Below are 72,089 nucleotides of genomic sequence, written 5' to 3'. Positions count from 1 at the left end.
ATAGGTCATACTGCCCAGCAACATAAAATAATTGAACATTGTAAAGAGTGTTCGTGGAGCTACTGAAAACCTCCTGTAATGACGCCTGGCTTGTTTCGGAACTTGCCTTAATACTGCGTACTTTGGACTTGTTCATCGCTAGCAAGTCATTTAATAATTCAGTATCGGAAGAAAATGTATAATCAAAGTAGTACAGTGACAGCTGAATATTCAATACTTGACTGGCTTTGGCCTCCTTATAACCCGAAACAATCACATCCTGATTGTCATTGAACAGGGACCTTATGCGGTTATGTCTTTTCGATATCAATGCAGACATCTCATTTGCTAACTTAATGTTCAGACCGCACATAAAAATAAACACCTGTGAAATATCCGACAAGGCGCCGTTCTTCTGATAAAAAGGTAGAAAAACTCTATGAAATTCTTCGGGGTGGTAGGACATGTATATTGCAGCAAGAAACTCCTGAACAGATTTATGGATGAATGAATAATTAGATGACTTTCGTAGCAAAGACCTTGCTTTTGTTTCTTGCAAGATTCCCGACTTCAGAACAAACAGGAGATTTTCGTGCGACAAAATGTCAACTTTTTTAAACACCAAAGCCGATGTTTGGTCAATCGAGAACAATGTCGTAAAAGCAAGTTGTGCCATCTCCATAACGATGCTGTAGTACATTTGAACTTTTTTTGTGTGCTGGAAACATCGTGGGAAAGGAATTTCTACCTGCGAAACATTAGGCACAGGAAGAGTTTTCCGCCCAAACATCATTTCAACGGTAAATGCGTATATGTCACACACAGATAAAGATTCATACATTCCCTCAAACCACAGACAGACCAGCAACATTGAAAGTATAGGCACCGATAAAAGGCGTGCAAGATTCATTCTAATAACAAACTCGACGAAATCAGGCAATTTTTTCTTTTCTGTTACTGTTTCATTGAGACTGTCCATCACTTTCTGAAGCAGTAACCCAATACATGCAGTTCCCTCTATCTCAAGGTACGTGTCTATTTTCGTGTCTTTAACACGTTGTTGTGACATTCTCCAAGGTCGTGATGTAATCAACACAGTTGCATCTATGGTTGGCGCTAAGTAAGGGATTACTTTGTCTTCTTCTGAACAGCTGCAGTTTGTATCATTGGGATGAGTCCATTCATCCAGGCCGTCTATTATGATCACACATTTGTTGTTGGACAGGACGCTATGCATTGTGGAGAGTGCAGCGGTCCGCTTATCTTGTTGGTAAATTCTGTTGATAAGCTGATCTCGTATCATGTCTGTCAGGTCGCAGACGTCGCAGCTATCTCTGAGAGTGAGGTAAAATAAAAACTCAACTTCCTTATAGAAAGTATCATCCTTAAATTGATCATCCAGCTCTGTTTTCGGAATGAATATATCTTTAATATCTTTGCTACAATATCTCAATATTTTCTCTAGAGACTTAGATAAGGTTGGATTTGATACATTTTTGCCATGTTCGTTAGTCGTATTCGTTGATGAAAACTGATTGGCCCATTTCAGTGCACACATTGCGGCGCAGGATGTCTTTCCCATCCCGGCCTCACCTACAATGAATACGTTTTTCCTAAATTCACCAGTTTTACCGAACAATTGTCTGTAAGATGCCACAGGGGTTCCCTTTTCTTTCTCAGTCGCACCAACTTTTCTGTGGTTTTTCTTGACGATCTTCGGAGGGACGTAAAACTTGTCCAATCTCTCGTCCACGTCCGACAGCAGGGACGATATGGGCGCACTGTTGAGTTGCTTCCGGTAACATTTGGCCAGCTGTTGCTGCATATCTGTAAAAACAACATAAAGTTAGGATTTTACGTTGAATATGCCATATGACGACATCAACTAGGCTCTCATCGCAACCGAAGATAGCCAGGACGAGGAATTTTGTTTTTCAAAGCACCGCCTTTGGGAGCTGATGTCTCCGCTGAGACGATTGTTAAGTTGAAAAAAGGTACAATACTATATAAGGATGGGTCGAATAGAGTTTACATTAAATTTCTTCAATATTTATATGAAAAACTACAGAAACAAACTAAGTCTTCTTTTTTCAGTAAGTGTCTGGAGGGTTGCATAATAAAAACGAAAAAGGTGTAAAACTTCCGATCACTACATACTATTGTCAAAGTAACAAGCAATTAGTTTTTTGATTACGGACAAACATTTTAATTATTAACCAATGAACAAGTGACATAACTTTGCAATATTGTGATTCTTTCGTTGAAATTAAGGCCCAGCAAAATTGACATCATCTGAGGCTCAATCAGTCACCGGAGTTGAGGAAGCGCTTCTTTACATATGCGGGGATCCGCTCTTCCACAAAAGGAGTTATAGGTACCAAATCATTGTCAAGGAAGGCTTGTCATGCAGTACTTAATAGAGGCATCTTATTAAGAAGGTCCGACATTCAACTTTTCTAGCCTGAAAATCATCTACTTGAATACAAGCCTAACTCAGTGCCCAGTTTGTGCTCATGAATTATGAAAAATGATTGTTAGCAAGCATTGTTCAAGTGGCAGCCTGGTAATTAAATATGACTGACAATTTAGTTCACTCTCTAAGTACTTTGTTTAAGCCTGTATAACGAACCCATTAAATGAAGGTTACATATGAATATTTTTGCGTTTTCAGGTCAAACAATGATTTTTAACGATATCTGCTTCTACTGTGGGGTCAGTGATGTTCTAGACACTGATGAAGTGCGAGTTTTAAAGGAACACTTTGACATGGTTTGTCTGATATGCGCAACATGCAGGGAAACAAAACCTTTCATGACTAGAGGGGCTAAGAAAACAAAACAAAAAAAGTGCAAATAAATAACAGTTCATATCACCACAAAGAGATACTTTGAAGTCTTAAAAGAGACAATTGAAACTGAGGTGTTTATATGTGTAACAATTGATTTTAGTCCTAGCAGTGACATTGTTACAATTGTTGTATATAATGTCTTCTTTTTTATTTCTAATAGATACATTTATTACTTGTGTATGGAAAGCTGTAATATGACCATCTATGTGAAATAAATTTGTTTGGTTCTTGTAGTAGTATTTTTGCTTAAAGCACAGAATCTTTAAGTGTAATTTAATATGTGACACAAGCTAAAGTGTAAAAAAAATACAGCACTTACTTTTTTGTGGTGGGTTTGAACTAGAATGTTATAGTTGGAAACAATTAAAATATATATGTTTGCTAGTAAACATTTAAGACATAGATCTTTCACGCGCAAATTGGGACAGTCATTATCGATAGTGTATTACAACGAAACATGTCAAATAGAAAACATGATATGAAAACAACAGTCAAATTCTTTTCATTAATGCAATAAATAAAATGTAGACAATTCTACATATTTACGTATTCAAAATTGCATAAAATAACTTAAATCGCCTCATTTTCAGTTCACAATAGTGTCTTTTCAGTTCAAAAGTATTATCAATGTGCAAAAAAGACAATATACAACGGTTGTAAAAAAATAAAATAAAAATGTTCTATCTTTACTTTTATTTTTATTTTTTTGGTCGATTGGGGAAAATTTGACTTTTATTTTTATATTTATTTCTCCCTCCCGACCCAATTTTTTGAAAAATTTCCCGTAAACCACATGATAAAAAACTGTTGGCCTTATTCGTAGCACATGTCATTCCCTCACAGCATTTTAAGCAATATAGCTAAATTAGCAGCCCGGAAATAAAGACAAGACTTTGGTGTGAAGGCCGATTCCATATATTTTCAATTGGCATGGCCATTTAAATTTATAATTGAAACTTGTTTGATGTCCCTTCTGTAATAGCCAGATGCTTTCAAATTGTAACGTGTGAGCCTATCATGGCCAACAGATCCCTTCAGAGAAAAGCATGCTCGACCCTGAATGGGTCCGCTTGTCTGTATATACATTAAATTCTCAATCTACACAGAGCCTTGTACATGGCAAATTACCAGGCCGGACACGAACCCTTATTCTATATATTCTTTATGTGCAAATATGCAACGTTTCATAATGATATACCTTCAACCTCTTCAGTCCTTCAGGGTAATTGCAGTATTCCATTATAATTAACCGATAAGTTTGACCTTGACCCATATAGCAGTGTCGTGGACGTGCGCGACATATCAATTTTGTGTGCATAAAACATATGGCATGTTGTTTGAAAACCCCCACGTATGTGAGACCAAGACCACCTTTACTCATACGTGTATATATGTAGAATTACATTATGATGAATCTCTAAGTATGATATTGACCTTTGCGGTAGAGAAATGTGTCTTGCACACAAAACGTCATCAAATAAATGAGAGAAAAAAAAAACGTCATCCTGATATGCAAAACATCTGTACCACCATCTCGGATACCCATGATACACAACTACGTTATGCTTCGTTGTTTACTGTGGGGATTTTGGCTAGGAAAATCTCGTTATCATGAATACTTAATGAAGCAGTTTCTTTTGTTCCACAAGGTACCAGATCGTTTCTCGTAAAAAAATATTCTGGGTCCGCCTTTTCAGTACAATAGTTTTAGACTGCAGTCAAGACCATTGGCCATGGTGGCTGCTGAAACCACATTGATGAATAATTAATTGTAACATGCGAATTCATTTAAAAAAGAATTGTCTCCCCCTGCTTCATGCATATTCATTAAACGAGATTTTGTCAGTCAATTGTTCCACATATGAAGTATAACGGAATAAACATTTTAAAACCAGACGCCAATCCGGCAATGCCGTATTTCAGTGATTTTTCAATTGACGATGGAATTGTGCAAACCTTATATTTGAGGTAGTGACCTAGTTGTTTAAACAATAAGACCCATATTCATACTAAACAGTGATATCGTTTATACAAAGAACCTGATCAAAGTTCATAAAGTTCAACAGAAACAATACAATTTTATGTGAGGAAATATGAACATTTTATAAATACATCAGTTTTGCTAAAAGATAAATTAAAGATACCTAGATTTTGACCCCACATGACACACCAAGCAAGCAAAATAAAAAGATCCCGAAAATACAATTGTAGACTGTGACGCTATTAATGGTATGTGTGCCAGTGTGTGTGTATTTGTGCTAATAATAAAATTTGTCGGAGATATAATAGGGAAGACTCGACAAAGGCTTTTGAATATATTGACCGGCAGATACGCCGCCCGAAATCCGCCCGCCTGAATGCAGCAGGAACAACTATAATATGTCACGTTCTGTAAACGGGCGCATAAAATGTTTAGATGCATCATGACCCATTGATATGAATCCATATTTGATAACATTGACATCTTAATGTGACATTTATCTTTGAGAAAAGTGCACACTTTTATGCGTGACACACATTCCAATAGTGATCTACAACTCGTGAACAATCCTGTTGAAAATTATTTATAAGTCATGAATTATTGCTATAAACTCCATACTGAGTACAAATGGCCTCAGTATGTGACCAAAACCTTTGAAATGCGAATATATGCATGACACACATGATATATTAACAAAGTTATTGCTGAGACAATTTTGTAAAGGATTAATATGACACCCTGTGGGCTCATCCGAATAAAACTAAACGATTGGACTATTCGCAGGGATGTTTGCATACACTTTTATCATATGCCATTTTTGTTCGTGGAATGGTAATTATGCAATTTCATTTTCAATTTTCTATCGTAAATCTACGCATTTTTTGATAATACAAATACAAATATGTTCAAACTGCATGCATTAAGTCTAAATATAGTATCCTGCACAAGGCATACCTCAAGCTTGAATCTACAGGTCAGGCACAACCAAATTATGTCATATTCCATTTTATGTAAGATATATATTATATTTTAAACAATTACCTTTCTTTTGTTCTGCATATGACAGAGTGGAAACGTCTCTTATTTTCTGCAATGCCTCCGACGCAGTATCCTCTATCTCGCGTTTTCCAGTCGCAACGGCTGATTTACACTCCGACACCGTCCCTTCTATCTCGCGCTTTCCACTTGCAATGAATATTGTTCCCTTCGCCACCGTCTCTTCTATTTCACGTTTTCCAGTTGTAACGGCTGATTTACACTCCGACACCGTCTCTTCTATTTCGCGTTTTCCAGTCGCAAAGGCTGATTTACTCTCCGACACCTTCACTTCTATCTCGCGCTTTCCACTTGCAATGAATATTGTTCCCTTCGCCACCGTCTCTTCTATTTCGCGTTTTCCAATTGCAATAACTGATTTACCCTCCAATACAGTCTCTTCAATTTCACGTTTTCCAGTCGCAAAGGCTGTTTTACCCTCCGACACCGTCTCTTCTATTTCACGTTTTCCAGTTGCAATATCTGATTTACCCTCAAATACAGTCTCTTCAATTTCACGTTTTCCAGTTGCAACGGCTGTTTTCCCCTTCGCCACCTCATCTTGTATTTCTTGCTTTCTCGTTTCAACGGACTGTAGTAGCCCATGTTTTCCAGCTTCTATTGTACCTCTGGCTTCTTCAAGTAGTTCACGAACATCGTCCGACGATATTGGAAGAGCATCTTTTTCAAGCTGTAAATCAGTGGTCAATACATTATCTTCAAATGATTTCTTTATACCATTGATGAAAACGTTAATAAACGAAACCATTATCGTTCTTATCAAATGAAACAAATATTTACCTGTTTAAGTTTGATAACGGCTTGTTGGGCATTGCTTTCACCAGCAAGGTATGTCGCGTCTGTCAGAAGCGTGTTTAGAGTGGCAAAGTAGTCAGCTAAGTCAGTATCTGTCACCTTCAGATCTGGAGAATGACGAATACTGCGGCCAATCTGCCGAGCCTAGAATATAATTTACCAGAATTTACATTTAGTGCCGTTTGTGTTACCGCCTGCCTTTAAACAAGGTTTATGTTTAAATGTCTGACTTATGGGCTTGTCCCTGTAGTTTTCACTGTATCATTATAAAATAAAAAGCATTTCTTAAACTCACTAGTGTTTGTAAATATTGTGTTTCATTATTTTAAAGTTTTAACACGTTGAACAGTATTAGAGTTTAACTTCGACTACTGAATTAATTATTGTTTGGACCAGTAATATGTGTATTTGAAATATGAAGCTTAATTTAAGCTATTTGGATGTATCACTTATTTGCGAAAAAAAGTCCCCAACACTATCAACAGTTTTGACTGGGAATGTGAACGGGGCTCACTGACTTCCATCTGATACATGTATATTCAAATAGTTTGTTTGCAACGAATACTATAACAGTTCACAATAAACATCACTGTGAATGCCAATACGGCGTGATGACTTCAAAACCGTTTCAAATTGAGTCAATTGACCACATCAGCGATGCAAAATTTATAATAAGAAAGTTCTTTGTTTATCTAATTGACAGGCTTTTGTCGGAAAGTTTATTTGAAGACAGCAACAGTTAGAAAACAATTTTGTTTGTGATTCCAGATGGACAAAATACAAAGACGCGTGATAATCAAAGCACTAAGAAAATAGCCCTTCTAATAATGCAATACAAACTTAAGGGACAAGCCCAGAAGTAAAACAATATACTATATTTTGTAGCACAATGTTAGGGCCCTAGAGACGCTGAACGATACTCACAGACGTACAATCACCATACACAGTAAACAAACGCATTAAAATAGCTCTATCAATAAATAATGGGATAACCGCATGAAACTGTCAGTGAAACACGAGTTAACTATATCTTTAAAACACACATGTAATAACTTTGGAAAAATATACATCACACAAATTGTAATTACTTGAACGTGCGAGGAAAAACTCAAATTGAAAATCTCAGAAAAACATCAGCGGCATTCCTTAAATTTATGATCTTACTTTTTGTGGTAAATTATGGCATTTATTTAAAGGACAAGGTAGAATTGTTAAACATGCATTAAATCAGTTCAAATTATTCGTTAAAGAATACGTGGAAATCATTTGTTTTGTAAATTTCTTTATTGACGTTAAGAAGATATAATGACAATGAAACATGTTAACATGTGCATATTATCAGACCGGTTTCCAAATTAATCAAGATATTTATTTTCAATATTCTGAGTACACGGGTAAAGATATTACCTTCGTCAAAATGTTGGGTTGATTTGGCTGGTTGGCAATATTGAACGACAGGCTTCGTTGGATTTCTGTGCAGTTGATCATTACGCTTATGATTCCATTGAAATCTGTTTCGTCAAATGAGGACACATCTTGGTAGCCGTCGGGCGGCATGAAACATTTCGCTACTTGCCAATGGTTCGTACACCACTGGTCGGCCTTTGTGTTCTTCCAAGACGGTCCACCGTATCTGTGAACAGCGCAAATCTCGTCCCGAAAATCATCGCATATCTGAGACGGACAAGGCTGGAACATCTTAAGAGCAGAGTTGTGATACTTGCAATTTCGTGGATTTGAACATAATCCTTTTGTAGGACACAGTATAAGGTTCTCCGTAAAGCAGAGACTGCATGATGTCCCAGGTGCAAGGTTCCCGGCCTGAATGATTGAGGAATGGATCTTTTGCTGAACGCGATAGGAATCCCCTTCTACGAGGTTCCGTAGACCGGCCTTGGTGATCCTAAGGGCAAGGGAACCTTTCAGCCAGTTTTGGTTCTCCTTCTCATTCAGAATGTCTTTGTAAGTAGCCATCTGTGGGTCACGTGTCTAAACGTTTGTGATTAAAACAAGACTCAACAGGCCTGACTTATCAGGATTTATCGGAGCTATCTGAAATAAAAAAAAAACTCATTGTATAGTTATTGTATAGTTCAACATAATTGTTGTTGTTTTTCAAATGTCGTGAGGACTCAAACTATATTTAGATATTATATTTTTATTAAATAAAACATTAGCACAGTTTAAAAATATTTTTCGTTGCCAATATAACACATATCTTCAGTCAAAATGTAATGCCTTCTGTCCATGTCACATATGGATGCTAGGGATTTTCACGGCTTGTAAGATATTCATTGGTGCCATGAGTAATCATTTCTAGGTAAGGAGTTCATTGGTTGCTAAGCATGTCAGTCAAATATTGCATAGGAAATAATTGGTTAAAAGGGAAGTCATTAGTTGCCACGCATAAAAGTTATTCTGTAGGTCATTATTGGTAACTAAGTTGCTTAGGAAGGCATAGGTCCGTAAGGAAGTCATCGGTTGCCAATCAGGTCATTTGTTTTAAAGGAAGTCATGACAAGAGATGTTTGTCAAACATTATGCCCCCCTGAGCGCCATGTTGTCAGGATTATATGGAAAATTGAATGAAATATGCATGGACCGAAATGACAGCTGAATTGTCACTGGCATTGGATGCCGTTGAGACAGTTTTAAGAGTATGACCATTCAAAGTGTGAGGATAGAGTGTGTTATGACAATGACCTTTGACTCCGTGACATCAAAATCCATCATCAGCTGGTCACTAAAAATCTAAATGTCGAGTTTGAGGGCCATGGGTGAAGGCATTGACAAGTTATCACACAGACAAGCTTTTTTCATTCAAGGTCACCGTGACCTAGACCTTTGACCTTTGACCCCTTAAATCAATAGGGGTCATTTACTGGTAAGGCCCAACCTCCAAATCAAGTTTGAGGGTCATGGGTGCAGGCAATGTTGAGTTATCGCTCGGAAAACCTTTTATCATTCAAGGTCACTGTGACCTTGACATTTGGCCCAATGACACCTCAAATCAATAGGGGACATCTACTGGCCAGGCCCAACCTTCAAGTTTGAGGGACATTTATGCAGACATTGTCGAGTTATTACACGGAAAACCTTTTACCATTCAAGGTCACAGTGACCTTGACCTTTTGCCCGATGACCCTCTAAAACAATAGGGGTCATCTACTGGACAGGCCAAACCTCAAAATCAAGTTTGAAGGCCATGGCTGCGGGTATTGTCAAGTTATCACATGGAAAACCTTTTACCATTCAAGGTCACAGTGACCTTGACCTTTGGCCCGATGACCCCAAAAAACAATAGGGTTCATCTACTGGTAAGGCCCAACCACCAAGTCAAGAATGAGGGCCATGGGTGCAGGCATTGTCAAGTTATCACACGGATAACCTTTTACTATTCAAGGTCACAGTGACCTTGACCTTTGGCCCGGTGGCCCCCAAAATCAATACGTTTCATCTACTGGTCAGGCACAACCTCCAAGTCAAGTATGATGTACATGGGTGCAGGCATTGTCGAATTATCACACGGACAACCTTTTACCATTCAAAGTCACTGTGACTTTGACCTTTGGCCCGATGACCCCCAAAAACAATAAGGTTCATCTACTGGTCAGGCCCAACCTCCAAGTCAAGTTTGAGGGCCATGTGTGCAGGCATTGGCAAGTTATCACACGGAAACAATTATACCATTCAATGTCACTATGACCTTGACATTTGTTCCGATGACACCAAAAAAACAATAGGGTTCATCTACTGGTAAGGCCCAACCTCCAAATCAAGAATGAAGGCCATGGGTGCAGGCTTTGTCGTGTTATCACACGGAAAATCTTTTACCATTCAAGGTCCTTTTGACTTTGACCTTTGGCCCGATGACCCCCGAAAACAATAGGGTTCATCTACTGGTCAGGCCCAACCTCCAAGTCAAGTATGAAGTGCATGGGTGCAGGCATTGTCGAGTTATCACACGGAAAACCTTTTACCATACAAGGTCACTGTGACCTTGACCTTTAGCCCGATGAACCCCAAAAACAATAGGGATAATTTACAGGACAGGCCCAACCTCCAAGTCAAGTATGAGGGCCATGGGTGCAGGCATTGTCGAGTTATCACTCGGACAACCTTTTACCATTTAAGGTCACTATGACCTTGACCTTTAGCCCGATGAACCCCAAAAACAATAGGGGTTATTTACTGGTCAGGTCCAACCTCCAAGTCAAGTATGAGGGCCATTGGTGCAGGCATTGTCGAGTTATCACTCGGACAACCTTTTACCATTCAAGGTCACTGTGACCTTGACCTTTGGCCCGATGACCCCCAAAAACAAAAGGGGTCATCTACTGGTCAGGCCCAACTTCCATATCAAGGTTGATAGCCATAGGTCTAAGCATTGTTGAGTTATCACTCGGACAAGCTTTAAATTTTTCTACTATTAAAGGTCACTGTGACCTTGACCTTTGACCCGATGAGCCCTTAAATCAATAGAGGTCATCTACTGGTCAGGCCCAACCGTCATGTAAAGTTTGCTGAGCATACCTCCAGGAATTCTTGAGTTATCACTCGGACAAGCTTTGGGTCTACCGACGGACGGACCGACCGACCGACCGACATGTGCAAAGCAATATACCCCTCTTCTTCGAAGGGGGGCATTAGTAAAAATGGCTGCAGGTCAAGTGGTTTCTTAGAAAATCATTGGTTTATAAGAATGTCATTTGTTGCTTAAGAAAAAGACTTCGCAAACTAAGTCTATAGTTGCCAAGGAGGTCATCTGGCCTCGATTTCTCGAAACTTCTTAAGCCCCTTAAAACAGGATTAAGCTAAGCTCTCTATTTTTGGTTTTCAATAAATTGCGTAATATTAACTTCTTTAAGAGTTTTTACACTTGAGATGGGAATTATCATCATGATTAGCAGAATAAACAATTATTCATTTATCAAAAATATAATTAATTATGTATTTTGGCTTATTGAAATAAGCTACTTAAGCCTGTTAAACTTAAGAAGTTTCGAGAAATTGGGACCTGTTGCTCAGGTAGCCAAAGATAGGCATAAATTAAAATGAAGTCATTGTTGCTTTGGATGACGGTATCTGATAAGGTAGGCATTGGTTGCTTATAAAGACATCTGCTGCTATCATAGGTAAGTTCTTTGCAAAGACGTAATTGGTTGCTTTGGTAGTTGGTAAGGAGGTCATTGGTTCCTTAGGTAGTTCTTGTTTGCTTAAGAAAGAACATGTCACTTAAGGTTGGTTGCATTGGTTGCTAAGGAAGTCATAAGTAACTAATGATGTAGAAGGTAAGTGGTTGCTAACGAAGTCATTGGTTCGTAGAAAGACGTTTGTTGCTAAAAAAGAAAGTGGATGCTAGTAAATTTACTGGTGTGTTAGGTAGTCATTGGCTGCAAGGGTTGACAATTATAGGTTAGGGGGCTATCAGCTTAAAAGCATGTCATTGGTTGCTTAGGTAGAAAAATGGTTGCTCATGAAGCTATTGGTTGCTTAGCTGGTCAAGTATTGCTAAGGAAGTCAGTGGTTAAAAAGAAAGTCATTGGTTGACGTTCATAAAGGTAATTGCTAAGGTTATCATTGTTTACTAAGAAAGTCATTAGTTGCTAGGGAAGTCATGATTTCCTAAGGATGTCATTGGTTGGTAGGGATGAATGAAGCGGATACGAAGGTCATTGGTTGGAACGGAATCTTAAGTTGCTAAGAAAGTCATTGGATTTTAAGAAAATAATAAGTTGCTAATAAATTATTAGTGCTATGGATGTAGGTAGTTGCTTTGAACTAAGTCGATGCTAAGTTAGTCATTAGTTGCTAAGGAATTCATTGTTTGCATAGAAATTATTTTTCTACTAAATAAGTTAATGAATATTTGGGAAGTATCTGGTTGCTGCGGTAGTCATTTGCTGTAGATGAAGTCATTGGATTTTAAGAGAGTCATTTCTAGGTAGTTATACCTATATGCATTTGCTGAAAATCGAAAGTTGAATCATTTAACTTTGGTTCATGATTATTTTTAAGAACATTTATACGATTGTTCATTGCGCTGCTATTGTTTAATCAAGTGAAGTCATCATCATGATCTATCTGTGTTCATCTTAAATATGTTAATATATGGCAATAAAAAGGGAGTTTGAATCCGTGGAAATAACCTAAATACTTATGTATGTGTATGTATATATTATTCAAAGTGGTATTAATTTCATTTAACTTCTGATTTCCGTATACGGAAATCAGAAGTTAAATGAAATTAATACCACTTTGAATAATTATTCGTATTTTTTCTAAACATTCCTGTCAGTATACATTCGCTGTTATTGTTTAATGTAATCAAATCATCATGATGCCCCACCTTTGCTCAACTTCCATTTGTAAATATACAGAAACTTATGGGAGTTTGAATCAGTGGAAATAACCTAAATACACCTTGTTAGTGTATACGGAAATCGAAAGTTAAATGAGATTAACACCGCTTCGGTTCATCATTCATCTTCATGACTATCTAAATCATTATACAATGCGCTGCTTTGTTTCAATAACTTAAAAAGTCACATTATCCTGATGAACTACATTTGTTCAGCTTTAATCTGTATACAAATGGCAATAAAAAGGGATTTTAAACCCTTGGAAATAACCTAAATACTCCTGTATGTGTATGTATACGGAAATCGAAAGTTAACTGAAAACAATACCACTATCGTTTATTGTTTATGTTTAAGAAAATAAATATCATTATACAATGCGCTAGTATTGTTTAGTTTAGTCAAAACATGCTAATGACCTACCTTTGTTCAGCTTAAATCTGTAATATGTAGCAACTAAAGGGCGTTTGAATCAGTGGAAAGAACCTGAGTACTCCTTCAATGCGTATGCGGAAATCGAAAGTTAAATGAAAATAATACCATTTCTGTTCATTATTCATTTTTAACAATCTTTAAATCAGCAGGCATAGCCCTGCTTTGTTTCATTAAGTCAAATAATCCCAATGAATTAACTTTGTTCAGCTTATATCTGTTAATAAATGACAATAAAAAGGGAGTTTGAATCCGTGGAAATACCCTAAATAATACTGTGTGTGTATACGGAAATCGAAAGTTAAAAGAAATTAATACCATTTATGTTTATTGTTCATTTTTTAAGAACATTTTGAGCATTATCCATTGCGCTGTTATTTTTTGGCTAACATGACCTTCATTTCTTCAGTTTAATTCAGTGAAAATTTGCAGTATTGTTTTATAATATTGAGTGCTTGAATACGAAAGTCGGATTAGTAAGATTAATCTTCCAATACGCACAAGCTGACATTTAAAGACGTTATATCCTTTTCCGATCAGTGTCAACAAAATACATTGGTTTTAAATAATGCAATTAGTAAGTAAATTAAAGGAAATTATTTACCTTAAAAGTTACATAGTTGTTTCATGTCCACCATCATATCAGGTAATAGGTTGAGGTTATGTTGGGCGATACTATTTCCCGGTCCCGGTCTCATCCGGTCTCCTCCGGTCTCTGTTTTCCAAATTTTATAGTAGCTATCCGGCGTGATCGAGAAGGTGTGACCGCGGGGGGTAATAGGATTGCAGTTGATTAAAACATAAGTTATTGATGATAATTTTGTTTCATATTTTATATCAATAAAACAATAATAAATTAAGGCAAAGATAAAAACATAAACTAAACTAACATGCTCGTGACTCTATACATCAGTAACGTCCCTTTGTACAGTTAAATGGAATAGCGACGGATGAGGGCACTTACATGATATATCATTATGTAAAGTAAATCTTGATATAACTGAACCTTTTTATGTCAGAGTTCAAGTCTTAATTAAAATACTATCATAGACAATTTATACACAAAAAGACAGATTTCGTAGAACTAAACATATTATAATAAAATATGTGTTTACAAGTAAAGGTGATTTTTATATCACTAGCATAATGTCAAATAGATCAGCAATTTCTACCCTTTTTTTCGACGGGCCCAGCAAACACCCCACGTGTCGGCGAGGGCGTCCGACCATTACTTTTCCGACCAAAATCCCAGGTCGTGGAAACCCTGACGTCCGTGTGAAGGGGATTTACGACCGATGATGTTTTATCTGACATAAATGGTTTCCATAAATAGAATCGCACTCAATACCTGTTACTTCTAGGTCAAAGCTGCACTCTCACAGATGAACCATTTTTACAACTTTTCTATTTTTTTGTTTTGGAAAGTTATCTGCAATTCAATGATATAAGATTGCTGATAAAAATCAGATCGTAAATTATCATATTTCCGTTCGAAAAAATAATGTTTTATGGCTTAAACCGTAACGGTTTAAGAAAAATGCATAAAACATCATTTTGTGAACTTAAATATAAAAACCTGCGATCTGTTTTTGTAAGCAGTCTAATATTACTGGTTTCCATAGATTTTCGCAGAAATTGGCTCGTTCTAAGACAAAAATAAAATAACAAGTTGTCAAAGCGTTCAATCTGAGAGAGTGCAACTTTAACAATGAAAAATACATCTAGTGGTGCAAATCCTATATGAAATATTAGAGGTACCATATCGGACCGATGTATTTTTTATATAAGATATATATTAAAAACAAAATGGGACCTTTATCCTTACAGTTGATGAAAATCTCATGACTTGAACATATTTATTACCTCCCTTAATAAACTTGATTTTACTTTCAATCGTTTGAAATATGCGTCTAAATATCTCGAAAATGATGAAATATAAATATTTACCCTTGGTTGGATAATTAGCCCAAAAATAATAATCAACATATTCAATGATAGACTGCGGTTTTAAAATGTGTAAAAAAATATTTTTTTTAAAAAATCAATAAATTTTGTTGCGTTATGGTCAAATGAGTTAAGATTGAGTTTGAGATTTGTCTAAGTATTATCGTGATTTTGGGGCCCCAAGTCCAACGTCGAAGCGACGTCAAATGTTTGCCGGGGATCAAGGCCATTTTGTTCCTGCAAAAATGCGTATTTGACTTAATTTTGCACTTTCCATCTATTCCAGAATTCGTCATAAATAAACTTTAGCTTTAAGATATAGACATTGAAAATTTAGGATTTCGATGTTGTTGTGTTTTTTTCTTAAATACAACGTCAACTCTACCAAAGGAGGGTTCAACCAAGAATCAATTTCCACTATTTATTCATTCTTCAAATGCAATTTAGGGAATTTTCGTTTTACATAACTGTCATTTGTAAGGATTTACTCCTGTGTGTATTCTTTCATAAGTATTTTAATTACCTTTATATATAAAAACAGATCCACATAACTGACATATGTACTTAAACCTGCATCTGTGTATTCTCCTGTTATTTAAATGTTTGTTTTACTGTGTAACACACGCAGCTGAACTCTCATTTGTATGGCTTTCCTCCTGTGTGTTTTGTCAGGTGAACGCGCAAACATAAGGAAGACCAGCATGTCTCGCATCTGTAAGTGCAGTATTTAACATAAGTCTTTTTATTACACTTATGATTGAAAACAGCACAACATAATCAAACAAGAACGGATTAACTCCCGTATGAATTGTGTTATTTAAATATTTAAATGTGATGCATGAAAGTAAGCACAACAACTCTCAGACTGGCACAGTTTCTCTCCTGTGTATTACAGTGTATTTCATGAGAAATTTTCTTCTTCCTGGTGAAAGCAGCACAGCATCTCTCGCACTGGCATAGTTTCTCTCCTGTGTGTTTTTCGTGTGTATCTTTACGTGTCATTTCCTTGTGAAAGCAGAACACCATCTCTCTTATTGGCATGGTATATCTACTATGTGTTGTTTCATGTTTATCTTTGTGTCTTTTCCTGGTGAAAGCAGCACACCATCTCTCTCCCTGTCATTGTATATTTATTGTGTGAAACTCCATGTGTATCTTTATGTGTCTTTTCCTGGTGAAAGCAGCACCATCTCTCTCACTGGCATGGTATATCTACTGTGTGTTGTTTCATGTGTATCTTTATGTCTTTTCCTGGTGAAAGCAGCACATCACCTCTCACACTTGCATGGTATATCTACTGTGTGTTGTTTCATGTGTATCTTTATGTGTCTTCTCCTGGTGAAAGCAGCACACCATCTCTCTCACTATCATTGTATATCTACTGTGTGTTGTTTCATGTGTATCTTTATGTGTCTTCTCCTGGTGGAAGCAGCACACCATCTCTCTCACTGTCATGGTATATCTACTGTGTGTTGTTTCATGTGTATATGTGTCTTCTCCTGGTGAAAGCAGCACACCATCTCTCTCACTGTCATGGTATATCTACTGTGTGGTTTCATGTGTATCTTTGTGTGTCTTTTCCTGGTGAAAGCAGCACATCATCTCTCTCACTGGCATGGTATATCTACTGTGTGTTGTTTCATGTGTATCTTTATGTGTCTTTTCCTGGTGAAAGCAGAACACCATCTCTCACACTGGCATGGTATATCTACTGTGTGTTGTTTCATGTGTACCTTTGTGTCTTTTCTTGGTGAAAGCAGCACATCATCTGTCACACTGGCATGGTATATCTACTGTGTGTTGTTTCATGTGTACCTTTATGTGTCTTTTCTTGGTGAAAGCAGCACATCATCTCTCTCACTGGCATGGTTATCTACTGTGTGTTGTTTCATGTGTATATTTGTGTGTCTTTTCCTGGTGAAAGCAGTACATCATCTCTCTCACTGGCATGGTTATCTACTGTGTGTTGTTTCATGTTTATCTTTATGTGTCTTTTCCTGGTGAAAGCAGCAAACCATCTCTCACACTGGCATGGCATATCTACTGTGTGTCTCTTCATGTAAATCTTTATGTGTCTTCTCCTGGTGAAAGCAGCACATCACCTCTTACACTTGCATGGTTTCTCTCTTGCGTGTTATTCCATGCTAATATGTAAGTGTACTTTCCTGTTGCATGCAGCACATCATCTATCACACTGACATGGCTTATCACATGTGTGTTAGTTCATGTCTTTTTCTTCTTGAAAGCAGTGCAACATATCTTACATCTGTATCGATAATCTTTTGAGCTCATGATTCATGCTGATAGTGCAAGCTGATGTTTATGCTGATGGTTTGTGGTCAAGGTTCATGGTGATGGTTCATGCTGATTGTTAATGAGCAAGGTTCATGCTCATGGTTCAAACTTAAGGTTAATGCTCATGATTCAAACTTAAGGTTCATGCTCATGGTTCAAACTTAAGGTTCATGCTCATGGTTCAAAATTAAGGTTCATGCTCATGGTTCAAACTTAAGGGTCATGCTCATGGTTCATGCTACTTGTTCGTGCTCATGGTTAATAAGGATTGTTCATGATCATGATTCATGCTGATGGTTCAAGTGTATAGCTTATGCTCATGGTTCAAGCTTATGGTTCATGTTCATGGTTTATGCACATGATTTATTATTATTGTTCGTGCCAATGGTTCATGGTCATGGTTTATTCTCATGATTAATGCTCATTGTTCATGCCCATGATTCATGCTCAAGGGTCATAGTGAAGATTATGCTCAAGTTAACTTAACATGGTACCTGCTCATGGTTCATGCTTATGCTCATAAATAATTCTTATGGTTAATGCTTTTGGTTCATGCTCAAAGTTAATGTTCAGGGTAAATGTTCGCGCATCATGTTCATGGTATATGCTGATGTTTCATGCTCATGACTGATACTCGTTGTTCATGCTCATGTTTCATGTTCATGGTATATGTTTATGATCAAAGTTTATGCTCATGGTAATGCTCATGATAAATCATTGTGGTCCTTGTTCAAGTTTCATGTTCATTGTTCATGCTCAAGATTCATGCTCATGGTTTAAACTCATGTTTCATGCTGAAAGTTTATGCTTATGATTCATGCTCATTGTTCAAACCCATTTTTCATGCTGATGATGTATGCTTATGATTCATGCTCATGGTTCAAGCCCATGATTTATGCTCAATGGTTCATGCTTATGGCTTATGCTCATATTCATGGTTATACTAATAAGTCATGGTCATGGTTCATGCTCATGCTGATGTTTCATGCTGATGCTTCATGCTCATGTTTCATGGTTATGCTCATGATTCATGCACATCGTTCATGCTCAAGTTTCATGCTCATATATATATATACATTAAGATTTATTATGAGACTAACAATAAATATTCAATGTACATCTACTATATAGCCATTTTCATAGTATTTTGAGCATCCATGTTGCACAGAGGTATAAATGTTTACTATTACCTGAATAAATATAAGTATGGTTTCAAATGTTTAATTAAATATTTGTGTTGTATTCCATATAATAAACACACGTTATATAAATAACTTCGATAAACACAATATCATTATTCAATTTGGTTGGGCGTCATGATATAACAAGAGGGCCAAATGGCCCTGAATCGCTCACCTGTCATATATTGCACATTCTTCCATTATATACAAATATTGAAAACCTAAGCCTATGAACACGGGGCGTGGCCAATTTTGACCCCAGGGCTAAAGTTTGAACAATCTTAATAGTGGTCCGATAAACGATGCTTCATACCAAATATCTAAGGCCTTCGCCTTTTGGTTTCGGAGAAGAAGATTACTTAAGTTTTCATCATATACATATATAAGGAAACCCATGACCGCCCGGGTGGGGCCATTTTTTGACCCCAGAGCCAAAGATTGAACAATATTGGTACAAGTCAACTAGATGGTATATCATGCCAAATATCTAAGCTCTTGTCACTACTTGATTTTACGTGTGTATCTATATATGTATATTTGTAATTAATTGTTGTATGTGGCCCATATTGAAAATTGGTATGTGTACTAAATATGTTATCCAGTTTAAATTAAGACGTTATTTGTCTTTGTGAGTTCGATGAATCATGCCAAAGATCTAAGCTCTAAGCAAAGTAAGTTCAGAAGAGATTTTTGATTTTATTTACTATAAACATATAGAGAAAACCAATGACCCCCCGGGGCGGGGCCAATTTTGACCCAAAGGCCATAATTTGAACAATCTTTGTAGAGGTCCACTAGACGATGAATCATGCCAAATATCTAAGCTCTAGTCCAAGTAAGTTAAGAGGAGAAGATTTTTGAAGTTTTAACTATAAACATATCAAGTATACCCATGACCCCCCAGGGCGGGGTCAATTTTGACCCCAAGGCCATAATTTGAACAATCTTTGTAGAGGTCAACTAGACGATGAACCATGCCAAATATCTAAGCTCTAGTCCAAGTAAGTTCAAAGGAGAAGATTTTTGATGTTTTCACTATAAACATATAGAGAAAACCCATTACCCCCGGGGCGGGGCCAATTTTGAATCCAAGGCCATAATTTGAACAATCTTTGTAAAGGTCCACTAGACGATGAATCATGCCAAATATCTAAGCTCTAGTCCAAGTAAGTTCAGAGGAGAAGATTTTTGAAGTTTTAACTATAAACATATAGAGAATACCCATGACCCCCCGGGTCTGGGCCAATTTTGACCCCAGGGCCATAATTTGAACAAACTTTGTAGAGGACCACTAGACGATGAATCATGCCAAATATCTAAGCTCTAGGCCAAGTAAGTTCAGAGGAGAAGATTTTTTAAGTTTTCACTATAACCCATATAGAGAAAAACCATCAGCCCCGGGGTGTGGCCAATGTTGACCCCAGGGCCATAATTTGAACAAACTTTGTAGAGGTCCACTAGACGATGAATCATGCCAAATATCTAAGCTCTAAGCCACGTAAGTTCAGAGGAGATGATTTTTGAAGTTTTCACTATAAACATATAGAGAAAACCCATGACCCCCAAGGGGGCGGGGCCAATTTTGACCCCAAGGCCATAATTTGAACAATCTTTATAGAGGTCCACTAGATGATGAATCATGCCAAATATCTAAGCTCTAGTCCAAGTAAGTTCAGAGGAGAAGATTTTTGAAGTTTTAACTATAAACATATAGAGAAAACCCATGACCCCCCGGGGCGGGGCCAATTTTGAACAATCTTTGTAGAGGTCCACTAGACGATGAATCATGCCAAAGATCTAAGCTCTAAGCAAAGTAAGTTCAGAAGAGATTTTTGATTTTATTTACTATAAACATATAGAGAAAACCAATGACCCCCCGGGGCGGGGCCAATTTTGACCCAAAGGCCATAATTTGAACAATCTTTGTAGAGGTCCACTAGACGATGAATCATGCCAAATATCTAAGCTCTAGTCCAAGTAAGTTAAGAGGAGAAGATTTTTGAAGTTTTAACTATAAACATATCAAGTATACCCATGACCCCCCAGGGCGGGGTCAATTTTGACCCCAAGGCCATAATTTGAACAATCTTTGTAGAGGTCAACTAGACGATGAACCATGCCAAATATCTAAGCTCTAGTCCAAGTAAGTTCAAAGGAGAAGATTTTTGATGTTTTCACTATAAACATATAGAGAAAACCCATTACCCCCGGGGCGGGGCCAATTTTGAATCCAAGGCCATAATTTGAACAATCTTTGTAAAGGTCCACTAGACGATGAATCATGCCAAATATCTAAGCTCTAGTCCAAGTAAGTTCAGAGGAGAAGATTTTTGAAGTTTTAACTATAAACATATAGAGAATACCCATGACCCCCCGGGTCTGGGCCAATTTTGACCCCAGGGCCATAATTTGAACAAACTTTGTAGAGGACCACTAGACGATGAATCATGCCAAATATCTAAGCTCTAGGCCAAGTAAGTTCAGAGGAGAAGATTTTTTAAGTTTTCACTATAAACATATAGAGAAAATCCATGACCCCCCGGGCGGGGCCAATTTTGACCCAAGGGCCATAATTTGAACAAACTTTGTAGAGGTCCACTAGACGATGAATCATGCCAAATATCTAAGCTCTAGGCCAAGTAAGTTCAGAGGAGAAGATTTTTTAAGGTTTTCACTATAAACATATAGAGAAAACCCATGACCCCTCGGGGCAGCGCCAATTTTGACCCAAAGGCCAAAATTTGAACAAACTTTGTAGAGGTCCACTAGACGATGAATCATGCCAAATATCTAAGCTCTAGTCCAAGTAAGTTAAGAGGAGAAGATTTTTGAAGTTTTAACTATAAACATATCAAGTATACCCATGACCCCCGGGGCGGGGCCAATTTTGACCCCAAGGCCATAATTTGAACAATCTTTGTAAAGGTCCACTAGACAATGAATCATGCCAAATATCTAAGCTCTAGTCCAAGTAAGTTCAGAGGAGAAGATGTTTGAAGTTTTAACTATAAACATATAGAGAATACCCATGACCCCCCGGGGCGGGGCCAATTTTGACCCCAGGGCCATAATTTGAACAAACTTTGTAGAGGTCCACTAGACGATGAATCATGCCAAATATCTAAGCTCTAGGCCAAGTAAGTTCAGAGGAGAAGATTTTTGAAGTTTTCACTATAAACATATAGAGAAAAACCCATGACCCCCCAGGACGGGGCCAACTTTGACCCCAGGGCCATAATTTGAACAAACTTTGTAGAGGTCCACTAGACGATGAACCATGCCAAATATCTAAGCTCTAGGCCAAGTAAGTTCAGAGGAGAAGATTTTTTAAGGTTTTCACTATAAACATATAGAGAAAACCCATGACCCCCCGGGTCGGGGCCAATTTTGACCCCAGGGCCATAATTTGAACAAACTTTGTAGAGGTCCACTAGACGATGAACCATGCCAAATATCTAAGCTCTAGGCCAAGTAAGTTCAGAGGAGAAGATTTTTTAAGTTTTCACTATAAACATATAGAGAAAACCCATGACCCCCCGGGGCGGGGCCAATTTTGACCCCAGGGCCATAATTTGAACAATCTTGGTAGAGGACCATTTGGTGATCCTACCTACCATATATCAACGGCCTAAGCCTTGTGGTTTGGGAGAAGAAGATTTTTAAAGTTTTTCCTTTTGGTTGCCATGGCAACCAGAGTTCTGTATGGAATTGAATTCTTTGAACAACTTTGATAGAAGACAACCCAAGGAACCTATGAAGTTTTATTAATATTGGCTTAGCGGTTAAGGAGGAGATGTCTTTTAAGTAAATTGTTGACGGACGACGCACGCCGCACGACGGACAAAAGCTCACCATGTCACAAAGTGACAGGTGAGCTAAAAAGGCAATTTCATAAAAAAAAATCTAAAAAGATATTATTATAAATTGGAAATAAAATTTAGTAGAATTACGTATGGTTATGTAAATCAATAATAAATCCAAAAATATTTATATAATGTGATTGTAAGTCTTAATAAGAACAATTAATATCTGCCATAAATAGAATGATACAAGAAAATCCAAATAGACATTATTTAAGAGTCGGTAGTTGCACTTGCAAAATGATAATCATATTTATCAGATATATGAAACAGCTGAAAGTTCTCAAACATAGACATTTATGTTCAAATATCACCGGTAAATAAAAATAATTGACCTAGTGACCTAATTTTTGACCTGGGTTGACCCAATATGGAACTTGACCTAGCTTATGTTAAGATGATCATTCTGACCAAGTTTCATTAAGATAAGGCTAAAATTGTGACCTCTATTTTGTTCACAAGGTTTTTCTAATAATTGACCTAGTGACCTAGTTATTGACTGCGTATGACCCAATATCGAACTTGACCCAGATTTTATAGAGATGATCATTCTGACCAAGTTGCATTAAGATTAGCCTAAAATTGTGACCTCTATTGTGTTCACAAGGTTTTTGTACTAATTGACCTAGTGACCTAGTTATTGACCGCGGATGACCCAATATCGAACTTGACCTAGATTTTATAGAGATGATCATTCTGACCAAGTTGCATTGAGATTAGGCTAAAATTGTGACCTCTATTGTGTTCACAAGGTTTTTGTACTAATTGACCTAGTGACCTAGTTATTGACCGTGAATGACCCAATATCAAACTTGACCTACATTTTACAGCGATGATCATTCTGACCAATTTGCATTGAGATTAGGCTAAAATTGTGACCTCTATTGTGTTCACAAGGTTTTTCTACTAATTGACCTAGTGACCTAGTTATTGACCGCCGATGACCCAATATCGAACTTGACCTAGATTTTATAGAGATGATCATTCTGACCAAGTTGCATTAAGATTAGCCTAAAATTGTGACCTCTATTGTGTTCACAAGGTTTTTGTACTAATTGACCTACTGACCTAGTTTTTGACCCCAGATGACCCAATATCGAACTTGACCTAGATTTCATAGAGATGATCAGTCTGACCAAGTTTCATAAAGATTAGGTCAAAATTGTGACCTCTGTTGTGTTCACAAGGTTTTTCTAATAATTGACCTAGTGACCTAGTTATTGACTGCGGATGACCCAATATCGAACTTGACCTAGATTTTATAGAGATGATTATTCTGACCAAGTTGCATTGAGATTAGGCTAAAATTGTGACCTCTATTGTGTTCACAAGGTTTTTGTACTAATTGACCTAGTGACCTAGTTGTTGACCGCGGATGACCCAATATCGAACTTGACCTACATTTTATAGAGATGATCATTCTGACCAAGTTGCATTGAGATTAGGCTAAAATTGTGACCTCTATTGTGTTCACAAGGTTTTTGTACTAATTGACCTAGTGACCTAGTTGTTGACCGCGGATGACCCAATATCGAACTTGACCTACATTTTATAGAGATGATCATTCTGACCAAGTTGCATTGAGATTAGGCTAAAATTGTGACCTCTATTGTGTTCACAAGGTTTTTCTACTAAATGACCTAGTGACCTAGTTTTTGACCCCAGATGACCCAATATCGAACTTGACCTAGATTTTATAGAGATGATCAGTCTGACCAAGTTTCATAAAGATTAGATCAAAATTGTGACCTCTATTGTGTTCACAAGCAATTGTGAACGGACGGACGGACGGACGGACGGACGGACGGACGGACGACGGACGAAGAGTGATCACAAAAGCTCACCTTGTCACTACGTGACAGGTGAGCTAAAAATAATAGAAAATGCCCAAGTTTTGAAAAATATTCATGATTTCTAAATGTAGATAATATTCAAAATAAGTACACTTTTAAAAGGTCTGGAATATCTTACATTAATAAAAATGCTTAAAGCTGAACTCTCACAGAATTGCCATTTCGACAACTTTTTTTAATTTTTGTCATGGAACAAGCTACTTTATATAAGACTACTGACAAAAAATTAAATGACAGATTTTTATATCTAAGTTCAAAACATGATATTTTATGCAATTTTCTTAAACAGTAACATTAGAAATATGAATTTTCGAACGAAAATATGAAAATCTGCGATCTGATCTTTTGTCATCAATCTTTAATCATTGGTTTGTAGATATTTACGCAAGAAATTACTCTTTCCAAGACAAAAAAATCAAAAAATGGTAAAGGCGAGAGTGATAGTGCAGCTTTAAATCCAGTTATACGTTTTAAATATAACGTTTCATTTTGAAAAAAATAATACCTCCTGTCTCTATTCGTTTAGGCCGAACATTTTCATAAAAATGCCATTGTTCAAGTCGTTTATATATACAATGGTTCTCTGCAGTGATTTAAAAAAATTCTAAACTAATTTGATTCTGGTAAGAATATTATTAATAGTGAATATTTAAATATTTAGTCAATTCCCAAATTCTCCATAATGTTTTGAATAACTGCTTGTTTTACATGTAGATTTGTTAAATAACATTCCTATTTGTACATGTAATTATATTTGTTAACATAATTTTAATAACTATTCTTCTCAAACAAATGTGCAGATATTGTGTAATTCAATATATATCCACAGAGTTAATCATTAGAGACAGCACAAACGACATTAAGATGGGTATTTTACATTCTCAGGTTTTAAAAAAAGAAGTTTGATTTTAAAGCTGCACTCTCACAGATTTACCACTTTTACAACTTTTTTTTATTTTTTGTCATGGAAAGAGCAAATTTTGGCGTAAATATCTGCAAACCAATTATAAAAGATTGCTGACAAAAGATCAGATCGCAGATATTCATATTTCTGTTCGAAAATTTATTTTTTTATGGCTTAAACCGTTACTTACGGTTTAAGAAAACTGGATATAAAACATCATTTTTTAACTTAAATATAAAAATCTGCAATCTAATTTTTTGTCAGCAGTCTTATATAACTGGTTTCAATGGATTTTCGCAAAAATTGGCTTGTTCCAAGACAAAAAATAAAAAAGTTGTCAAAACGTTCAATCTGTGAGAGTGCAGCTTTAATAATAATTGATCTTTAACAAAATGAAATATTTTGATTTACTTGATATTTTGAGTACTTGCTGATTAACATATATATATATACTATATTGAATGATCTGAAAGAAATGTATTGAATATTTATTTGTCCATATTGTTCACAGCCTTTTGGATATTTTGTGAATAAATACATCTTAAATCACATTTTTACGAATGCTCTCATGTGTGTTTTCTAGCGTGTGTCTTTTAATGTTCTTTCAGTAAAACCAGCATAACATCATCTCGCACTATTGTTAATTCTCATATAGGTCTTGAAAATTCTTCCCCTTGTGAAAGTATATATGATATAGCACAGGATGATCCGATGTCTTACATCTGTCTAGTTCTATTCTGTGCTATCTCTAGCAAGTCGTTAAAAAGCTGTTTTAAGTAAAACAGCTCATGTTCCATATTCGTACGCCTTTTCTCTAATATGTAATCTTTCGTGAATCCTTAAACTATGTTTATGTGTGAAATTTGCACCACATATGTCACACTTAAACGGCTTCTCTCCTGTGTGGCTTCGCATATGAACCTTTAAATCTCGTTTTTGATTAAAATCTTTCCCACATATCCCACAGTTGAACTGTTTCACTCCGGTATGTATTCGCTTGTGAACTTGAAGGTTTGAGCTGCTGGTAAAAGCAGCATCACAAGTCTCGCACTTGTATGGTTTGTCTCCTGTGTGTATTCTCATGTGAATATTTAAAGAGTTTTTCTGAGAGAAATCAGCTCCACATATGACACACATATATGGCTTTTCTCCAGTATGTGATCTAACGTGAACCTTTAAAGTAAATCTTTGTGTGAAATCAGCACCGCATATCTCACAATTATATGGCTTCTCTCCTGTGTGTATTCTCATATGACTATCTAAAGCTTGTTTTTGATTAAAATCTTTACCACACGCTTCACATTTGTATTGCTTCTCTCCTGTATGTATTCTCATGTGAACTTGAAGGTGTGATCTTTGTGTAAAAGCAGCATCGCATGTTTCACACTTGTATGATTTCTCTCCTGTGTGTATTTTCATGTGAATCTTTAATTGATGTTTAAGTTTGAAACCAGTTTCACATATCTCACACTTATACGGCTTTTCCCCAGTATGTAATCTTAAGTGATTAATTAGACTAAGTTTTTGTGCAAAATCAGCACGGCATATCTCACACTTATATGGCTTTTCTCCTGTGTGTTTTCTCATGTGTGTCTTTATATTTTGTTTTTGTTTAAACCCCTTGCCACATATCTCACATTTGTATGGATTCTCCTCCGTATGTATTCTGGTGTGAACTTGAAGGTTTGATTTTGTGGTAAAAGCAGCATCACATGTCTCACACTTGAATGGTTTTTCTCCTGTGTGTATTCTTGTATGAATCTTCAAATCGTGTTTGAGAGTGAAAGTAGCATCACAAATCTCACACGTGTGAGGCTTTTTTCCTGTGTGTCCTTTTACAAGAATCATCACACCATTTTCCTGAGTGAAAGCAGCATCAACTATGTCATATGTGTTTGGCTTTTCTTTCGCGTCCATGGTCCTTTTGTGATTTTTCGTTAAATAATCTGCAACTGCAAAATAGAACACTATTTTAACATTTATAAACAGCTAGGATGTGCGTATGATTTTCAATGAATGATTTAATAATATTTGTAATACATATGTGTCAAGAGATAAAAAATATAGAAATGAGCTAGTGTTGCAGCCATTTCGCCCAAATATTTTGGGCGCACATTGAAATTTTGGCCAGGGAATGCATCGTTAAAATAAAAGGAGATCTAAAAAAAATCACAAGTGTAGAAGCAGGAATAGCACATTCTTATATAAGCTAAGGCCTAAAAAAAAAAATTGTTTGGTTAGGGTTACATCCTTCTCAAAAATAGGTAGGGTAGGTAGGCTTTTTTTTTCTTTTTTTTTTTTTTATAAGGCTTTATATAAGAATATCATTTCCATCATTGGAGAATGGTGTTAAAGCTATCTTCTGTATAAGCATTTAAGGTTTAAACTACATATTGAAAAGCAATTAAAAAAAAACGGATTTTTTTTTTTTTTTTTAGTTTTTCATTTTTTTTTCAAACTGACTATAAAAATGGTAGGGTCGGTGCCTATTCCGTAGGTAGGGTCGGGTAACCCGAACCAAATGTATTTTTTTTTAGGCCTAAGGAACCTTTTCATATTTTTTCTGTCAAAAAATCCAAACAGACAGGGATTGAAAAATCTATAAAAAAAAAAGGGTAGAAATGTCTTAGGGTTGAAAAGTCTTTGTTTTGAGAAGGGGTTGAAAAGTTTTGGGGTTAAGAAGTTCTGCTCATGCTAAAGTCGCCTGACTCCTCACTCTTAGATAGCAGTTGTTTTTGTTTTTTGGGGGGGGGGGGGGGTATTTTACCGCCTGTGCCTTGCAAATTGGGAAAAAAGTCGACTTTGGGAAAAATACAAAATCAGGCCAAAATAGCTAATATGCAAATATACATGTCTCAACTATTTATGCACACATTATGCTGTGAAGGAGTAAGTCTTGTCAAGATTTTGTTTATATTACAAGAAATTCATTGCTTTTTTATTCATTAATGTAATCTGCATTTATCAAATTTGGAAAAAATTATAAAAGTTTGGAAAAAATGGACAGTTTTTCGCAAGGGGAAACAGCCTTTAAAAGCAGTAAATTGCACCAAAAAATCACTATAATAGAGAATATATCATTTCCTGAGTCATGGAAAAATATATTTTCAAGAGTGGCATTTTATGTTAAGAGTTTCTTTATGATCATGAGCGAAATAAAATACAAACTTACACTGAAATAAAAAAACTTCCTGATTCTAATCTTTTATGCTTAGTTTTGGAGTATATTAATCTATTTTCTAAATCTTCCTTTTTTTAAAACAGTGTTTACAACGCCGTTACCTGTGGGACGCCCCTCAGGCAAAATTATATATATGAAGTAGTTGTCAAGTTTCTATTTCCTCTGTGTGGATAAAAATGTCTCCAATATTGTTTTATTATAATATATAACTTTATTATGCAATGTACTCGGTGTATATATTCGGTGTGTGGGGTAAAAAAACAAACATCAAAAAAATGTCTCTGATATTGTTTTATACTTTATTATTCGATGTATTCAAATATTCGTGTGTGGGGTAAAAAACAACAACCGTATCAATTAATCTGTTCTTTGTTGTGTGAATTTTCCAAGAAGTTTATTTTACATATTACCATTACGAACAGTACAAGAACATATTTGAACAATATAATAAATCCATTTCCATTCTTTTTATTTACGGTAAGCTTTTTATTTCCAAATATATCTTCATTTAAACTTGCAAAAAACTTTTTTTAAATTAATTATTTTTTGGCAACATATTCTGGTTCAGAGGTGACTTTGTTCAGTTTTAATCAAGGGGAAATAACTACTATGGATTTTAAAAGTTGATTTTAAGTTTATATTTTCACTCGTTATTTTGCAGAGAACTACAATGGATTTTAAAAGTAGTTCTTAAAGACAGTGGATATGTGTCCACACCATAGATTACAGTGAATATTGTCACTGTTAATATTTCACTGATAAAATTCAATATTACATTGAATTTCAATGAAATATTGAATTTTACAGTGAAATATTAACAGTGAAAATATCAATTTGATATTTGAAAAGCATGAAAGAGAAAAAGTGTTGGTTTCATTGTTGAATATCTAGGGGTAGGTTCGATTCCCTAACACACCACTAAACAATTACATGTACTAATCATCTTCCGGGAGGACATAAAATTAGGGTCCCATGTAACAGTGCTATACACTGGTGAACGTTAAAGAACCCGGGTAGCTCTAACCAGGGTAACATTTTGTCTGTGCACTATGCTCCAAAAACCATAAAAGACTAACAATCTTATCGGAGTACTCGCCGAATGGGCATGGAGCTAATACAAGAGCTGACACACCACCACCTATTTCAACAAAAATAATTTTGAAGAAAAACAAACAATTGCATTCGTTGAATGTGAGAGTCACTTAAAAACCTGCTTATTAATTAAAATCTACAGACTACATAACATATTTGCAGTGACTATAGTTAAAACGCAATGACTTGCATGAATACAAATGTCATATTGTTATGGTTTAATACACTGGTTATGTTAGATTTAAAAATATTACACTTCAATACAAAATGAAATTCACTTTCTAGTATGTGATGCACCAGTCAATTGTAACCACGGCCCCCCCAGGTCCGGGGGTATACCGGGGATAGCCGGGGAAATGGGCTGTGTTTTTACATTCCAGGTGGCTCTGCAGTGCCGAGTGATAGCTACAATAATGAGCAATCAGGGATACTTTTTTTTATTTTGACATTCCTTATGTATCCCTGTAACGCTACAACTCTTTACCATTTAACACCGGGCGATAGAATATATAGTAATCAGTGATTTTTTTTTGGTCCAATTTACTGCCTTTTTAAGGCTATTTCCCGTTGCAAAAACTGTCCATTTTTCCCAATTTTTAGAAAAACAAACCAATTTAATAAATGCAGATTACATTCATCAATAAAAAGCAAAGAATTTCTTGAAATATAAACAAAATTCTTGAATAGACTTATTCTTCCACGGCATAATGTATGCATAAAAAAGTTAAAACATGTATTTTGCAATTAGCTGTTTTGGCCCGATTTTGTATTTTTCCCAATCTGGTAATAGTTTGCATTGGTGTTGAATAATAATGACACAATTGTTCAATATATACCCGACAGTGATCTAAACTGGATTAAATTTGTCATTACTGATGATCAGAGTCGATATTTCACATAAATATATATCATAGGTCACAAATACCGTTTTATACATGTAGACAACCTGTCAGATTTGTCCTAGATTTAGAGATATCAGGATACTTGATAAACAATCGACGTATGTAAGTGTTTTATGATATCTGCACATGTTTTTGGCAACATGAACTAAATAAATATGTGTTTAATAGTAGGCAATACTATTTTCGTAGAAATTTGAACTATAACGGAGATAATTTCAAAACTGTTGCCGCATGGATTCTCTGCGCAAGGACCATTCACTACTTTTTGCTGGGATGGTGGACGTCACGAGTCTGCGATGGTAATGCACCACGAGTCTGCGATGGTAATGCACCAGTCAATTGTAACCACGGTCCGGGGAATAGCGGGGACTTTGACTTTTGGTCCAGCCAACCCCAGCTAAAATCCCTGCGGAGAAGAACATATGGTAAAATCCCCGCCAAATGCCCCCGCAACCCAGGGACCCTAGGTAAGGCCCATTCCCCACTATATTTAAAGCAAAGACAAAGCCACCGCATTCACCAGTCACTGCGGGGCCACCTGAAAGGTAAAAACCTAGCCCATTTCCCTTGCTATCCCCTGTATACCCCTGGACCTGGGGGGGCCGTGGTTACAATTGACTGGTGCATAAAAATATCGTCAAAAGACTGGTTACGGCCATTTAGGTGGACTATGCCAGGTGAATGTGGTGGTTTTGTCTTCGAGCCCAAAATAGCAGGTAATGGGCCTTACCTAGGCCCCTGGGGTGCGGGGGCATTTGGCTGGGGTTTTACCAGCGGATTGTCCCCGCAGGGCTGGGATTTTACCCGGGCTTGGCTGGACCAAAAGTCCCGGCTATTACCATGACCTGGGGGCCGCGGTTACAATTGACTGGTGCATAACCTTGTGACATTAGATCAACCATCCGCTTCCGGTTTGGTCAGAAGGAAAAAAATCGTTCGTGTTTAATTTTTCGAATATCTAAAAGCATCGGGTTTCAAAATGTGTTTTTTGGCAAAGTAACTCTGTAATATTGAAGAAGAATCATCTATTGTTGTGTTTACTTAATCAAAATTTTCTGGATTAATTTTATTTTGGGTAAATTACTTGAAATATCGTCATGTCGTCGCAGCCGAGCGCATGTTTAGATTGCCAAGCTGAGTTTGGACCAAAATTTAAGTGCATAAACTGCAACTTCTGTGAAAACTCATTCTGCCTGAAGTGTTCTAAATTGAAGTCATCTCTATTCAATGACATAGGGAAGGAATCTAGTGTTCTCTGGCATTGCTCGCATTGCAGGATAGCCATGCCGACAGCCACTAGAATCATGGCAAAACTCTCGGACATGGAAATTAGAATGGAGAACCTTGAGAAAGAAACAAATGGATGTGATAAGGAAATGATTAGACAAGTGCTTAATGAGATGAAGTTTGAAGAAAAAGAGATTGAGGAGAAGAAATTAAATATTGTGATCCATCAACTGAAGGAAAGTGAAAAGAAAGAAGAAGACCTGGACACTGTGTTGGACATCCTTAATGGTACGTTAAACTTGGGGATTGAAGTTGAAAATGTAGTGAGACTGGGGAAGATGTCAGAGGATAGGGACAAACCCAGACCTGTTAGATTTACTGTCGGAGATTTTGATGTAAAGAGGAAAGTACTGAGCAGAGCTAGTGGGCTTAAAAACAATGAGAAATACTCAAGAGTCTTTATCACGCCTGACCTTACTCAAGTGCAGAGGAAGGAAGCGTTTCATTTGCGACAAGAAAAGAGAAGACGGGAAAAAGAAGGAGAGAGGAATTTGGCGATAAGAAAGGGGAGAATTGTGAAGTTGCCTGGCAGAGATCACAGTTATTCTGCAAGTCAGGGTGGTAGAATCTTTCCCCCCTCCCAGTCTGGGAGAGGCGGGGGTGGCGGACAATGACCATGATGGAGAGAAATATATATGTAAATATGTTCCAGTTAATTGTTCTAAAAGTTCAAGTGTTATAAGTTACAATATAAGTTCAACAAGAGACAAGAAATTGTGTTCTAATAGTGATAATTCTAGTCAGAGAGATGAAGAATCATGCTTTCATGATAACGCTTTAATTTCTTCAAAGAGAAAGAGTGGTAATAGAATTGAAAATAGTACTGTTGATAAAACAAAGCTGATGAACATTGAAGTGGATGTAGATCAAAGTATTGAGGTGAGTGACACTCCTAATTATGAATCTGAATCGACTTTTTTGTATTCTGAGGCTGAGGCTTGTCAGGCGTCTAGTTCCAATTCTGATTCTAACTCAACTGTACTGTTTTCTGCGGATACTGTTCAGGATGATGACTCCATTGACCTATCTTTTGATGCAGACTTATTTGATGACCTTGATCAGAAGAAAAGTGGAGAAGAGTTTCGAATATATTATACAAATGCTGACAGTTTACTGAACAAGATTGATGAATTGGAGACAATTGTGGTTGAAGGAAATATAGACATAATTGTTATTACAGAAACTTTTCCAAAGTCAATGATGGCAACAAGCATTCACAGTAGTCAATATCAACTGAGAGGTTTCCAGTGTTTTACCAGTAATATTAAAGAAAACAGTCGGAGAGTTTTTATCTACATTAGAAATGACATTCCAGCAGACTATTGTCAAGTATTGAAAATTGTGACTTCTTAGAATCTGTTTGGTGTGAAATAAGATTGCAAAATATGGACAAAATACTCATAGGTGCAGTTTACAAATCACCAAATTGTAGTGTGGACAATTATAAGAAATTGAATGATCTTATATCAACTGCAGCAAATTTAAACTACAAAAAGCTGATGATACTTGGAGATTTCAATTTTCCAGAAATTGATTGGAGTGACTGGACAGTTAATAAGAGTGAAACCCATCCGTCTTTTCTGTTTTTGGAGTGTATTAGAGATAACTTCCTAGCACAACATGTTGACAATTTTACCCGGTACAGAGATGGACAAGAGCCCAGCTGTTTAGACCTAATTTTTACGGATAATCTGTCGGTGGTTGAAGACATCAAGTATTGTAATAGCTTGGGTGCTAGTGACCATATTGGTATGATCTTTAAATTACCATGTGAAATTGAAAGAAGACGAGAAGAGTCAAATTATCCAAAATTTTATAAAGGAAGTTATGAAGAAATACGTAAATATTTGTCAGAAGTTTCGTGGCAAGATATAAAGGACATGAATGTGGATGATGCATGGCAATTTATTCTAGGACATATAGGTCACTGTATAGATACATACATACCAAAATCAAGTATTAAGAAAGGAATAATCAAGCCCAAATGGATGGACTATTATTGTCTTAGGAAACTTAAAAAGAAATACCATTTATGGAAAAGATTTACATTTTCACGTAGTTATGTAGACTATCAGGAATATTGTAGAGCTAGAAATCAGGTAACTACAGCCATTCGTTTTTCAAAGAAAAAGTACCAGAAAGGTGTTGTGGAAAGTACCAAAAAGTCTCCAAAGTCGTTTTGGAGTTTTATTAAAGGAGAGACTAAAAGTAAAACCTCAATTGCAGATTTAAAAGATAAGGAAGGGAATACTATAACTGGTGATGCAGAGAAAGCTAGAGTATTAAATGACTTTTTTTCATCTGTGTTTACTACAGAAGGGAATGAAGAATTGCCCAATTTCAGTCGGAAGGTTGATAAAGAAAATTTTATTCATGATGTACACTTTAGTGCAGACAATGTGTTAAAGATTTTGAAAACATTGAATACTTCCAAATCATGCGGCCCAGATAGTTGCCATCCTTACTTTTTGAAAGAATGTGCTGAGGAACTGTATTTACCATTGTATGACTTGTTTGTGAAGTCGATGTCTACGGGAGACGTACCAAGCGATTGGAAAAAGGCAAACGTTACTTGTATATTTAAAAAAGGAGATAAGTCTATCCCTGGAAATTATAGACCAGTTTCTTTGACATCCTGTATCTGTAAAATTTTAGAAAGGCTTGTAAGAGAAAAGCTTGTTGCGCATTTGGATTATAATAACTTGCTGTCTGACTGTCAGTTCGGTTTTAGGAAGAATAGAAATACAGTGTTGCAGCTCTTGTCGGTGCTTGAAGAGTGGACAGAAGCAATAGACAATGATATTCAAGTTGATACAATATATTTAGACTTCCAGAAAGCCTTCGATTCAGTACCACACAGAAGACTGTTACAGAAAGTTGAAGCTTACGGTATATCAGGAAATCTATTGAAGTGGCTAGGAAATTTTCTATCAAATAGACTGCAGCGTGTCAATGTAAATGGATGTACCTCAAAATGGAGTAAAGTACTATCTGGTATTCCACAAGGATCTATTTTAGGTCCGATATTGTTTATTATCTTCGTTAATGATATACCAGAAGTTTTAAGAGGACTGTGTAACCTTTTGGCAGATGATTGCAAGGTTTATAGTGAGATAAGATCCAAAAAGGATCAAGACCAACTTCAAAATGACATTGACAATTTGTGTGAGTGGAGTAGCAAGTGGCTGCTTAAATTCAACATAGATAAGTGTAAAGTAGTGACATATGGTAATGAAAAATTGATAAATACTTATACAATGAGTGATACAAATGGTGAGACTCACGAACTGACTAGAGATAATCAAGAGAGAGACTTGGGAATATTATTCACATCATATTTGAACTTTGATCAACACATAAACAATATAGCTAACAAAGCAAATAGTATAATTGGTCTAGTTAGAAGAAAGTTTACGTACATGAACAAGGACCTATTCTTAACTCTGTACAAGGCACTGATAAGATCACATTTGGATTATGGAAATTTAGTTTATTACCCTACAACAAAGAAGTGTAAGCAGATCATAGAGAATGTCCAACGCAGAGCTACAAGACTTGTTCCTGAGCTAAAAGGGTTGACGTATGAGGAACGTTTGTGTGAATTAAATCTTACAACTCTCGAATACCGACGTAAAAGATATGATATAATCCAGGTTTACAAAATAGTGCACAATATTGACAACATTGATATAAATAATTTCTTCACATTTGCTGAAAATGTTGGTACCAGAGGACATAATCTAAAACTGAATCAGAGACAAGCCAAGAAAGGAAGAAGAATGAATGCATTTGGAATAAGAACAGTTTCTACTTGGAATAATTTACCAGGAGAACTGGTTAACAGCACAACATTGCTTACATTTAAAACAAATCTCGATAAGCTTTGGCGACCCAACCGCTTTGACATATCATCAATATACCAAGACAAAGTTACTGAGATACAAACCCGGAAGTGGAGACAGTTTACTGAAGAGGATGCAAGGGTATCTATTTAGCCTTCGGGGCTATAAAATTGCCCTTACAGACCAAGTAAGACCAAGTAAGTAAAAAACCAAATTTGAAGACTAGCTTCCTCCATAGTCGCGAAAATATATGATTAATTCACATTTAGGATTTATGTTGTTTTTGTGCAACATTTATTTACTTATTTATCGACATATTTGCAAATCTTTTATTTTTCTTTAAAAACTTACGTATATCTTTTCACGTAATTGAGCAGGATCACTCAAACATTGGCAGCGTCAACTACAGCAATGTAATTAATCTAGTAGCAGACAACAGTTTACCAATTAATTTCAAGAATCAGGACGATACTATTTCCAGGTCCCGGTCTCATCCGGTCCCGTTCTCATCCGGTCTCTGTTTTCAATTTTTAAAGCAGCTATCGAGCGTGATCGAGAACGTGTGAATGATCGCACGGGAAATAGGATTACAAAAGATAACAGTTGATTAACGTGCTAAGAAAACAAACATTATATTTAAGATGAATAATTATTTCACCATTTATTTCATATGTTATATCAATAAAACAAATAATAAATTAAGGCAAAGATAAAAACATCATAAGTGTCAGGAATAACGAACACATTGTTTTGGATTGTGTTTATTTTTTAAACTCAGTTGTGTTGGTGATAGTAATATAAATAGAAACAATGCATGAATACATGTTAATCAATTTTGTGAGTTAACGCAGTTGTGCGATATGTGGTTCAATTTACGTGACTATCTCGGAATGTCTGTAGTCAGTTTCATGCAACTTAGTCATGTGCCATAACGTGTACGGTTTCTTACAACCTTGATCAAACCCCAATCAAAGTTAACTCTTTGCTGTACGTAGAGATCCTATACATGAACTATCATCTGAAGTGACGAACTCAATGTATAACAACACTGATGAACGCCATTCACGGATATGTCATTAGGTTCAGTGTCAGACCCTTAAACTTAGGCTTAAATAGTGTTTCCTAGAGGTGGGGCTTCTTCGTGAAAGGGATTCCTTGAAGAGGATGATTTGTTGACAAAACTGCCCCGGTTCTTAACAGGTAAAGCACCTATGCGACCAAAAGTGCTGTGTAATATCCATGACATAAGCCTGAACTTGGGTCATTTTTCCAAGGAACAGCCGAGGCCATCTTTGTAGTGTTTAGCTAATCGGCCATTGGCTTAATGCTAGTTCTGAACACTGGGTTACCGGTTCCTTGCCACACTTCCGTAATAAATATTCTGGGTAGCTATATATAAACGTTATGAAGATGGCAAGTCATTGATGACAAAAATATTGACCATAAGCTGACAAAGGAGCTCATGTATAATGGCATAAGTCTGTTAGGTTGGCTTCATCTGCAATAAGTTGGTCATGCAGAGGGGTTGTTGCAAAAAAAAGTTTTCATTATGAGCTGGTCGGGACAACGACCCAGAAAAGCCCAGACCTGAACAGTCTGTGTTGGCACATGTGAGAAGAACATCATCAGTGAACAGCTTCTTGTATTCCCCACCACACTTAATACACTTCAACGTAATATTTATAAATTGTATAGCCTTAAGTATGTCGCTGTGGGGCTAATGAGCTTCTTATTATGGGCATTTGCAAAAGCTGCTAAAGTCACATCTCTCTTCTATTAGGCATGCTTTACAAGTATTTAACCTATGAGATTATTGTCGAATTCAGTGTTATGTGGCATAATACATACATGCATCATCTTCTGGTTCGTTTATTTGCAACTTCGATCAGATTTTAAGCAGTAGTATACGTGATTGGTAATTCAATTTGTTCAAAAAGTATTTTATTAGGTAAAAATGTGTACATTTGATATAAATAATAAAATATGATATAAATAAAGTATGTTAAATAGTTTTCATACTTTGCGGAATTGCTGACTCCTGCGCATATGCTGTCCAGTAGTCCAAAATAAAACTTTGGACTGCGAAATACTTTGATAGTTGTTGGACAAAGTAAATCTAAAAGTGTACATGATGAAAACAATCTTCGGTCTGAGGTTGACAATCTCCCCCCCCCCCCCCCCCCCAATTTGTATTTTGGTCAAAGTTTGGTCTTTGGTCTTAAATCTTAATACCCCGTAAAGCCTTAACTCACTTTTGCGAAAATATTCATAATTTTATAAAAACAACAACAAAAAAACATTTCTTATTGTCGAGAAAATAACCTAACATGTGAGTTCGTATTTCACTCATATCGTAGGAAATGCCGTGAAGGGAAGTAGCCACTGGAAGGAGTTTTGTTTTCTGCGTCTTTTAAAAAGTAAAACTGTTGAGTGTTACTAATTTGTTATAGTTGATATTAATGTAAAGATTAACGTAGTTTCCCAGAGCTGACCTGTGGAATATCTATCTATGTGAGTTTTAATAAGACAAATTAGCTAGCTAATCTTATTTTTATTTTTGTTGTAACAGAAAAACAAATCCGAAATGTGAATTGTCATGTAATTTCGTGACTGGAAAAAACAAAAACAGTCGTATGAAGGTTACACGTTAGCATTACAACACATATAATGCACCAGTCAATTGTAATCACGGCCCCCAAGGTCCGGGGGTATACCGGGGATAGCCGGGGAAATGGGCCGTGTTTTTACCTTCCCGGTGGCCTCGCAGTGCCGGGTGAATGCGGTGGTTTTTTTATTCGCGCCAAATATAGCGGGTAATGTTCCCTGGGGTGCGGGGGCATTTGGCAGGGTTTTTACCATCAGTTCATTCCCGCAGGGCGGAGGTTTTACCCGGGCTTGGCTGGACCGAAAGTCAAAGTCCCCGCTATTCCCCCGACCTGGGGGGCCGTGGTAACATATTGACTGGTGCATAACGTACACATAATTATTCTTATATGTATGTACTAGATCTAACATACATTTTAAGCCAAAAAAGATTTTGGCCAATCCTCCAATGTGAAAGATTAGCAGTTCTGTCCACAGGGGCACCGTGCGTTTTAATGCCACACCCTATGACCACTACCCTCAAAGTATACGCACAGTTATGGTTGAATTGGGCGGAATGAACTAATGGGGGGGGTCAGGGGAGGGGGGGGTTGGGCTCGGCCCCCCTAGAGTTCTAGGTTTTGTCATACGTCTGAATGATACCGTTTAGCAAAATAATTTTATTAGTACAGGATCATCTGCATTTAATCCACGATTAGAATACATCCTACATTTTCAGCCAATGAAATTGCAAATAGGCAGTCATTAAGTATGGTAGTAGACTTAATCATTAAGAATTCAACTTCCGCGCGTGTTTAACAGGCATGAGAATTTTCCGCGGATCCGCGGAATTCCGTGGTTTTTGGTTCCGCCAGGGTCATTTTTTAGATCGATGTAAATCTGAGGAGTTTTTTAGGGGTGGGGGGGTAAGGGGTACACCATTTTGCTGGTACATTACCGATGGCCGTTAGTCTTCTGCCGTTTTATCTTAAACCGAATTCAAGCTAGATATCCGAGGTATACCAAAAGTGAAAAGATTCAGCGATAACATTCAAAGGAATCCGTATATGGATTTCTGCCAATGGAATAGCGTATTACAATTTCGTTGTCCAATCGAAAGTCTTCTTCTATCCTCACATTGGCCTTCTTTTCAAAATGGAGTAAGAATATTATTTTTGTTGTTGAAGTATTACAAAATGGAGAAATTAGGCAAAAATGATGTTGTTAAAGTCAAAGAAATTGATGCCACAGTGAAAAATAAATTTTCGTTTGCATGGCTAGAGCGAGAAATTGACTTATTGATTGATGGTAAACCGTACAAATGTACAGTGGGCAATGATGTAGTGAAAGTGTGTACGACTGGAAATGCTTATTGTGAACTTTGTTTAAAATCCATTAACTATGGGAGCAGAGGTTTTGTTGCGGTAGCAGATCATGTGAAAAGTGAAAAACACCAAGCCCTCGTCAAGCAAAGATTGCAGACTGTATTGGATGGGTGTATACTCAAATACCAGACAGTAAAGCATAAAGGGTACAAACATGCCTATGCATCAGGCATGAAATCACTTTGATGTAAATGGTATGTTTGGTGCAATAGTCAGTTGGCATCAGAAAATATTTTTTTATTACCTTCTTCAAATGACATTTAAGGCCTACAAAGTAGCAAATGTTATCCCTTATAACTGGAAGCTGAGTGTAATCAGTAACCTTGTTCCTTCTCCAAACAAAAGTAATATCAGTGTAAACCTGACTAATTAGTTGAAGGATTAATCTGGATTATTGATTTTCAGTGATATAACCTTTCATTTTAAGACAGTCTCAGAGTACTGAAATCCCTTAAAACCCCCTTGACCCCCGGCGAAATTTTTCCTCTTTTTTGTAAATCAGCCATTCTCATGCCTGGTTTAAAGATCCGCCTACTGCCAATCATCCGATACCTGTGTCAGATTTTGCGTCGACAATGTATCAGCCAATGAGGTTGTATTCTAAGTCAGTTAGATGACATGAAGTGAATTCTTAATGATTAAGAAGGACCTATTCTTTATCATTAAGAATTCACTTCATGTCATCTAAATATTATATATTAAATTCAAAAATGCTATGTCTAAAACGGCTTCGTAGAAAATTCAAAAATGGTTATTGTCTTAAAAAAGGAACATGCATATGAACGTTTGTAAAAAGGTTTTCCTAAGCTCATTTAACATTTTGAACACGAAACAAACTTCTGTTTCATAGCAAAAGTCATTTAAAGTATGCACTGAAGGAAATTGTCAACGATTACTCCATAAAATTACACCCGAAAGTGTAATGCAATACGTTGATGCTTCTTCTGGGCGAAGATCTCTATTACCCATCGGGTTTCGATTTCCCGTTCACGGCAAACGTGAAGCAGTCCAAGACTGGACAAGTGACGACAAATTTAATTTGGGAGTGGGGGGGTGGTATATAAAAAAGATCCTTCACATTGTAATGTAATGTTACAAAAGGTATACTCCAGAAAAAGTCAAGAACAATTTTTATCGTATTCGTAAGGCCTAAAAAAAACCCGACCCTACCTAGAAATGCGCTGACCCTAACTATTTTTTTCCGATCCTGAGCAAAAAAAATATTCGTTAGCGAATAGAGTTACGAAGGGCGGATAAATGCAGATTTTAATCATAATTATTGTTTATATGATTAAACAAAGTCAGGCAATGACAGTAATGTAGGAAAGACTGCCATGTGCAAGAAAACACTCTAAACTTAAGACAGATTTTGAAAAAAATAAATAAAGAAAATAAAAATAGATCCCTACCTACCCTACCTAGAAATTTTGGGAAGGTTACCCTAAACAAACAATTATTATTTTTTTGCCTAGGTATAAAGTATAAACACAAGTTGCAGTGAGCCATTAATATAAGAAGCATATTTTTTACCCGCAGTATATTCGACAATTTTGAGAAATGGGTCTTGTCAATATCTGTAGAGAATATTTGTTTATCTGATATTTAAAATCAAAATATATCATGAATATTAACAGTTAAAACAGACACGTCTATCTTAAATTTGTGCTGTATTGTCCTCTTATATCAAATACTTAGGGGCACTCACACATTTAATTATAATGCTTCACAAAAAACCTAAACAAAATGTACCACCTTGGGGTTATATTATTAAGACCACATTTTATGAATATTTTTTTGACAAAAGAAATCCATAAAAAAGTATTTCTAAGTATGTTTACATCACAAATATAATTACTTAACATTATCGTATACATAGTTGTTGCTAATTTTGGGTACAATGGTGATACAAGTTAATTGTCCAATATGAAATCATTCTAGTCTCTATGTCAATTGATAACGGTTTGACGCCCGTTTCATCGTATACTATGCAAGACTTGGTTGACTTGCAATGTTAAACAGAAACTCATAGATTTGTTTTTAAATGAATGGTATAGCATTGTTAACACTTCCAGTAAATGCAACAACTTTATATTGTTTAAGAACGAGTTCGGAATTGAGAACTATCTAAAAACTTCACCTTACAAATTGTTAAAGTTTATGATTAAATTTCGAACCAGAAACCATCATCTTCCTATCGAGACAGGAAGCTGGATTGGACTTGATATGTCATCAAGGAAGTGTCCTTTGTGTCAAGCAAACAGTAGCATTAAAGACGAATATCACTATCTACTTGAATGTAAAGCTTTAACCAATAGCAGAAAGCGATTTATTGATAAAAAATACTATGTTAATCCGAATGTCATCAAATTTAAATCTCTAATGTGTATGTGTAACACTCAAATGTCGAAATACAAAAAGTTGTGTAAATTTGTGAAGGAAATAGTAAAACTGTTCTAAATGTTAATATATTTGTACTGTACAATAACACATGTATCCGATACTCTATAACTCTCGACATATTCATATAAATCATTGTATAACATATGTCTCTCCCGTTTTATTGCTTTGTACCTTTGAATATGGAATGTTAACTTTTTACAACAGCCTCGTTGTTATTATGTATTTCTTTTTCACATGCTCATGCTGTCATGTTACATGAACTGAGTTGTTTGAAAATAAAACTTGAAAACTTGTGAGGAAAACCCATAAAAATGTTCCCATTTTGCAGCTAAGAGTTTAGTTTATCAGCATTATCAACTGTTTGAAGATAATCTTTGAACATGTCAAGATGAGGAGGTTCAAGGTTGGCATTTGATATTTTGAAACTTGCCGCTTTGTAAATATTGTTCGGATATATATTTAGTATTTATCGACGATTAATTTATGACTGAACAATAAGGGAAACTACTCACCAGGCTTATATAACTTGTATAACTGGCCCTGTATAGTGCAGGGATAAAAAAGGTGCTCCTTCAATTAAACGGTAAACGAGACTCTTACTGAACAATAGGATTTTTTTAGATTTTTGTTGTCTCACTTATTCAAAATAGGCGGCCCGCGAACGCTTCTCCCCCTACCCTTCAGTATTTATTGCATTTCTGGCCCCAATATTTTCTGACTGGTGCGACAATTTGTACGCACTGGCGTATTGTGCGTAACGGCAGCTAAGCCACTGACCCCCCCCCCCCCCCCCCCCCCAACCCCTCAAAAAAAGAAGAAAATGTATTAAAATAAATAAAAATAAATATTTCCAGGCTTATAAATAATGATTGGGGGACTGTCACAACAATACCTAACAAGAATTACACTATATGATGGTTGTAATAGGCACATGTGTTGAATTGATGATGCTTTTAAGCGGGATAATGTATTTTAAATCTGGAAAATATGGGTGAAATTAGCGGGTAGTTGGTTCGTCGATTTACATTTTGTTTGCATCCCAGTTAGTAAGAAGACCCTAGACCTTTTGGGAAAAGTTCTGTTGATGGAAAAATGCCATTTGTGAAAAGAAATTATTGCTTTATATAAAAAAATCTGGAATTTTGACAGTTAAAAGAACATGCTTTTCTGTCTCCTGCAATTGAGAAGATTATTAAAATATTATTTTGTTTCCTCTTTTAATAGACCTGAAATGGCTGAAATATCAACCTGTGCGAGTGTAAAAATCTATTGCAATAAAGTGTGACACTTACATGTAATATTGCATACTGATCTTAGTATGCAATATTACATGTGTGGCCCTCTCTCGTTTCTATGACCACATAAAAAGAATGTCACCAAGTTCTTAGAACCGTGATTGCAGTTTATTCGTAGCTGTCTTTCCAGTTATTCTTTTATATATATTTACACAACAATAGTTTATCTTGTTATTCTTTATGATCGTATAGTGGTTTGTTCATCCTTTATGTATATACTCAACAAGTCCGTGTTCGTTTAGCACTAATTTATTATACGTTGGTATATACTCTCCACAGTTATTTGAGTAAAGTTTATACTTAGACTACATGTGATATAGAAGTGTAATACGAATATAGTTTCCGTATTTCTGGTACCAAGAACGCCCGTGACGCGAATTGAGCGGTTCCCCAGGTCTGGCGCGCTGATCAAAAGTGGCCAGGTCTTTTATACTAAGGCTCAGCCAAATAGCACAATTTCCGTATGGTCAATCGTGACACTAGGCACAATAAATATGCCCGGCATTACTTTTTCATGAATTCTTTCTGTCTCAATCAGACAGTTATAGCCAAAGCAGTAAATATTTTATTAAGGAAACTTTGTATCAGCAAATATAGCAAAAGGTGGATTCAACAAATTCATGTAATTGTCACAATTATACTGATCTCTTAAAGCTGCACTCTCACATTTTTTTTATTTTATGTCTTTAAAAGAGCAAATTTTTGTGTAAATATTTGCAAACCAATGATGTAAGATTGCTGACAAAAAATTATAATCATAGATTTTCATATTTCCGTTTGAAAATTAATGTTTTATGGCTTAAACAATTACTCACGGTTTAAAAAAAATGCACAAAAGGTCAATTTTTTAATTTAAATATACAGGGATGATAAAATTCCGGATTAATCCGGAATTCCGGATTTAAGGCCTCACGGATCGATTTTGAGATTAATGTAAATCCGTTGAGTTTTTTTCTAGGGGGGGGGGGGGGGGGTACAGGGACCGAATCGAGCTCAGTTTGAACAACATGGGTACGAAAGGTGAGTTTTTCGGAAGTGTAAAGCCGGAAATTAACGAACCTATTTACGTCTTGGCAATCGAGCTATATGATTGGTTAAGATAGCATCCGGTGATAACGGAAATTACCGATGGGACTAGAAGACAATATCCGGATGGTCGTATCCGGATATGACAGACGAATAAACGGGTATTGGAAAATTGGAAAAAAAAACGACCACCACCAACTTCGAAACATAGATTCGTCGATTTAAAGGGTATATTTGCCATTTATTTTTAAGAGAAATTCCCGAAACGTTTCTTTTTAAGTTTATAGAAAGTGATCAAACTAATAATGAAATTTGCGCATGTAGCATTATTTCGGACATCCCTATCTATCTATCTATCTATCTATCTATCTATCTATCTATCTTTGAATACTGCCGAACCCCTCTTTCGAGTATTACTGGCAGGTGCGCGTCGGACTGTTAGTAAAGTGAAAGAAAGAAATAAAAGATAACATTGTGGGACATGGAATAGAAAAACAAAATCCAGTCATGGTTAAAACTAGTTAGTCGTGAGAACATTTTTAAAAAGTAAAATATGATAGTACGTAAAACTAATATTGTAAGCTTGACACTGCCTGTTTGAACCTATCAAGTTCTGTTGCTGGCAGAGTTGCTACATTGACGGGCAGGCTATTCCAAAGAACTATGCTATGGGGGTAAAAGGACCACTTGTGATAATCGGATTGGACTTGGATTTGCTGAAAGCTATGGGGATGAACGTGCCGGCTAAGTCTGAATCCGATTCGGATTGTGTCATAATAATCGATTTTTATTTTACAAATTATTATTTTACGCTGTAAACCGTTTCTTTATTATTCTCATAATGTCTGAAGCATTGTTCTCAATAAGAAGTGGCTGTTGACCACAATGGGAGGTTCAAATGAAAATTGGTTTGGTTCAAATTAAAAGAAAAAAGAAAAAAAAGAATAAATATTTTGTAGTAGTAATACATATTACGTAGAGGCAGTCATTTTATTTTCTATTTGAGACAGTTCAACAAAACCTCTTGAGGACCCAGTTTGAGTGAGATTTAAATTATATAGTTGTAATTTGTATTTCCAGGTATGTTGATGGTTACAAAAGTCAGGGATGAACAGATACCTCAGCCAATGCATCCAGTTGTTCCTGTCATTGACTGACAATTCAATCCAGAGGCCATGATACTTGGATTTATGACAGAACATGCTCCCTGGCACCACAGTAGTGTGTCTTACTTAAGACACTTGCCAAAGGTACAAAAGCTCTCAGCGAATTAAAACTTCAAAGGTGTACAGCATCATACAAGATGACTTACGGAGTGGCTAGCCATTTCAATGATGAACATGTGGAGGAGTTAATGGATCTCGGTTTTGTTTCAACTAAGACAAGTCAACAAACACACTGAGAAAACTGTTTCAGCTATTTTTCTGCTATAGAGAAAGAAATAGTGTTGAGACATTTGGCCTCCTTAAAAATCACAAGGGCTGATTCTGAATCAATTTTCATAGAAATTGAAAGCCAGTTTGAGAGACTTGAACTGCCGTGGGACAATCTAGTTTGTGTGCTACTGGACTCGTTTAACACCATGAGGGGAAAGAATCTGGCTTAGAGACCATAATACGTCAAAGTCCACCATGTCCACAACGGCTACGCTGTCAAAGCATTTAAGTCCAGTTTGGATATTACTTGGAATAATATATATAATAATTAATAACATTATATTTTCATCAAATGTGCAGAAATGGAATAAATATTCTTTATATGATACATAAAAATTGAATAATTAACACTTACAATAAACATTTGCAAGCATGATAATCGATATGTTGTTCATTATTATAAATCAAACATCCCACAGTGTAGACTGTTCATACACAGCCATTTGATCATAGCCAGTTGAGTTTTATGGGAAGTGGACAACTGAATCAAAATGTCAGGTACATGTCTAATGCCTGTGACTTCAGGTAGAAAAAAGTAAATTTAACTTTGTTTAAAGACAAAGGTGTTAAACTTCACTGCTAAGATTCCTGATAATTGTTCTGATTGTGGATGTCTCGTGTTGAACATAATTATATCTACCAAACCGAAAGGTGTACTCCTTGAACACTATTCTAAGGCAAAAAAGGGTATTAGAATCCCTGAAATACGGACAGCTTCGGGGGGCTTCGCCCCCCTTGTCCCCCCACCAGGGCTTTGCCCTGGACCCATCGGGGGCCTTAAGCGGCCCCCTGAACCCCATGCAGACATTTTCAGGATTGGCAACTTGGCTCTGTTATCATCCCTGAATATAACACTCTGCGATCTAATATTTGTCAGCAGTCTTATATAACTAGTTTCCATGCATTTTCACAAACATTGGCTAGTTCCAAGACAAAAAATAAAAAAGTTGTCAAAATGTTCAATCTGTGGGGTGCACGTGCAGCTTTAATGTGATAAAAAAGAACTGAATTCAATAATCCTCAAAACTTTCATCACACAACTCATTAGGATGCCAAATAAACAAATACAGAAATATTTTGCTAGTGGAATGAGTCCAATAGAGGAAGCCATGGGAACTATATAATAGGAAAAGGCCTGAGGAATTTTAGTGATTTTTTTTTTGGAATTATTTTCACCTCCAGTTCTTTCCAAATTGGGATTTTTTTCCACAAAATCATGCTGAAATAGCAAAAGTTTATATATACATGTTTCACTTTTTTAGGCATACATTATGCTTTAAAGGGGCTATACACTGTATGATGATATAAGGGGAAAAAAAGAGAAATTTGTTGAAAAACTGACATCTCTTTGATATCGATGTGTACAATGCATTGAAACTAACTAACAGAAGTACATTTGTACCACATAGTTTACAATTAATTTAGTTTTCGCAGCTTTTTCGTGTTTTTCCATTAAAAAAGATAATTGTCCTGAGATTCGTAACTGAAGAAACTTTTTTAGGTGCCCATCTGGTGTATAGTCCCTTTAAGAGAGTTAGTCTTGTCAAGATATTGTTGTTGTTTTTTAATTAAATCATTGCTTTTTTATTCATTCACAGGAAATGTATTCAATTAATTGGGAAATATCATGAATTCTTGGGAAAAATGAACACTTTTTCGCTAGGGGAAACAGCTTTTAGATTGCACTAAACAAAACACTGTCAGGGTAGTTGTCGCCTAGGCCTAAAAAAAAATTTGTTTGGTTAGGGTTACATCCTTTTCAAAAATAGGTAGGGTAGGTAGGCTTTTTATTTATTTTTATGCCCCCACAAAGTGGCGGCATATAGGGTTGCCCTTGTCCGTACGTACGTCTGTCTGTCTGTACGTACGTACGTCCCGAAGATTGTTTCCGATCTAATTCTTGAAAACCGTTTGTCCAATCCTCACCAAACTTTAAACACATGTTTGTGACCATAATATCTTGATCAAGTTCGATAGTCATGGAAATCGCTTTAGTCATTTAGGAGTTACGGCCCTTTTTTGCCAAAAATACTTCAAAAATATATGTTTCCAATCTAATTCTTGAAAACTGTTTGTCCAATCCTCACCAAACTTTAAACACATGTTTGTGACCATAATATCTTGATCAAGTTCGATAGTCATGGACATCGCTTTAGTCATTTAGGAGTTACGGCCCTTTTTTGCCAAAAATACTTCAAAAATATATGTTTCCAATCTAATTCTTGAAAAGTATGTGTCCAATGTGGATCCAACAAGTTTTTTCCTGCCTGAATGGCGCCATATAACCTATACAGTCTTGCGATGCCGTAAAACCCAACTCAACTCAACTTATCCTATATGTGCAGATTATCCTGAATAATCATTATGGCTTATTTTCTGTGACAAAAAATCGAAGTGGGGGCATCCGTGTCCTATGGACACATTTCTAGTTTTATTAGGCTTTATAATAGAATGTCATTTTCATCATTGGAGAATGGTGTTAAAGTTATCTTCTATATAAGCAAATAAGGTTTTAAACTACTTATTGAAAAAAAAAATAAAAAAATATATTTTTTTTTTTATTTTTTCATTTTTTTTTCAAACTGACTATCAAAATGGTAGGGTCGGCGCCTATTCCGTAGGTAGGGTCGGGTAACCCGAACCAAATGTATTTTTTTTTAGGCCCTATGGCCCTTCTTGATTTTTCTGCGTCACTGTTAACTTAAAAATTGCTCTGGCATCTGTCTGTGCCGTATCAAACTTGTTTCATCTTTACAGTAGACTTGCGCCAAGATATTTGTATAAAATAAGGAATAAAACTTTAGATTTGCACAATCTTTGAAAAGTTTTTTTTTTTGTTATTCTTAAAGATATTTTACATGCATGTTAAAAGAAAAATTCCAGAATGTCTTAAATGTGCATGATATTTTACTGTTATCATTGCCCAACGTGATTAAAAGTTGTAAAATAATAATGTAACATTGGTTTATTTCAAAAGAAGTGTTTCCTTCTAGGGTCTAAGTCAGTTGGTAAAAAAAACTTAAAAAACTTTTTTTTAAGTGTGATCTTACATGCAGTTTTAAACATAAAACACTTCATGCAGAATATAACCTAATTGTGATTTTTTTTCTTATAAGTCCAATACCCTTCATTCAATGCACTTAATACTTCACACATTTGTTCAGGGCCATCACACATTGCGTTAACATAACTCCATATTATCCTTAATACAAGTTATGGCCCCTGATTGACTTAGGAACTTAGGATAAAGTTTTAGGGCAGGTTAAAGTTTTAGGGAAAGTTTGGATTTTAATAAAAAAAAACTTCTATACTCTTCATTCAATCGACTTAATACTTCGCACAATTAATGACCACCATCTTACAATAAAGTAACATAACTCCATTTAAACCCTAAATACAAATTATGGCCCTTGATTGTCTTTTTTTTGACAGGCACATTGTAATAGTCTTAACCAGGATTTCACAAAGGGATAACAGGTTATTAGAATGACTTGTGTCATTGTTTGGGTGTGCAGGTGGGAGGGCAGCATCAAAGTCACCTTATGTATTTAATAATTTTAGCTAGGTTTGACATATAGTGACCAAACTTGGTATATAGGAAGAGTTTATGGAGACCTTTCATGGGATTGCGTATGAGGCCTCTATGATCAAAGTTACTATTAATAGAAAAATGGTTGGTATTGAATATTAAGTAAAGGTCGACATATTGCGATCAAACTTGGTATATATAAAAAGTTTATAGAGACCTTTCATGAGATTGTATGGTCACAGTGTTTATTTTGTTATTGCTTTTGACAGGCACATACAGCATTATCGTATTCTCTTCTATGTCAAAGCGGCGTAGTCAGTTATGATAGGAAAAAACAAAATCACGGACTCTACATATGGCCATACCTCAAAAACTTTCACAAAGTGTCTCACTAATTTCACTTTAGAATATGAAAACATCCAGTACATACACTGAATGAAAAAAATAATGTCAATGGAAGAAGCTAAGTTTTACCATGGTGATTCATACTCCGAGATGCTCAAAATACTGTGAAAATGGCTATATGGGATTTAGATTCAGATATCCTTTTTGTATGAATGTGTATATGTATTCAGATTATGTTCTGTTTTGCAGATGCAGATGATTTCAAAAGAAAATCCCTCGAGGACCATGAGCCATGAGCATAAACCATGTACATGTATCATGAGCAGAAGATAAGCGATACAGATGTGGGTCATGCTGTACTCCAAGAAAAGGAAAAAGAAAATGTTAACCTGATATATAACACTTGGGGGAGTCAGACACCATACAAGTGTGAGCCATCTGGTGCTGCATTCAGGCATAAAACAATTTAGATATCAAAATAGGGATATAAACTGGAGAAAACCGTACGTTGTACTCCTAGAAAAGAATAAAAGAAAAGATTCAAATGAAAAAAACACTCGGGAGAGACGCCATTCAAGTGTGGGCCATGTGGTGCTGCATTCATGCATAAAACAATTTTGATATATACATAGGGATATACATGTTAACAAGAGAAAAGCCGTACAAGTGTGACGTGTGTGGTGCTGTTTCTACTTTCAAACGTTATTTTAAGCTTTTGTGAGACTACAAATCGGAGAGAAGCCTACGGGTGAGAGACATGTTCCCGTTTCATACGAAAGAAATTTACGCGTCCATCTGACAAAATACACAAGAGGAAGGCCATGCATGTTTGAGCTTTGTGTTGCTAGTGTCACTCAGTAAAACATTTAAATCAGATGAGAATACATGGAGACATGGAGTCGTACATATGTCAGATCTGTGGTGCTGCTTTTAAACATAAAGGTAACTTAAAGACTCATGAAAGAAAACACACAGGAGAGAAGCCATACACATGTGAGAACTGTGGTGCTGCTTTTTCTTTCAGAACGAGTTTGCTAAGTCACATGAGAACACACACAGGAGAAAAGCCATACAAGTGTGAGACATGTTGTGCTGTTTTCACTCATAAAAGTAATTTAAAAACTCATGCAAGAATACACTCAGGAGAGAAGCCATACAAATGTGAAATATGTGATGCTTCTTTTTCTTACAAAAATAGTTTGCTTAGCCATATGAGAATACACACAGGAGACAAGCCATACACATGTGAGGAATGCGGTGCTGCTTTCACTCTGAAAAGATATTTAAAAGGTCACATAAAAATACATACAGAAGTCAAGCATTTCAAGTGTGACATGTGTGTCGCCGCTTTCGCTCAGAGGCACTATTTAAAAGCTCACATGAAAATACATACAGGGGAAAAGCCATACAAGTGTGACACATGCGGTGCTGCTTTTACCCATAAACATTATCTGAAGCCTCACATGAGAATACATACAGGAGAAAAGCCATACAAGTGTGATATATGTGTTGCCTCTTTTACTCAATTATCACATCTCGAGGGTCACAAGAGGATACATACAGGAGAGAAACCATACAAGTGTGAGGTTTGTGGTGCTGAGTTTAGGCATAGGCAAGATTTGAAGCCTCACATGAGAACTCACACAGGAGAAAGGGCATACGAGTGTAAGATATGTGATGCTGCTTTTACCCAAGCATCAACCCTTCATTGTCACATGAGGATACACACAGGGGAGAAACCACACAAGTGCGAGACATGTGGTGCTGCTTTCACTCAAAAATCAAGTCTTCAAGGTCATATGAGAATACACACCGGTGAGAAGCCACACAAGTGTGAAACATGTGCTGCTTTCTTTACCCATAAACATGATTTAAAGCGTCACATGAGAATACACACAGGGGAAAAGCCATATAAGTGTGAGACATGTGATGCTGACTTTTCTTACAAAAATGGCCTGCTAAGTCACATGAGAATTCACACAGGAGAGAAGGCCTACAAGTGTGATATGTGTGTTGCTTCTTTTACTCAAAATAAATATTTAAAGGCTCACATGAAAACACACGTAGGAGAGAAGCCCTACACGTGTAAGACATGTGGTGATGCTTTTGTTCAATTATCACACCTCCAAGTTCACGCGAGGATACACACACAGGAGAAAAACAGAACAAATATGGACAATTTGGTGCTGGTTTTACCCGTATTCATGGTGTGAGACCTCACATGAGTACACGCATAAGAAAAGACATACATACTTGCTTGAGATATGAGATGGTGCTTTTATTCAAGCATCACATTCCAATGGTCACACGGGGATATACACAGGGAAGAAACCAAACAAGTGTGGTACATGTAGTGCTGCTTAGGCTTTTAATAGTGATAATGTTAAGTTTTTGTGCTATAAGATATTAAGAATTGTGTTTGTTATACTATAAACTATTATGTTTCATAATTATGAATGTATATAAAATGCTTTCAATTGACCCGAGCTCCCGTGTTTTGACGCACATAACTCTTAAATGCCCGGATTGAGCATCATAAATTTGTACTGTGCGTCAGTTTTGACCTGGGAGAATTTCTGTGCAAGAGTCGGTAATATTTGAAAGGAGCCGAAAGGCATGATCAAAATGTTTGTTTAATCAATTGAAGTCAGCAGCTATTAACAACCGAAGTGACACATGATTATCGATCTGGTGCACACATCAGTTTCAGTTTCATAGTTTATTGCATAAAACAATACTATGTTTATAGCATAAACAAAATGATACAATCAAATGGGTAGAATAGAACATTTTCAAGAACATACAATGTTAACGATGTTATACAAAAGTGGTTTCTAGGTTTAGTTATTTGAAAGAAGTTTTTATGATATTCTAATTCTCTTTGCAAAGAATAGAAATTTTGAAATATTATAAATAGTTTTCTTTGATTTTGAGCTCATTAGAAGGTTAAATTTATTTATAGTTGGCCAATGGCAAAAATATTTTTTAAACAATTTATTCCTTAGTTCTTTGTATTTTGGGCACACTAGAAGAAAGTGGTATTCCGATTCGATTAAGTTCATGCTGCAGGATTTACAAAATCTTTCTTGTTGAGGGGTGTTTGTATATCTTCCAGTTTCAATTGCCAATTGGTGTGATGATGTTCGAAATTTCGCTGTATCATATGAAAAGATACACTTGTCAATCTTAATCCAGAAAATTATATGTACATGTTTATCAACAATTTTTATACGGTCCTTTGAACAAATTTTATAATAAAACGAAATACCTCCGCTATATCGCCCAGATTTTTTATATTTCGATTTTTGTCCAAATATGTGTATGTCCTCAAAACCATATATTCCTTAATTTAAACTATTTATACTAGGTATCCAGGTTTCACTAAGATAAAGAAATACTATGTCAAATGTGAAATGAAGTTTTCGTCCCCTAACTTCCGTTTGAGTCCATTTACATTCCACGACCCGACTTCAAGGGGCTGCCCATCGTGGCGCCCCTACTGGGTTTCCATGCGCTCTTGGTTGCCGAGTTTTTCTTTCTTTTCAAGAGACTTAACCTTAGCTTTTATTTCCTTTACCTCATGGAGAAGTTTCGTAGCCCATGGCGGTTGAAGTGTGCCCCCTATCCCAAATGTTGAGCCAGGTGGCGAACTATGTCCGAAAGCGAGGTGAGGGATGTCATGCTAAGCTGATAAAACGAACTGTTGGTATTTTCGTAGGTGAAGGTTGAGTCCGGCTTTATTTTCTTTACTGACTGTCCATTTTCTGTCATTGATTGTCCACTTACGGTATAATAGCTCGGATTCCTCATGTTATATACATTGGTGAAATCAATTTAAATTAACACTTTTAGCTTTACTATTTTTAAATTTTATTTTCTGTGACATTAATTTATTATGTACGTTCCTTATATATCCACTTTTATATTTGAAAAACTATTTATAAACCTTTAAAAAGTCTATAAAGTCAACAGCCACGTTTTCCGTGTCTACACTATTACAAACCATATACACGCACGTTACTTCCTGTCAAGTGAAAGGAGAAAGGAGAACTGCGTAAATCGTGGTCAGTGAACAATAACGTTCTATAACAGAATAGTTTGTTATGCCATTTATGAGCAATATAAACAACGTTGCAGTATTGACAATAGGAACGTTTATTGTTTTTGTTTACTTCCGGAAAAGAAAGAAAGTGAAACTGAAAGTAAAAGTGAGAAAAATGTCATAGCAACTAAACAACCGCTGGTGCATAAAGAAGTCTTACAAGGATGAATATGGTTACATAACGAATAGTACATACATAATTCTTGTTTCAGTGAACATGCAATAAATAAAAAATACGTTCATATGAGACCGAACATATTTTTCAAGTTATGACCATTATAATTTTTTAACCACCTAAGAGTAGGAAACAGGACAACAGGGTATTCTATTAAGTTATATTGATCAATTTTCTTCTTACTTGAGATTTTTCTGGAATGAAAAGTGGATTAAAACAGCTGATCTTTATAAATGATCTTTATAAAACACTGGAAATCGTTTTGTTTTTTTTTGTGGGGGGGGGGGTATTATAAATTTAGGTTTTGGAAACTATTAAACAAAGTATAGAAAGTCTTATATCTTGCAATGTCATCTTATGACAGATGAGAACTATTATTCATAAAAAATACCAAGAATTTACAAACAATGACTCTTGAACATCTGATTTTGTTTCTTGAAAATCAGATCACAAGAGCCATTGACTCTTTTGTATTAGACCCTGTTAAATGCCCTGATTATTATTAATAAAATTATGTTAACCGTAATGATACAGTCGAAACCCGATGGCTCGCTATCGCTTAGATCAAACAGGGTGCATTCATGGAATTCATATTCGATTAATATTATTACATTTTTGGACCTATTGTTACACATTTAACTTTTATAAAATAATGTCAACTCCGGAAAAAGTCCAGTATCAAACAATCTACGTAGGTAAAAAAGGCAAAGAATGTCTTTTTTATTCTTAAAAAAGATCGTTCCAGCATGAATTTTTGAGAAGCTCTAAATTTTATCCTTCGAAAACGAATCTCAGGACAATTACTTTATAAAATGTTTTACTCTTTGATATCATGATAAAATACCAAAATGTAAAATAAAATCGATTCGGAAACCGGGTTCCTACCGGTGTCGCCAAAATTGCGGACCAGTTGTGTATCCACTGTGCTGCGAAGGCTTACCCTTAAGTATGGAATATTTAAGCTATATACCTAACTTTGTGGTAGCATTGACTAGCCAATCACGCATAAGAATGAATTCTACTAGATATTTAGTATTTTTTTCAATGGAATAAAAAACTGCGAAAAATACATTAATTGTAAACGATGTGGTACTTCAGTAAGTAAGTTTAAATACATTTTACAATTCGACACCAGGTTTATGTCAGTTTTCGACAATTTTCTTTTTTTTCCCCCTATTTCATCATACGCTGTATTGCCCCTTTAAGTTTTGGCTTTCTACACTCACTTGAAATGGATGGCGCATAGAGCATAGAGCAGCATTCACGCACCTGGAAATTAGTATTTAGGGGTTTGAGATATGGATATTGGCATTTCCTCCGTACAGTCCAGATCTGGCCCGAATGGATTTCCGTGTGTTTCCGGAGATAAAGCGGCAGTTGCGGGGACAACACTTCGCTACAAGTGTTGACCTTCAACAAGCGAGACAGAGGATCGTGTCTACATTTGACAGTACATGGTACGCAGACAATGACCGTAAGTGAATTGGAAGACTTAGGAAATGTGTACTGACGGGCAGAGACTGTTGAGATAGTCAGTAAAGTGCAAGATTTCGACGTTGTTGACGTTATGTAACGTCATCCGTGCGCCGGAGTGTACTTAATCGTAGTTTTGTATTTCCATTAATGGACACATTGTTTAATGTAATACATTTGCATAAAGAAATATAAAATATTATGCTGAATTTTCGTTTTCAGAACCCCCAATTATACGACAATTACAATGCAATTCCGCGAACTTCCCGGCCCACCCCTCGTATACATACACAAACATAAAGTTTGAAAATAGATTGTCACCGTTACTTCATTTATTGGCACTTGTGCCAATTTATTTAAAATTATTTAATATTATCTTGGAGACCGGTCATATACCCGAAGTTTGGACAGCGGGTATTATTCGGCCCATTTATAAAAATAAAGGAAGCCCGCAAGATTGTAAAAATTACAGACCAATAAAAAGTCTAAGTCATCTTGGAAAATTATTCACATCGCTGTTAAATAATAGATTAAATAAATATTTGAAAGAAAATTCTATGCTAGAAAAAAATCAAGCTGGTTTCAGAGCAAAATATGCAACGATTGATCATATTTTTGTTTTGTATAAACTTATAGATTTACTACGGGCTAGAAAGAAAAAAATATACTGCTGTTATGTCGATTTTTCCTCTGCATTTGACAATACTAACAGAGTTTATTTGTGGAGAAAACTACTTCAGTATTGCATATCAGGCAAATTCATTCGTATGATATACAATTTGTACAGCGATATCAAATCCTGTGTTTCCGGTGATAATAACATACTATCACCATTCTTTGAAAGTAAAAAGGGGGTCCGACAAGGAGAAAATTTGTCACCGGTAATGTTCGCAATTTTTCTAAATGATTTGGCATCCTGCCTTCTCAATCTGAACAATACAGGAGTCGAAATAAGTGTACGCAACGACAAAATGTGGTTACCTATTTAAAAATATTCGCTCTACTTTACGATACAGCGCTACTTAGCGAAACTGAAACAGATTTGCAAAAAAATGATTGATGATTTTGATAATTATTGCAGTACTTTGGATTTAAAGGTCAATATCGATAAAACAAAGGTAGTTGTTTTTGGCACTAATAGGCCGACTCGCTATAATTTCAAAATAGGAGAAAATATAATAGAAACGGTTACTAAATATAAATACCTAGGAGTATTCTTTTCAAGCTCTGGAAGTTTTCTTAACGCAAAAAAAAAACAACAACATTTAGTTGAATAGGCCAGAAAGGCAATGCACTTACTTTATCAACGTATTTACAATCTAGATATACCGACAGACTTACAATTACAATTATTTGACCATACAATATTGCCAATACTAGTATACTCTGCTGAGGTATGGGGCTATGAAAACCTAAATTTTATTGAGCAAGTTCATCTTAGTTTTCTTAGAAAAATAACAAAAACTAAAATGAGCACGCCTGCTTATATGCTGTATGGTGAAACTGGACGATACCCATTAGAAATGACCATAAAATGTAAAATGAAAAAATTCTGGATATCCATTCTTCGAGGTAAACAAACTAAATTATTACATATTTGCTATAAGTCTATGCAAAATGATAATTCCAGATCTTTTAAATGGACTGATCACATCAAATCAACTTTAGATAATACTGGGTTTTCCAATGTATGGTTAGAACAATCTACAAATATAAACCCTAATTTACATAAATGTGTTAAACAAGTCCTTATCGACCAGTTTGTAATGAATAACTCTTCTAAAGGCAAAAACTACTCACTGTTCAAGGAAACCCTCGAATTAGAAAAATACTTTTTAAATCTTGCTCCTAATTTGAAACTTTTTATGAGTAAATTCCGTATGGCAAACCACAAATTCCCGATAGGAATAGGAAGGTATAATAATGTTGACTACGCAGAAAGATACTGTCATATTTGTAGGTCAAACCTTGGTGATGAATACCACTACTTACTAGTTTGCCCATCCTTTTCAAATGTCAAAAGAAAATACATACCAATCTATTATTTCAATAGGCCAAATACAATTAAATACAAGGAACTGTTAACTTGCACAAACGTTAAACTATTGACAAGAGTAGCCTTATTTGTGAAACATTTAATACGCAACGCATGTCAGCCAGTGTAACTTCTCTAGGTTTTTGTTAAATTGAATTATTTATACTGAGTTCCCCAATAACGTTAGTAATTTATTTATACGATATGCTTGTCCAAGGCACAGCCTTTGAAATCTGGCACTATATTGAATATCCCTTTATCCCTCATATTTTGTAAAGACGTTTAAAATAACTGTCTCCCTCTTTTCCATGATAAGATATATATTCGATACATGTACGACCATGAAAACAATACAAAACCATCTTATTTCCGCCACTCGAGACAAAGCCATCGTTCTTCGTATTAGTATAATTAAGCTTTTATTGACACTGCTGACTAAACTTATTTGTCCTCATGTTGTCATGTATGTATGACCTGAGTGTAATAAAGATAATTGTTGTATTTGTTGTTGTTGGCACATGTTTAGGAGATTAAGAAGCCCTTTTAGCATTCTTTATGTATTAATGAACACATTTGGTTTAGTGATTCCGAATGACAATGTATTGGATTGGAGGCATGTTTGCCTGTTAACATTTATTTTATTTTTATTTAACATGTACATTCTGATACAAATATTTCTTTAAATACCTTGGTACCATAAAAAGACAGCGTGTAACGTGCCAGATCATCGTCGCTGCCATTCGTCAGAATATCTTAAATAACGGCTTGGCCATGCATTTAGGATTTACCAGATGGCTACAGTGAGAATTGGCAAATTACGAGCCAAAGGTCAAGGAAACATTGGAGATTTGACCACATGCACTTATAGATGGCACAATTCAGTTTCGATGAGTTTATGGTAAGATGAAGTGCAACATAAATGTCCATGTAGGTGAAATGTCACGGTAAAACTATGTCTTCTAAACTATTTATTGTTAACAATGAAGGACCGTTTACAATTTTATCATATACTAGTGTATGATTGAGGAATCAAGTGTTTTTGTCATCAGACAAACATCTTTCTCGGTTGATGAATACATGGGTAAAATTCGTATTATCCGGCGAATGCAGTAATGTGTATAATAACCATTCGGAACTCCTCGTTCATTTTTATCGAAAACAACCTCGGATGTATGCCGGCACATCTGTTGAGTTAATTCGTATTTTTTTTAATTATATCATTTATTAAATGTAGTGTTTTAGAGTTGTATGTATTGATCTTAGTTTAAATTGATTGCCAGTGAAGTGAATTATTGCAAACATAATTTAGATTCCCAAGAGTTATGTCATAAAGTTTAATTGCTAAATAAAATTACTACTAAGTTGACCGAAATAATTTATTTGATTGTATATGTTAAACCTAGTTCAAAAATTTTAAGAGGTTGTTATTTTACACCGTAATTTCTTAGGGATTTAAAGAGAATACTAAGAAATATAATTTACAATAATAATAGAAATTTTCTAAGTTTATGTTTCGGAGGGGTGTCTTTCTTTGATGATTTTGTAAGAAAATTGTAATAAATAGGTGACTGAAGAAAGACACTCGACTGTCAACCACGTGGTTGCAGGCTCGATTCCCAACATCACCACCATAAATACTAACAGTCTTCCAGGAAGGAGGTTAAACGGGTTTTACCATTCGATGTGATACTGATACACACATGTGCACATTATATAACAAGTTTCCCTCCTACCATAACAGTTTGTTTGTAATATGCCCCGTAACGAAATAAAACTTATTCTTTCATTGTTCGACGCCAATCGATGGTACACTGGCGTCATTATATAACTCATCCCGGTGTCGTTTCAGTAGTCAGCTTCACTGTCGTTATTACAGAAACTACAGGCACATGCTACTTTTTTGAAGACGTAAATAATTTAAACAAAGATTTCGTAAAGAAACATGGGGTAAAACCTAACACGCACTTAATAAGAGACACACAACGTCACCAACCGTCACAGACAGACCAAACGTGTAACAAAAATAACTTTAACTATAAATGTTTTATTATTAGATAAAGCAAAAACTAAACAGATATTTCAATTGTTCGATGTTGTGTTTGTTTCCTGCTTTTGTTGATAAACGAGTGATATGCGCGACCGATGATTTTAAAATATTCATCAACGGGACGTCACCGCTGCAATGCCAATTCGTCTCAAACGTATTTATCCGAAATCCTGTTGACTGCTACTTCAGTATCATGATTTAACTGTTGTCCGTTACCAGATTATATTATATACAAAGTTGTTTGGCGATCCCACTCGATCTCGCAAAAAAGAAATATGAATGTAAGTTTTAACAAATCAAATTGTACATCTAGGTATCCACATATTATAAATCTTGCGCAGAAAGTTTAGATTAAATGTAAGAATCAAATAAATATAAATCATATATTTTCGCGACTTTGAAAAATGGCTAGTCGTGTAAAGCTATGATTTATCTTTTATATAATAATTCAACACATGATATTGACTCAGTGATTTAATCAGAAAGTTCGAATTATGTGATTTCCTAGTCCAAATAATTGTAAGTTGAGGTGTTTATTTTACGAATTTTGATCTGGCAAATCCATTATGTATGAATTGTTTTGTACCAAAATTGGCTTGTTAATGTTCTTCCGATCGGGATACTGGGTTAAAGCAGTTTGGGTCTATAAAATAACATAAAAAAACAAGAAATATTACCAAATGATATGGTCTTATATTAGTTCCATACACAAAAAAAATACATAGGTATCCCAGTCTGGTAGTCCAAATAATTGTAGTTGGAAGGATTTTTTTTAGATTTTTGATATGGCATCCTTCACGTACAAATTGTTTAGTATCAAAAGTGGGTAGTTGTTCCCATCAGGATTCCGGGTTAAAGCATATAGCGTCTATAAAATATCATAAACACAAGAAATATTACCAGATAATGTTATTTTATATTAGTTCCGTACACAAAAAATAGATATCCTACTTATAATTATGAGTTTGACAGCTTTTCTTCATTTTATTCTGTCAAAACGATATATACATGAAGGGCACCTGCAATACTTCAGGGCACAGTTTTAAAACCGCTCGGAACATTTCGGCCATGGCTGAGTTGTTACGATTGTATAACGAGGTCTATATCGAAGTTGGAACTTTGTCGGAGGAGGCCGAGTTATTACGATTGTATCGAGTTGTTCCCCTTCGCATAATTGTTGTCTGTGTCAGTCAACTTTCGTTTTATTGGAAAGGTAAACAACTTGTTTTAATGCATTAAATGCTTGTTTAGTGCAAAATAACATTTCACTTACATGGTAAAATATTAATATATCTCTTTATGATCAATTTCAACCATAAAATACTTCACTTAAAACAATTTCAATATTTTTAAAACACCCCCGTTTTTTGCACATTCCTGTTTAGACGTTAGGGATTGGAAGAATCCCGTATTTATAACACGTCTATTATTTTAGACTACCCAGTCTGGGTATCCATCGAATTGTAAAGAATTTGATGTTTTCTTGCACATACCTCTCATTAATTATCAAATTTTCGACGATGTCGGTGTGATAATCCAATCAAGGGTCACGTGTATTAATCATCATCAATTAGTGACATCAGGCTATTAACCACTCTTGCTATACGCATGCTTCAGAACTGAATGTGTGAACAACAACATCGGATTGAAGTTATATCGTATTCAACAGAGACCGCATAAAGAAAGCACCGTTATTTTCTTAAGAGTTTTTCGTCATCTCACTTTTATTACCTGAATAAATTTCGATTTGGCGTCTTAATATCTAGCCCCAAATCATTATTTTCATCATATTTAAATACATATCTACAATATTATGTCGATTTAATTGTTTTGACTAGCGTTAAACGTATTTTATTAGCTATTTTCGTAAAGGCTTAATTATTTTCGTACCAGTTTTTCGTCACCTCACTTTTATTTCCAGAATAAATTTCGATTTGGCGTCTTAATATCTAGCCCCAAATCAATTTCTTCAACATATTTATACATATCTACAATATTATGTCGATTTAATTGTTTTTACTAGCGTTAAACGTATTTTATTAGCTATTTTCGTAAAGGCTTAATTATTTTTGTACCAGTTTTTCATCACCTCACTTTTATTTCCAGAATAAATTTCGATTTGGCGTCTTACTATCTAGCCCCAAATCATTTTCTTCAACATATTTATACATATCTACAATATTATGTCGATTTAATTGTTTTTACTAGCGTTAAACGTATTTTATTAGCTATTTTTGTAAGGGCTTAGTTATTTTCTTACGTGTTTTTCGTCACCTCATTTTAATTACCTAAATTAATGTTGATTTTGGCGTCTTATTTTCTAATCCCATATTTTATTTGCTATTTTCGTAAGGGGTTTGTTGTTTTCTTAGAGTTTTTGTCTCCTCATATTAATTATTTGAATAAATGACAATTTTCTCGCCATAATATCTAACCAAGAAACATATTTTTCATAGTATTTATACATATCTACAATATATGGTCGATTTATTTGTTTTTACTAATGCAATACGTATTTTATTTCCTATTTTCGTAGTCTAAGGCTATTTTCGCGAAAATGGGCTATTTTCGGTATCTATCTACAGGAGGGATTTCTAATCAGCCAATATGCTAAAAATAGATTTACTGATAAGCACAGTCCATAGCAACTGTAACAGGTAGTACAATCTTTGTACGGCCTGGCCTCTGTTTAACATAGATTTGCTCTGGATTTAGTATGGACTTAAAGCCTATGTCTTTTAAAAAACAACACTCTGGTGTAACACAAAGTGAATATTTTTCCCATACCTTTCCCTTAACCTAAAACAAATGAAATTAAGTGCAAAAGTTTAATAAGTGGGCAAAAGGATTTCACAGTTGCTAAATTAAAAGTGGACATACAAATGCAGTAAACATTTTGTATGAGGAAAAGGACCTTCTGAGATCATCCAGACCCTAAGTTTGCAACATATACACATACATCAGAAATTTGAAAACTAAATGTAATATAGCTTTAATTTATAGAAATCTTATAACCGAATAAGTATTATATTACATACTTTTGTGGTTTTAAATAAGAAACAATTTTACTAGAACAATTGAAGGGTGATTACAATTTATTGAAGATTTTACGGCAGGTTGATAAATAATCCCTAAACAGAAAGCTCTTAAACACAAGGGGTACATCTGTATCAAAGAACAAAAAGTTTCAAAGGCCCTCTTGCAGTATGACAAACAGCCGTTCAACTCACCTTAAATAATACACACAATATTCAGATTGACCAAGTCTTGCAGGAAACGTGTCATATGTTTGTATGATAACTTATATAATTACAGGGATGTGATTTGCCCCCCCCCCCCCCCAAAAAAAAAAAAAAAAATATATATATATATATATATATTTTTTTTTTTAAAGTTACTACTGAGTGTGCTTTTGGTTGTTAGTGTTGATGGTCCAGTTTGCTTCAAATATGAAGTCAGAAGAACCCCCAAAAGAGCTTCTAAAAAGCCAGTTTTCCTTCTACGGCAGTGTGCTTTTGACCCCAGAAGTACCCCCAAGAACCCATGGCCGAAATGGTTTCAGCCCTCCACCTGCCAAGTCAATCACATCCCTGAATTAAGGAAGACCATTGCGCGTGAACATTCTTACTCATGAATGTGTTTCATTAATCCAAATTAAATTGAATTTAAATGCAGTGACCAGCTATAAAGCTGATTCCACTCACTCAAGAGAGTCCAAAAAGGGAACTAGGGTATACTTAATGTAAAAGAAAGAAAATATATCATATGTCGCTTGAGCAGCTTCTGAATGATGTTAATCTATTTAAAAAAATTAAATCTTACACTGGCACCATCATCATCATCAATTTAGTCATTTATACTAATCCCCTACACAGAGTTAACATTTTTCGGTGAAGGATTATGTTTTCCTTGTACACAAATAAAGCAACTTTGAAATGTATTATTGGGTATTCCAGTTCTGGTGCTATAATATTTCTGTTGGACATGGTCATAGCCTCATCTTAGAGCCTGGCGAATTAGTAATTGCTTTTGGGGGATTTAAGACATTTAAAACAAAGTGCAATTGCACATTTTACCATTTTTAAGCATGCAGAGACATATTGAAATTAAATAAATACACTATAAACGAAACACAAGAATGTATTTAGTATTATATTTTAATATCTGTATTTATAACATATCAATGTATATATATATTTATTTGTCCTATGTATGTACCAGCTATGTTACACACTTTTCTGTATAAATCATGACATTGTGGACTGTTTTTCATTGATTCATTTAAAGGTCAACTGGCATAATCCGTCATCAACCGACAAGTTATATAATGACCTTGTCTTCCCCAGGATTTATACAGGCACTGGATCTGGAAAAAAATAAATGCAATTAATTTTTTTATCATAAAACATCGAAACCTATTTTATACATTTAAAATCTGGGCTAGAAACAATATTTCAATATATTAAAGAATTCCAATGCATCTGTATTTTTTTATGTTAAACCTTCAGCATGCCATTTCAAAATTATCTTCACAATATTATACGTTTTCTGAAATGTAAACATATATACATGGGTTGCATAATTTGCATACCTGTTAATTAGTTTTGGTCTTTTCCCACATGAAGTAAACCTCAGCAGCTCTGTGTCCATTACTTATCTCAACAACTGATTTCTGCCAGAAACCTTGCACCAGGAAGATGATTTCCAGTGAATGTTACTGTAAAAACCTTACCAGAAGTAGGCATTGTTAACATTTCTTTGTATTACCTTCCTGGAAATTGCGTACACGTGGTACACATAGCAGAAAGCAATGACGTAGTTGTAAATCCCTCCTATACCGGTTGTTTTCATTCCATACTGTCAAAACAGTAGACCATCTCCGTGAAGTATTGTACTCAGTACTGGTTTAACTCAGAAAGGGGTCTCTTCGAAAAATAGCTAGGGTATCGCACCCAGACTTTCTTGTATCCCACCACTGTCTTTTCAGCGTGCTGTCTCTTTAGCAAAAACAAAGGACCCCGTTGGAAATTAGTGCTTGCACTTTCACGGGTTATCCTTGACTGTATTGTTTAAAGAAATACAAACATACACACACAAACAAAGCTAAATATACATGAAGGGCACCTGCAAGGCACAGTTTAACAACAATTGGAACACCTTGACCATGGCCTAGTTGTTATGATTGGCATAATTATTGTTTGTGTCGGTAAAGTATAGTTTTATAGAAAAGGTAAATCCTGTGTTTAATGCATCTTATGCTTGTTGTGTGCAAAATATCTCTGCGCTTACATGGTAAAATATGAATATAAAGCTTTATTCTATACCTAATTTATACGTCCAATCATAGACATACATGCCATATTTCTAACAGGATTCCCAGGGGATTCTGGTCTGATTTCCAGAGGATTTTGATATTGCACCAGGGGATTTTTACGCGGCGAAATTTTGCGCAATATGAACATTTAATATACTATAAGAATAAATACAGAAATACACTCTAATTACAATAATTTCTGGACTCAGTCATGAGGGTCCTTCATGGTATTTCACACACATAATATAGTGGATGCTTTCCATTATTTTACTATCTTTATCTGTTTTGAACCCATGAATTTCAATTATCAAAGTCATTGTATATTTATTCACATTTAGCTATATTATGGATTTGTTCTAATCCTGTTTTCTTTTGCAGATGCAGAAAAGTTTAAGAAGATAACACAAAGAACTAAAGAACTGGAGAGAAGCGATAGAGTGTGACATATGTTGAGCTTCTTTTATAAGGATATTAGGATTTTTTAAAGATTCAAATGTCTTTGAAACATACATGTGAGAAACCGAATGCATGTGACACATGTGGTGCTACTTTCACTCATAAATCACACATTGGAGACAAGCCGTACAAATGTGATACATGTGGTTCCGCTTTCAATTATAATCATAATTTGACGAAGCACGTAAAAATACACACTTGCGAGAAGCGGTACAAGTGTGAGACTTGTGGTGCCGGTTTTTATCAAACATCAAGTCTTAAAGTTCACATGAGAATTCACACAGGAGAAAGGCCATACAAATGTGAAACATGTAGTGCAGCTTTCACTACGAAAGACCATTTAAAGGGTCACATGAAAATACACACAGGAGAGAAGCCGTACAAATGTGATACATGTAGTGCTGCCTTCACTAGGAAAGAACATTTAAAGGGTCACATAAGAATACACACAGGAGAAAGGCCGTACAGGTGTGATACATGTGGTGCTTCATTCACCCATAATCATGTTTTGACGACGCACGTAAGAATACACACAGGCGAGAAGCCGTGCAAGTGTGAGACTTGTGGTGCCGATTTTAATCAAAAATCAAGTCTTAAAGCTCACATGAGAATTCACACAGGAGAAAAGCCATACAAATGTGGAACATGTAGTGCAGCTTTCACTACGAAAGGGAATTTAAATGCTCATGTGAGAAGACACACAAAGGAGAGAAGCCGTTTAAGTGTGACACATGTGGTGTTGCTATCACTCAGAAAGGGAATTTAAAGACTCATATGAGAATACACACAGGAGAAAAGCCGTTCAAGTGTGACACATGTGGTGCTTTTTTAACTTTAAGAGTAGTTTAACGAAGCATTCAATATTACACAAAGGAGAGAAGCCGTTCAAGTGTGACACATGTGGTGTTGCTTTCACTCAGAAAGGGAATTTAAACACTCCTATGAGAATACACATGTAGGATAGAAGCCGTTCAAGTGTGACACATGTGGTGCTTTTTTAACTTTAAGAGTAGTTTAACGAAGCACTCAATATTACACAAAGGAGAGAAGCCGTTCAAGTGTGACACATGTGGTGTTGCTTTCACTCAGAAAAGGGAATTTAGAGACTCACATGAGAAAACACACAGGAGAGAAACCGTATACGTGAGAGACATGTGGTGCTTTTTCACTAAAAAACGTAGTTTAACAAAGCACTCAATAATACACACAGGAGAGAAGCCGTTCAAGTGCTGATTTCACGTAAAAAAACTAAACTCATGAAAAAAACATACTTAACAGAAGCCATAAACGTTCGATATTTGTATGTACTGATAAATTATTTGATGTTTTAAAACCCGGGACGTATTACATTAAAGTTTAACAAACCTCATCTCTTCATGATTGCATCGCACAGGTTGACCCTTGCTGCAGCCCAGGCAGTCAAGGACGCGAGGGTTCCACATACCTTCACCGCTTGAAGGATATTATAGGTGACCTTTACAGGCTCAAGGACAAGAGCCCTGTCAGAGCAAGTGGCTTGAGGGATAATTAATTCTCTTAGAAAATTTGAAAGTTGAACGCATGTAAGTCACTCCTTTTTAAAGATTTTTATGCAGCCAAAATACTTAGTAAGTCCTGTTCGAGGTTTTTCATTTTCCATATTGCGAATCCCATACTTATTTGTGTTAATTTAAAGCAACAACTATCTTGATGAAGTGCCAGTAATCCGTATTCACCAGCCTGGAGGTAGGCATAGGAACGAACCGATGTGAGGGAAACCGGTCTTGCAAAGTTCACACAGGACCAACTCTTTGTGATGTCCCTTCACATGATGGCTGCTGTGTTGGCTCACCTAACAGAAATGTCTGTTGCCATGCAGGTATGTCATTGTTAGATCATTGAATCAGATCTAGTTAATATATTGATTATCTGGAACATTTTTTTAATTATTAAATCTTTATCTAATTATGACTTAGTCTTAACTGTGTTTAGATGTGCATTTAATGAAAAGTTAACTCAATGCAATGGATTAATTGTTTTTTGATTGCCTTATTTTCAGACAAGAGATGCCGTGTATACCACCGTCAAGCCACTGGTGAAGAGGACGTGTGTTATCATGAATGGACTGCTGGCAATGCCGGGAGGTGCCTTCGAAATGTCTGTAGATCGCGTAACTGCCCTCAAAACATCGAGACTTTACCATCAGACCATCAAGGCAGATAACGACTAGTTCCGGAACAAGGTACACATGAAAACATATTTTCATGTAAGCCATCTGTGAACATAATATTTTTACTGTATCTGGTGTTTGTCTTTAAATTAAAATGTAATAGAAGGATTAATTTACTGCATCTTGTTCTTATTCAACATTTTTGTTTTGTTTTAGTCATTAAGCTCATTCTTTTGATTAATGTATGTTCAGTTGTAAATATTGTTGTGCATTTGCAGATCTACTACCCCTTCCTGGCAAACACTGTGCAGAACCTAGAGGATCGATTCTCGGACCTGCCACTCCTCCAGAAGTTTCCTGGGGTGGAGCCAACCTAACATGGGGAATATGACATTATGGGTATGACATAATGAGTAAAAACTGTAAAACAGAAAAATAAAAATTCTGAGCATGCTAAGAAAGCGCGAGTCACAAGTTGCCGTGAATAAAAAGCCATGTGTACTTTTTTATATCATAATGTAACGGAAATGGATGTTTAAATTAGGAAATATTGAATTAGGTTAAACTTGGGGATTGTTGTATTGTTATGGACTTATTGGATGCTACGAACGATATAAAAGGAGAGGATTATGTTTTGAGAGTAGAATAGTTTTTGGATTGAGTAAATCTACATCATGACACTTTGTTAGGGGATTACCAAATAATACGTGGTTGAATGTAAGACTGTAATTCTCTTGTTTATTCTGCCCAGAGAATTTTAGGCCCATCAATAATATAAATGGAATAGTTAATATAGTTATGTTATAAATTGTAGTTCCTTTTAGGACCTGGCTGAGCACTTCCACCATCACTTAGACAAGTGAAAAGAGACAGATGTGAAGCTCTCTTGGTGACATCAGCCTTAGAGCAGACCAGGCCATGGAGTGGGTGACCACCAACCTGACGACCGGGCACATCAACATTTATTAGCTGGCAGCAGTTGGCCAACTCGTCAACGGCTGGTAAAGTCATTCAATAATAAACTTTCAGCATCAATCTGAATAAAAATAATTCAAAGTTATTTAATATATTTACTGTTATGGAAATATGTGGGAATTTGTAACTAAATCACTCTTCATATGGTCACTTAATAGTATATCATTTTAAATATATTATTTTTTAAACATTTATGGCCATTTTTATTTTTTTTATTCAATTATAGACTGTGAGAGAGGGTTTACAACACTGAAGAGTGTGGATATCAAACACCGATCTTCACTCTCCAACTTAGTCCTGAACAGCCTGCTCACATTCAGCATGATTGGGCACCAACTGCTGTATTTCACTAGGATGGTGAAAGAATGGCATGGGACCAAGACGTTTAGAATTATGATTTACTTCATTAATTTTGGTGCATGCTGTATGTTCTCATGTTGTGTATTGAAATTTTAATTTCTTTTCTTGATATTGCATTTATTTTACTCCGATATATTGACAGTTGATTGATATTTATGTATTGTGTATTAATTGTTTTTTGATGGTTTGATTTTTTTCTTATTATATTTATTGTTATCATTTTATTCATGTCTTTTAATAAGGAAATAAATAAGATCATGATTTTGTATGCATATCTTTATTAAATTATTATTATCATAGAAAGAACTTAAATGTGCCATTTGGCATTGAAAATATAAAATTAAATCGACGCGCGGAAGGGGGCACCCCTACCCCTCCCCGCTCCCCCAATCCAGCATCCATCCCCGTCAGTAACGCCTAAATTTCTGGCCCATCGAACAACCACTTGTCACCAAACATACTGTCCTCAATAAAGAACGGGCGTATTTTGCTACAATTGGTGCCCTTGTTATTTATAATTCGATTATAAATTAGATGGACTATGAATTTGTTCATTCACTTTCCGACGTAAAAAACGTATACCAGGGTTCGCACAGATTTGTAAAAGTCATGGGAAACGAGTATTTTCTGGAAAAATCATGGAATCTTGAATATTTGGATTTTATCATGGACAAATCATGGAATATTAAAAAATCGTCATGGAAAGTTGAAAAGTATTCTGGAATAAGTCTGTAAGTGCGTAAAAAAATAAATCTGTTAAAATTTAATCATAAGAATCCAAATTAAATGACAAATCGTGAAATTACATCGCTACAAACTATTCCGTTTTTAGCTCTACTGGCCAAAGGTCAGAAGCGCTTATGCGATGGTAATGTGTACGTAGTATGTGCATCCGTGCGTTCGTGCGTCTGTAAACAATTGCTTGTGCACACAATACAGTCTTCAGTTTTGATTGTATCTCGATGAAACTTGTAGAGTATCTTGATATCCATTAGAGCTCGGTTCCTTTCGAAAACCAGCCAGATCCGCCCATGCATGCCTAGATTATGGCCCTTGATAGTATAAAAAATGCTATAGTATAAAAAAATGCTATTGTGTAAACAATTGGTTGTGAACACGATACAGTCTTCATTTTTGATTGTATCTCGATGAAACTTGTACAGAATCTAGATATCTATTAGTGCTCGGTTCCTTTCGAAAACCAGCCAGATCCGCCCATGCATGCCTAGATTATGGCCCTTGATAGTATAAAAAAATGTTATTGTGTAAACACTAGCTTGTGAACACAATACAGTCTTCAGTTTTGATTGTAGCTCGATGAAACTTGTACAGTATTTAGATATCCATAAGAGCTCGGTTCCTTTCGAAAACCAGCTCACATCACAAGGGGTCACTGTTTAATGGGCTAGCTTAAACTTTAGACTAAAACTGCTTGCAAGCTGCAAAGGAAATTTGAAAAATCTAGTTAAGTGTGTGTAGATTGAGGGGGGTGGGGGTGGGGGGCTAAAGCGTTAAATCAGATAAAGTCATAGTTCTTTTGAATTTCGTAAAGTCGTTAAATCAGACTTGTACAAATTAATTTACGTGGTTGGCACACATACTTCTTTAATTTGTTCAATTCCTTTTATATCACAGGACTGTTATTTGCAGTTTCAGAGAAGATTTTCAATGATGTAATGATATACTACATAGAAAACCTGTCGCCTCTTTTTCAGGGGAACTTTAAACCACAGGGCCATACTTTAAACAATCTGTGTAAAAGACATCTACATTGTACACCTATGTCATACTGCATACACAATGCTATTAGGAAGTAGTATTTATTTAAAAAGTGAAGAATTATTTCCTCCCTCTTAATTTGTGCTTGGTATTCAATTCATATAACATGTTACCATGATAACTTAGTGCTGTTGATAAATATTAGGCACTGCCTTCTGTCTCAAGCTATTCATATAACTGCTGCAGACTTTTGTACATAGCAAAGCAAGTTGAGTAGACTAAGATGAGATGAATATCGTTTTTAAAGTATGAAATCTTTTAAATACTTTGACCATCAAATTTCATAACATGATATCAGCAGTTCATCACACTGCTAGTGAGAATGGAATACAAAACATAATTTTATTCTTTATTTTATACCCATCAGTAATCCACATGCAATACATATCACAAAATACTTTGACCCATATTCCGCTCCAGTGCAATACGGCCATATACCACTCTTGTGACGTCGGTACGCCGCTCTTCTATCTGCTATTGTAGAACCGAGCGTTCACGACGTAAACCATCCAGAGAGTCGTAAGAGGTCTCCTTCTTCTGGGTCAAATTCACAAGCTCCTCTTGTATTTCCTTTTCTCCTCCACTAGGGACTCAATGGCCTCTTGAACTTTTCGCGAAGCCTTTGTCTTCGGTCGAGCGCCATTTTCTGATGCCGCCATTTTTTTAAGTCAAATACTGGACGTCTGGACGGGACGAAATTAAACTGAACAATGACCAGATTGGATTAACACCTAAGCGACTATGGGTGACTGCGCATAAAAGTAGTTCCCATAATTATAACATTTAAGGCTAAAATGTGGTATCTGCGTTTTGATCCGGATATGGCGGAATGTCATATTTGATTCTGGTAGTTTTTTGTAGATTTTGATTTTACTCGGCTTGTGCCTTGTGGGGTCCGAATCTGCAAAAATCTACTTGAGTCGAATACAACTTCCTGGATCAAAACGCAGTACTTATAACCTTATTATGTACAAAACCTGTTACCCCGTGGACAGAGCATCTTTAACCCACAGGGCCATTGTAACTTTGTAAAAGACAACTACATACATGTACAAGATGCTTAAGGAAGTAGTTTGGAAAAAATTTGAATTATTTTCTCCGTCTTAATTTGTATGCATTAGATAACTCAATAAATGCAGCAGTTGGCCATTCTTATATTGTCCTCTGTCACTGTCCTGATAGCTCCCTATCTCAATAGATGCAAAAGGTTGTAGATTCATGATTCCCTGGTCCAATATGTCATACAGAAAGAAGATGGTGAATGTAGAATCACGAAGCTTTCTTTTCAGGCACTCCAAATTGAATAGTACTGTAACATTTGGAGTGCCAAGAATTTGTTGGAATTCTAGGCAACAGGTATCAGGTGGTGCAGTACATTTGGCAAATACTTTTTACCCGTCATTGTAAATCTAAAAAAGCTTTCATTTCGCAAAA

General features: G+C 35.7%; 4 protein-coding genes and 1 long non-coding RNA gene across 10 annotated transcripts in view; 3 read left to right on the top strand and 2 right to left on the bottom strand.

The window, feature by feature from the left end:
- LOC128222150 (uncharacterized) overlaps positions 1-14,230 on the bottom strand; it is a 15,381-nt gene extending 1,151 nt beyond the window's left edge. The window contains exons 1-5 of one of the 2 annotated variants that reach the window (XM_052931022.1): positions 14,055-14,230; positions 8,067-8,711; positions 6,645-6,803; positions 5,850-6,534; positions 1-1,806 (exon numbers count right to left, since the gene is read on the bottom strand). The exon at positions 1-1,806 is cut by the window's left edge and continues 1,151 nt beyond it. In XM_052931022.1, coding sequence (XP_052786982.1) covers positions 1-1,806; positions 5,850-6,534; positions 6,645-6,803; positions 8,067-8,633 — 3,217 coding nt within the window. In that variant the 5' untranslated portion in view covers positions 8,634-8,711; positions 14,055-14,230. Of the gene's footprint in view, positions 1,807-5,849; positions 6,535-6,644; positions 6,804-8,066; positions 8,712-13,441; positions 13,711-14,054 lie in introns of those variants that run through there. The other variant, XM_052931023.1, reaches the window with a different exon arrangement.
- A 10,024-nt stretch (positions 14,231-24,254) lies between these two features.
- Positions 24,255-36,225, bottom strand: LOC128222144 (zinc finger protein 239-like). 4 transcript variants are annotated; one of them, XM_052931015.1, is made up of 3 exons: positions 36,143-36,209; positions 30,039-30,165; positions 24,255-27,439 (listed from the first exon to the last, which is right to left on the bottom strand). In XM_052931015.1, the coding sequence occupies exon 3, from the start codon at positions 27,402-27,404 to the stop codon at positions 26,274-26,276; it is 1,131 nt and encodes a 376-aa protein (XP_052786975.1). In that variant the 5' UTR covers positions 27,405-27,439; positions 30,039-30,165; positions 36,143-36,209; the 3' UTR covers positions 24,255-26,273. The 4 variants fall into 4 exon arrangements, with proteins under 4 accessions (XP_052786975.1, XP_052786974.1, XP_052786976.1 ...); XM_052931014.1 differs by lacking the exon at positions 30,039-30,165 and having other exon boundaries at positions 36,143-36,225; XM_052931016.1 differs by lacking the exons at positions 30,039-30,165; positions 36,143-36,209 and adding an exon at positions 34,449-35,000.
- Positions 31,709-32,564, top strand: LOC128222147 (uncharacterized). The gene has a single exon (XM_052931020.1). It carries the CDS (start codon positions 31,760-31,762, stop codon positions 32,561-32,563), a length of 804 nt encoding a protein of 267 aa, XP_052786980.1. The 5' UTR covers positions 31,709-31,759; the 3' UTR covers position 32,564.
- A 1,969-nt stretch (positions 36,226-38,194) lies between the features above and the next one.
- Positions 38,195-53,064, top strand: LOC128222143 (zinc finger protein 235-like). The gene is made up of 2 exons (XM_052931013.1): positions 38,195-38,302; positions 50,040-53,064. The coding sequence occupies exon 2, from the start codon at positions 50,666-50,668 to the stop codon at positions 52,001-52,003; it is 1,338 nt and encodes a 445-aa protein (XP_052786973.1). The 5' UTR covers positions 38,195-38,302; positions 50,040-50,665; the 3' UTR covers positions 52,004-53,064.
- A 13,181-nt stretch (positions 53,065-66,245) lies between these two features.
- LOC128222149 (uncharacterized) lies at positions 66,246-69,106 on the top strand. Of its 2 annotated transcripts, XR_008259084.1 has the most exons (6): positions 66,246-66,954; positions 67,088-67,250; positions 67,431-67,613; positions 67,820-67,940; positions 68,366-68,542; positions 68,743-69,106. It is a non-coding gene; the product is annotated as an uncharacterized LOC128222149 (long non-coding RNA). The 2 variants fall into 2 exon arrangements; XR_008259083.1 differs by having other exon boundaries at positions 66,246-67,250; positions 68,743-69,105.
- The last annotated feature ends 2,983 nt before the right edge of the window (positions 69,107-72,089 follow it).

This window comes from Mya arenaria, chromosome 16 (assembly GCF_026914265.1).
Source record: "Mya arenaria isolate MELC-2E11 chromosome 16, ASM2691426v1".
In the NCBI taxonomy this organism is placed as follows: domain Eukaryota; kingdom Metazoa; phylum Mollusca; class Bivalvia; order Myida; family Myidae; genus Mya; species Mya arenaria.
The sequence above is the reverse complement of the archived record's forward strand: the minus strand, read 5'-3'. Positions and strand labels throughout refer to the sequence as shown.

Bases quoted from the DNA above. Each gene is read 5' to 3' on its own strand.
- LOC128222143 (XM_052931013.1), top strand. From the start codon at position 50,666: ATGAGAATACATGGAGACATGGAGTCGTACATATGTCAGATCTGTGGT.
- LOC128222147 (XM_052931020.1), top strand. From the start codon at position 31,760: ATGTCGTCGCAGCCGAGCGCATGTTTAGATTGCCAAGCTGAGTTTGGA.
- LOC128222144 (XM_052931014.1), bottom strand. From the start codon at position 27,404: ATGGACGCGAAAGAAAAGCCAAACACATATGACATAGTTGATGCTGCT.